Raw genomic sequence first — 71425 nt, 5'->3', positions numbered from 1 at the left:
GAGGACAACCACCCTGCACAACAGTCGAAAGGAGTTCGACACTAGCTGGTGGAGGGAGACTCGGAAGTACTTACATACGGAAGAAAAGAAAGGATGGATGAGAAACCGTAGACCGACGGTAAAATGGTCCTGATAGAAGGTGATACAGCCGGGAGGCGAAGAATTCGGCCGATCGGAAGGGGAAGGAAGGATAACTTCAAATTCGGGAGGAAACTCGAATGCGACCATCAAACTTTCAGCATCGCTGGTGTCGAACTGGGACTCGTTAGAAGTATACCAAGGTCCCGGGATGCCGACGGGAGGTTACTGTTGTACCTCGTGGTTGTTTTGATGTGATCAACCAAGTTAGTTAGGTTTTGTTTATTTTTTATCCCTGTGTCTAAGTGTGCAGGAGCTTAGGAGCGCAGGAAGTCGAGCGGAAGATGGAGCTAGCGAGAAGGACGACACGGAAAGGGAGCCGACGGGCTCGGTGCGTCCGAAGGGCGAGAGAGCTGCGGAAGAGTACACCGGTGGGTGAGAAGAACATACGCGACGTTCGAGGGACGTAAAGCCGTGACTGAAGATTGCTCGAGGAGAAGGCTGGGAATTGGGTTCGAGTGAGTCCTATTATGGTTGGCCGGAATCACCCAAACGAACGGAGAATCGGAAGCCAAAGAAGTAAAAAAGAGAAGCTGGAAACACTTATATACCTGCCAGCTTTGAGGCACCTTAAGCAGGATTGGAGGTGCCTCAACCTTGAAGGCGCCTTAAGTAGGATTGGAGGTGCCTTCATGGTTGTTTGAGGCGCCTCAGCCCGGGTCAAAATGACTGTTTACATTCGGATAGAGTTCTTTCCGATAAAACTGGTTGGAGGCGCATTGGACCTCTCTGGAGGCGCCTTCGACCCTCGAGATAGACTTTCCAAGAGCTATATAAAGGCCCCTGGAGCTAGGAATTATTCATAAAATCAACTCTGTAACAACTTCCTAGCAATTTTTGTGCTCTCTTATTGTGTAAAAGGCTTCTCCGCCCTCAGAGAAGGAGACTTTTCTAGTGCCCTTTCCCACCGCCTTGGATTAATAACCTCCTGGGTCGTAACCAAGTTAATTTCTAGTCTCCCTTTTATTTCTTGTTATTTCTTTTATTATTGTTGCTATCTTTTTGAGTTGAAAAATCGAGAAGGGTATACTTTTATTTTACAGGCAATTCACCCCCCTCTTGTCGGTCTCGCTGCACCAACAAGTGGTATCAGAGCCCGACCGCCTCAGAAGGACTAACCGCTAACTGAAGCACAAAGATCAAGACGATGGTCGTAGCGAACATTCATCCCCCGAAGTTCGACGGAGACTTCGCTACGTGGAAACACAAAATGGAGGTATTTTTTAAGACCGAATTCGATATTCTTTTAATAATGAAATATGGATATACAACGCCAAAAGACAAAGAAGAATGCAACTGGATGAAGAAGGACCAGGCCGATTTCGTGGCCAACGGAAAGGAGGAATTTCACTTGCTCAGTGTTCTGCCGCCCCAGGAGGTAAGTCGGATCAGAAGCTACAACTCTGCCAAAGGCCTCTGGGATAAATTCCTGGAGCTCCACGAAGGCACCTTAGAAGCAAAGCTAGCGAGGCGTGACATCCTCCGGATTCAGCTGACGAATCTCCGGATGAACACCGGCGAGAAGGTGGCGCAACTCCAAGCGAGAATCAAGGAGCTGATAACGCAACTGACAAATCTCGGCGAATCGGTAGCAAACCGAGATTCCATCCGGTATGCACTCAACGTCTTCCCAAGGACTCCAGAGTGGGCTTCCTTAGTAGATACTTACTACATCTCTAAGGACTTTGAGGTAAGTAGTTTAGAAAGTTTATTTTCTACCTTCGAACTTCACGAGTCTCGACTTGTAGAGCCTCAACAAGTAGAAAAGTCGAACCTCAACATTGCCCTACAAGTCGAAAAGGACGATCCCGACTCCGAAACGTCAATCGACAAAATTGAAGCGGCGCTACTGGTAAATGTTTCAATAAATTTCTTAAAACTAATAAATTTCGATCACAGTCGAGAAAGCATCAACGCAATAGAAGAACGGTCCGGTGCTACAATTGCAACGAAGAAGGGCATATCAAGGATGACTTCCCAAAAACAAAGCAAAAGAGAAAAGACAAGGTAAAATACAAGTCAAATTCCTCCAAGCACAAAATCCTGAAGGCCACGTGGGACGATTCAACGTCCTCCGAATATGAAGTCGAAGCCTTCTTGGGACTAGCGTTAATGGCGAACCACCAGCTAGAAGAAGAGTCAAGTTCAGAAATGAGCATAGATGAAGGGAGAGAAACATCAGAAGAGGAAAGCTATGATGAAGGGGGAGCATCACAAAGTAAGGTAAGTAAGGTACGTGCTCTAAACCCTAAACAGTCGTTTCAATTTATTAAAGCTCTTTCTAAAGACTTAGCTGAATCAGAAAAAGAAATTGCTAATTTAAATAAAATGTTAGTTAATATGAAATCTGAAAATGATGAATTGAAACTTCAAATTGAAAAGTTAAAATCTGATGCATGTTTAAAAACTAATGTCTTTCAAAAATAAGAAATTAAGGTTTATGGAAAATTAAATTGGTATATAAGAAAATATCAAGGTTAACTTAGAAGAATACCTAAAGGCTATATACCTTCTAAGTTTTTAACTAACCTTGTAGCAAGGAATCTATACTGGGTTCCAAAATCTTTACTGGATTAAAATCTTTTTAAGTTAAGTCTTTAAGAAGAAAATTAAACATTAAAAACTTCTTTATGAGGCTTTGACTAAGGAAGTGGTTGTTGGCTTGTTGCTCCAATAACCAAGAAGGCCTAGTGCCTCACGACCTGGAAGCCTAAACATTGAAAATAAAATGTTTAGTTAACTTTATGATAAAAATATTAAAATTAAAAATAGATAATACTTTGAAAAGTTTTTAAACATTTTTTTTGAAAATTCTTCAAAAATATTGTTTTTAGATAAATGTTTCTTAGAAAAATGTTTAAAAACATTTTTGTTAACTTAAAAAAAAAATTGTTTTAACTTAGATATTTTTTTAGATACTTTGTTCCCCACTCTTTTTGCTGTGATCAAAGGAGGAGATACTTAAGTACAAATTTAAGTTTAGGGGGAGTTAGGAAAATTATAAGTCTTTTTTAACTTATGTTGGAAATTCAATTATTGCAATCTTTGTACTTAAAATGTAAGTTTAGTAATTTACTTAAAATTACTATTTGTTTGTTTTTTCCCTAACTTGAACTTGGATTGATGCATATCAAAAAGGAGGAGATTATTGTACCCCGTGGTTGTTTTGATATGATCAACCAAGTTAGTTAGGTCCTGTTTATTTTTGATCCTTATGTCTAAGTGTGCAGGAGCTTAGGAGCACAGGAAGTCGAGCGGAAGACGTAGCTAGCGAGAAGGATGACACGGGAAGGGAGTCGACCGACTCGGTGCGTCCGAAGGACGAGAGAGCTGCGGAAGAGTACACCGGTGGGCGAGAAGAATGTGACCGACGTTCGAGGGACGTAAAGCTGGGACGGAAGACTGCTCGAGGAGAAGGCCGGGAATTGGGTTCGGGTGAGCCCTATTATGGTTGGCCGGAATCACCCAAATGAACGGAGAATCGGAAGCCAAAGAAGTAAAAAGAGAAGTTGGAAACACTTATATACCTTCCAGCTTTGAGGCGCCTCAAGCAGGATTGGAGGCGCCTCAACCTTAAAGGCGCCTGAAGCAGGATTGGAGGCGCCTCAAACTTGGAGGCGCCTTCATGGTTGTTTGAGGCGCCTCAGCCCGGGTCAAAATGACCGTTTACATTCGGATAGAGTTCTATCCAATCAAACTGGTTGGAGGCGCCTTGGACCTCTCTGGAGGCGCCTTCGACCCTCGAGATAGACTTTCCAGGAGCTATATAAAGACCCCTGGAGATAGGAATTATTCATAAAATCAACTCTGTAACAACTTCCTAGCAACTTTTGTGCTCTCGTATTGTGTAAAAGGCTTCTCCGCCTTTAGAGAAGGAGACTTTTCTAGTGCGCTTTCCCACCGACTTGGATTAATAACCCCCTGGGTTGTAACCAAGTTAATTTCTAGTCTCCCTTTTATTTATTGTTATTTCTTTTATTATTGTTGCTATCTTTTTGAGTTGAAAACCCGAGGAATGTATACTTTTATTTTGCAAGCAATTCACCCCCCTCTTGCCGGCCCCGCTACACCAACAATTACAATGAACTTACCATTGCAAAACAAGAAAACAAAGGAGAATGGAGTGGCGGAAGGGTCGCCGGAACACTAAGATGATGAAAAACTCAAGAACGGGAGAGAACAGACGCTGGAGAGCGAAAAAACTTGGAGGTTAGTACGATAGAGAGTAAGCTTACGAGCAAAAGGTCGACGGAGAAGGGTTGCTGAGAGGAAGTCGCCGGAGAAGAAGAAGGGTGTCGTCGGAGCACAAAGAGGCTAGCGTCGAGGAGCACGAAGATGAAGTGCGCGATTGCGGTGACACGCACGGGCTTATAAGCCTCAGGTTCGGCCGACCGGAGCCGTCCGATCTAGGTCGCAGAAACCCAGGCAAAGATCAGACCGTTCAATTCAAACCGCCAAGCGTCACATCAATACCCTGTCATGTCAGGCGTGCAAAGGTAGCAGCGGTGACACGTGGTGCATCACCACGGGTCGACAATTAATGAAGGTGTGAGAGCATGCTCAGCCTTAATGAGCAGAGATTTGCACAATTTCCAAGAAATCTGGGTGACGTTAGCCTGGCTCGCGCTCGCCCGAGACAACCCAAGGAGAATTTTTTACAAGTGAAAACCTTTATCGTGCCGATCGAATGCGAGGAGCTTACCTACAGCCGAACGACAAACTTCAACAGGCCGACCGACAAGGTGAAGTCGCCTTTGGAACAGAAACCACACAGTGTTGAGGGCCGATCGGGAGGAAATTTGCTCAGACAATTATCTAGTCAATCGGACTTACAACCTCTTTCGACTAGACTTGAGGGGGAGACTTGTGATGCGATGATGATGAAAGGCTCTACCCTGCTGCCACGGTGGAGGTCAAAGGAGGTCAAAGTCAAGGCAGTCAACACGTATAGGGCATCGACCGGTCGGGCGAAGCATGCCCCGACCGGGGAGAAGGATTCGATCCACCATTGCCTTCGACACGGGGAGCATTCAAACAACCAACACTCAAGTGAGAACGATGTGCAGAAGGCGAGCCGAGCGACTGCCCCGCTCAGCCAGACAGCGAGTCCTGGCATCGACAGAGTTCAACTTCGGCCGACCGGCTACCCCGCTCGGCCTGACAGCAGACTCGACAGTGGCAGAGTGGAACTTTGTTCAAGCAAGCATGGAATATCAAGGTTCTGGCCGACCGGACAGGGCACTAGAGCGGCGAATAGATGGTCGAACGACCAACTCGCTCGGCCTGGTGGTATAGTACATTGATATCCCTCAACATCCTTTTGAGAGTTGGTGCCGCCGACATCGAGCATAGGTTGCCAGAAGATCGTACGACGGAAGCTTCCACTGTCATTTCAGAGATATGCTCGGCCCGTTAAGGTACTATATCAGGGATATTTTACTAACAAGTCTTTTTAGGGAAAGCTTTAAGAAGCGTGCTCGCCTTGGGAAGTGTACACGTACGCTATTGGATCTCTATATAAAGAGGGGTCAAAGTGTAAGGGAATAGGTTACTAAACACGCAGCGGAAAGACCTATTTCCTCCAGAAGATCCATGCGAAGGGAAACATAATCTTATACTAAGTTAGATCTAAAGACATGATAGAGTTATACCTTTGAAGCATGCTCACGATCTCCCAACAGCTCATATCATAGCACGATCAATTGTTCACGCCTCTACGATATCCACACGAACAAGACTTGCCTTCGTTTGTCTCACAAACTCAACAAGATGGAGAAGAAAAACACACAAGGTCGTGCTAGCAACCCTTGATGTGTTTCGGCCAAGAAGAGAAGGAGGAAGAAGAAGAAGCAAAGGAAACTTTTCCCCTTCTCATATAATGAAAAACCTATCAAAAATATCATTCAAAATGATATTTATATCCATCTCATGGAATACCAAGAGTTTTGACCTTTTATCTTCTAATCCAATGGCTCAAAATTAACCATTCAATCCAATGGTTCAATTTTGATCATTCAACTTCCTTAGTAAACTCAAGTTCACCCAATGAGTCTAACCCATTGATTCCCATGCAATTCGACTCAATCTAACGATTGGATCCACTTGAGTCTAACTCAACAAGCTCAATTCAGATTACATTTAATCCAATGATCCATCATATACACCTCTCTCCATATCAACTTGTTCTTTGTGTGTGACCCTGTAGGCTCTCGTAACGTTGGCAATTTATCCAAATCAACATTTGTGATACATAAACAATGAGTGACATCTAGCAAGACATCATTGCTACCCAAGTGACGAGAAAGTCGTGATCCGACCTAACCTTTCCGTGGCTATCATCATGTATGACTTGATCCCTCTATCCTTGATATCTAGATTGATCAATGAGGCATATACCGTGTCATCCTCTTGATATCTAGATTGATCAATGAGGCATATACCGTGTCATCCTCTTATCAATCTTTGTGTTTCTTGATCTCCAAGTAGACACACTCAATCAAATAAGCTCAATATCTCATATTGACTCATTTGTGCATGACCATGCTTTCTTGTGTCCTACTAATCAAGGGGCTCGCAGATATCACTTCCGTTATATGGAAGGGATAGATCCCATCTACATCACTCACATCCCTCCGCATAATTCATTGTATACTCAGTGATCGACTTTATAGTCCACTCTGTTACGGGTGACGCTTGACGATACCAAAGTATACAACTCCTTATGTAGGGAACCGTAGTGACTTCAGGTCTAAGGACTATTCATACCAATAGTCATATGAGAATGTTTATAACACTCATACGACGATCCATGAAACATTCTCATGGCGGGTCATTCAGTATATATTCTCTAATATATACCCATGTGTCAACCTGATATCTCATATCCATGACTTGTGAGATCAAGTCATCCGTTGACCTACATGCTAGTCTCAATGCATTAATATTGTCCTTGTAAATTAATGCTCGACTAAGAATAGTTAAGAGTAGTGTTCTCTACAATATTTCACTATCAATTCAACAAATTGATATATTGTAGATAAGAACCTACTACCCAAGGATATTATTATATTTATTCAATCGGCACTGAACTGCAATAAATATAATAACCATAACCTTTACCTTTTTATTAATAGTGATATACGATACAAAATGAGTCCTTTACAATCATCTCATAATTGGTACTAGAGCTAATACTAACACAAAGCATCGGCGGAGGTACGCAATACACACGATATTCACTGTTTGTGCTATAGTTCTTGTTGATCCGCTTCATTCCTTATCGCCAGTGACTGACTTGAGCGTCGGAGAGCCAACGCCGAGGACCCCTTCCCTGGCTTAGCACTGACATAGGTTGTGTTGCAAGTCCATGCGGAATCCATAGGAGGTTAGCGTGAGCACCACATCCCTAGCTTTCCGTCTCGTCGACTTTTTGACAGGATCATATACAATGCCCTCCAAAATTTTAAAATATTTCATATGCTCCACAATATCTTTCAAAATTTCCAAAGTTCTTAAATTTTTTCGACGAATCCAAGTAATGTTGCCCCAGCTCCATTTTGTATGTATTCACCCCAAGATTAGTTATCCATGGGCAGTCAATTTTGGATGCCTTGTTCTGCCTTGCGTATTTTCTCCTCCTCAACCATTAGTCATACTTTCGAATGAATCAAGAAGGGCTACTATCAACCCATCTATCAACGACAAAGAATCTCTACCGCCATCATCTATTCTAGGAACTCAATGACTATCACACTCATCACAAGAAGAGCGTGAAGTTGAACTGGAGAAAGATCATTCAAAACCAAGATTTTGGTTTCTCGATGAAGACGTGGTCTTTACAAAGTCATGGACAACTCTAAGCACTGACGCAATCATTGGTAGTGACCAGAAGGATAAAACTTTTTGAAAATATATGGCTAATTACTACAACAAGCTTCAGCCCATTGGAACTATGACAAGAAGCTATCAACGACCAAAATCATATTACTATAGAAAACTAAGTAGGATCGGAAGCTACGACTCCGCCAAAGACCTCTAGGAAAAATTCCTAGAGCTCCACAAAGGCACCTCAGAAGCGAAATTAGCAAGGTGCGACATCCTCCGAACTCAGCCGACAAATCTCCAGATGAACAATGTCAAAAAGGTGGTGCAACTCCAAGCGAGAATTAAGGAGCTGATAACTCAACTGACCAATCTCGGAGAATCGGTAATGAACTAAGATTCTATCCGGTATGCACTCAACACCTTCCCAAGAACTCCAGAGTGGCGTCCTTAGTAGATGCTTACTACATCTCTAAGGACTTTGAGGTAAGTACGGTAGAAACATTGTTTTCTACTTTCGAACTTCACGAGTCTCGAATTGCAGAACCTAAAGAGAAGTCAAATCACAATGGCGCCCTACAAGCCAAGATGGACGATCCCGACTCTGAAGTATCGATAGATGAAAATGAAGTGACGCTATTGGTAAGGAAATTAAATAAGTTTTTTAAAACCAATAAATCTAGATCGCAGTCGAGAAAGCATCAACGCAACAGAAGGACAGTCCGATGCTACAAATGCAATGAGGAAGGGCACATCAAGGATGACTGCCCAAAGTTGAAGAAAAAGGACAAGGAGAAGTCCTAAAGACCGACGACCACTAAACATAAGAGTCTGAAGGCTACATGGGATGAATCATCATCCTCTGAATCTGAAGTCGAAGTCTTCTCGGGATTAGCACTGATGGCCAACCATCAAGTAGAAGAAGATGAGACCAACTCAGAAATGAGCATAGATGAAGGGAGATGATCATCAGAAGAAGAAAGTTGCAATGAAGGGGGAGCATCAGAAATAGACGTAAGTTAGGTACGTGCGCTAACCCTTAAACAATCTTTTCGCTTTATCAAAGTACTTACTAAAGACTTACTCAAATTAGAAAAAGAAATTGCTAATTTAAAAATATTGTTAGATAATATGAACTCAGAAAATAAAAAATTAAAAATTGAAATTGAAAAATAGTTATGCATGCTTAAATAAATTTCAAAAATCAAAAGTTAGAATTTATGGTAAATTAAATTGGTATATCAAACATCACCAAGGTCAACTTAGAAAAATACCTAAAGGACATATACCCTCTAAGTTTTTAACTAACCTAGTAGGAAGGAACCTCTATTGGATTCCAAAATCATATCTACAGTAAAACTTATGTTAATCAAGGCTTTCAGAAGAAATTAAATATTAAAATTCCTTAAAAGGTATTGTCTAGAAGTGTTGATGATCCAATAACTAAGAAGGCCTAGTGCCTCACCACAGCCTAAAAGTCGATTATCGAATTAAATATTTAATTGACAATCTGATAAAGCATAAAATATCGGTTAATGCTTTTAAAATTCTTGTCAATTATTTGAATTGTTTTAAACTTAAAAATAGTGATAGATCCTATTTTTTTGATGTGATCAAAGGGGGAGAGTTAGTAGTACAAGTTCAGGGGGAGTTAATTTTTTTTTAAGTTATTTTTTTGTTATTTTTTTTCTGAATTTTGATAGATAAATTCATCCTATACTTAGTATTGCAATTTATTTTTAATTGCAAACTTTATGCTTGAAATGTTAGTTTTGTAATTTCTTTAAATTACTTATTTGGTTTACCCTAACTTGAACTTGGGTTGATGCACATCAAAAAGGGGGAGACTGTTGAACCCCGTGGTTGTTTTTGTAGGACCGTTGGGCCGGCTAGAAGGGGGGGGGGGTTGAATAGCCCTGAAAAAATCAAAACGCAAACACCCTTCTCGAACTCTTAAACTAACACTTGCATAAAATAAGAGAAATAACTAAAAGCAGAAGAGTAAAAGGCACATCGAGATTTACTTGGTTACAACCGGGAAGGTTGTTAATCCAAGAAAGCGTAGCACTAGTATCTCCTTCAGGCGGAGAAGCCTTTTACAGCAATGAAGCGCACAACAGAAGCTTAAAACAGAAAAGCGTACAAGTGTAGAAAGAATGCTTGAGTTCTCAGTTAATTAAAAGCTTCTGGACCAAGGCTATATTTATAGCCTTGGTCGGGGCGCCTGGAAGGGTTCCGGGCGCCCTGGGGGGGATAAATTTTATCCACCAACGGTTGGATCGAGTCAAAACTTGATCCTGTTGAAAAGTCGATTCCGGGCGCCCCGGTCGGTTCCGGGCGCCTGGAATGGTTCCGGGCGCCCGGAGCCCTAAGGTCAACATAAGTTGACTTTTCGACTCCGGTTCAACTCGTCTCAGTTCGGCTCGTCTTGGTCCGGGTCTATTCGCTCCGGCTCCGCTAGCTTGGGTGATCTCGGCCTTCCGAAATAGGGCTCACCCGAACCCATCTTCCGGTCTTCTCGAGCGTGCTTCCCTCCGGCTTCTCGTCCCTCGGAATTGCCGCGTGTTCCTTCTCGTCCACCAGGGTACTCATCCGCAGACTTCGTCCCTCGGTCGCACCTCGTGCCGACCTTCGCGCTAGCTGCGTCTCTTGCTCCCCGAGCAATCTTCCGCTCCGGCTTTCGTACCTCGGAACCACCGCGCGCACTTCCTTCTCGTCCGCCGGTGTACTCTTCCGCAGCACCTCGTCCCTCGGACGCACAGCGTGCCGTCCTTCTCGCTAGCTGCGTCTTCCGCTCGAGTACCTGTGCTCCTAAGCTCCTGCACACTTAGACACAAGGTTAGAAACAACGCAGGACCTAACTCAACTTGTTGATCACACCAAAACAACCTTGGGGTTCCAACAATCTCCCCCTTTTTGGTGTGATCAACCCAAGTTAAGATAGGGTAAAATAGACTTTAAATAAAATTAAGTAACTTAACTTAAGTTGCAATTTAAGTACAAAAAGATAGAAAAAAATTAAATCTATCTACCTCCCCCTAGACTTATACTTTCCCTTCTCCCCCTTTGATCACAAAAAATGGGGTTCCAAGAAAAACAATCTAAGGATTAAATTTTTGCAAGAATTATTTTGAAAAATATTTCTAACTTAAAAAAATTTCTAAGTTTCTGACTTAGGAAAAAAAATTTCTAAGTAATTTGAGCATAAATTTATAATTTCAGAAAATCTTTTAACTTAAGAAGGAATGATTTTTGAGAATTTTTAAGCACATTTTTTTTAAAAAACAAATGACTAAGTCAAAAAAAATTCTAAGTAAATTTCTAAATTGAAATAAAATGTTTTGTATAACCCTTTTTAAAGCACTGATTAATTCTTGTATTAATGCTTTATTAGTAAGTTAATTTCAATATTTTGGCTTCCAGGTCGTGGCGAGGCACTAGGCCTTCTTGGTTATTGGAGCAACAACCACTTCCTTGACAAAACCTCATAAAGAAATTCTTTGTTTAATTTTCTCACTGAAAAGCGCTAATTTTAATTATAAAATTTAGATTAAGCAAGATTTAGGAACCCAATAAAGGTTCCAGCCTACTGGATTAATTAAAAATTTCTTAGGGACATATTTTCTAGAGATATTCTTAATTTGTCCCGGGTGATATCTATAATACCAATTTAAATTTTTTATTTTTCTAGAATTAGATGAACAAGCATAATTTTTTAAATTATCTACTTGAATTTTCAAATCATTATTTTCAAGTTTCAATTTTTCATTTTCCAAATTTGATTTATCTAATTCTTCTAGAGGGCAGGATTTAGCTAAAATTATTTTTAAATTTTTTATTTCTCTTTCTAATTTACAGCAGTCTTTAGTTAATAACTTAACAAATTTATAAAGTTTATCCGGAGGAAGAGAACGTACCTGACTTACCTTGTCGAGTTCGTTGTCCGTATCTCCCCCTGAATTGCTGTTTTCTTCTGACGAAGCTCCCCCTTCATCGATGCTCTCGATGCTCATTTCGGAAGAGGTCGACTCGCAGTCTTCGTCTTGATGACTTTCCATTAGAGCAAGTCCGGAGAATGCCTCAACTTCCGACTCCCACGACGTATCGTCCCACGTCGCCTTTAGGGCTTTTCGCTTCTGGATAGGCTTCTTACCCTTCTCCTTGTCTTTGTTCTTCAGCTTGGGGCAGTTGTCCTTGACGTGCCCTTCTTCGTCGCAGTGGTAGCAGCGGATCGTTCTTCTCTTCTTTCCCTGCGGATGGTTAGTAGATCTGGATTTACAAAGTTTCTTGAATCTTCTTACCATCATTACCATTTCCTCGTCGTCGAGAGAGGATTCAGATTCTGGTTCGTCTCTCGAGGCTTTGAGGGCGACGTTGTTTTTAGGCTCCTTCATTCCTGCACATCTTGACTCATGCACTTCAAATGTTGAAAAGAATTCTTCTAATGAAGTCTTTTCTAAATCTTTAGAAATGTAAAATGCATCTACTAGTGATGCCCATTTTGAATTTCTAGGGAAGGAATTTAAAGCGTACCTGAGCGAATCTCGGTTACTTACCTCTTCTCCGAGATTCGTGAGTCCGGTGATGATTTCTTTTATTCTGGAGTGTAGATGTACGACTGTCTCATCTTCCCCAAGTCGCAGGCTGGTGAGCTGATTGCGAAGCAGATCTCATCTAGCGAGCTTGTCTTCGGACGTACCTTCATGCAGCTCGAGGAACTTCTCCCAAAGTTCATTTGCGGAGTTATATTTACCGATCCTGTTGACTTCTTGAGGCGGAAGGACACTTAGCAGATGGTACTCTGCTTTGTCGTTCGCCACGAAGTCGGCCTGCTCCTTTTTTGTCCATTTATCTATTTCCTTGTTCTCTGGAGCTTCAAAGCCAAATTTCATTGTTAAAAATAATTCAATATCTGTAGTAAGAAATACCTGTATCAGTTTTTTCCAGGTAGCGAAGTCCCCTTCATATTTCGGCGGGTGGATGCTTGGTCCGGCCATCGCGTTGCTTCGTTCGACGGTTAGTCCTCCTGAAGCGTCTCGGCTCTAATACCACTTGTAGGACCGTTGGGCCGGCTAGAAGGGGGGGGGTTGAATAGCCCTGAAAAAATCAAAACGCAAACACCCTTCTCGAACTCTTAAACTAACACTTGCATAAAATAAGAGAAATAACTAAAAGCAGAAGAGTAAAAGGCACACCGAGATTTACTTGGTTACAACCGGGAAGGTTGTTAATCCAAGAAAGCGTAGCACTAGTATCTCCTTCAGGCGGAGAAGCCTTTTACAGCAATGAAGCGCACAACAGAAGCTTAAAACAGAAAAGCGTACAAGTGTAGAAAGAATGCTTGAGTTCTCAGTTAATTAAAAGCTTCTGGACCAAGGCTATATTTATAGCCTTGGTCGGGGCGCCTGGAAGGGTTCCGGGCGCCCTGGGGGGGATAAATTTTATCCCCCAACGGTCGGATCGAGTCAAAACTCGATCCTGTTGAAAAGTCGATTCCGGGCGCCCGGAGCCCTAAGGTCAACATAAGTTGACTTTTCGACTCCGGTTCAACTCGTCTCAGTTCGGCTCGTCTTGGTCCGGGTCTGTTCGCTCCGGCTCCGCTAGCTTGGGTGATCTCGGCCTTCCGGAATAGGGCTCACCCGAACCCATCTTCCGGTCTTCTCGAGCGTGCTTCCCTCCGGCTTCTCGTCCCTCGGAATTGCCGCGTGTTCCTTCTCGTCCACCAGGGTACTCATCCGCAGACTTCGTCCCTCGGTCACACCCCGTGCCGACTCGCTAGTTGCGTCTCTTGCTCCCGAGCAATCTTCCGCTCCGCGCACTTCCTTCTCGTCCGCCGGTGTACTCTTCCGCAGCACCTCATCCCTCGGACGCACAGCGTGCCGTCCTTCTCGCTAGCTGCGTCTTCCGCTCGAGTACCTGTGCTCCTAAGCTCCTGCACACTTAGACACAAGGTTAGAAACAACGCAGGACCTAACTCAACTTGTTGATCACACCAAAACAACCTTGGGGTTCCAACAGTTTTGATGTGATCAACTAAGTTAGGTTAGGCCCTGTATTGTTTTAATTCCTGTGTCTATGTGTGCAGGAACTTAGGAGCGCAGGAAGTCGAGCGGAAGACGTAGCTAGCGAGAAGGATGGCACGGGAAGGGAGCCGATGGACTCGATGCGTCCGAAGGATGAAAGAGCTGCGGAAGAGTACTCGATTGGACAAGAAGAACGTGCACGATGTTTAAGGAATGAGAAGCCAAGACGGAAGCTTGCTCGAGGAGAAGGTCAGAAATTTGGTTTCGGTGAACCCTATTTCGGTTGGCTGAAATCACCCAAATGATCGGAGCTTCGGAAGAAAAAGAAAAAGAGAAGCTAGAAGCTATTTATACCATGCAGGTTGAAGGCGCCCTCAACAGCATTGAGGGTGCCCTCAACATTGAAGGCGCCCTCAAAGCCATTGAAGGCGCCTTCGACCTAGTCTACTTGACCATTTCAACTTTGGATAAAGTTTTATCCAATGCCTTGGCTGGAGACGCTCTCAACCCCTTTGGAGGCGCCCTCAAGGCTCGAGATAGAGTTTCTAGGAGTTATATATATAAAGGCCCCTGGACCTAGGAATTATTCAATCAACTCTGTAATCAATTCCTAGCAACTTGTAAGCTTTCTTAGTGTGTAAAAAGACTTCTTCGCCTATAGTGAAGGAGATTCGTAGTGCGTTTTTTCAACTGTCTTGGATTAACAACCATTTAGGTTGTAATCAAGTAAAACCCTGAGTCTTCTCTTCTCTGCTTTACTTTTATTTCTGTTTTATTTTATTATTGTTGCTATTCTTGAGTTGAAAGAACGAGGAGGATTTTATTTTATTTGCAGACAATTCACCCTTCCCCTCTTGCCGGTCCCGCTGCACCAACAAGAGTTTGGAGCACCTCATATGTCCGCTTGACATCCTTTCTCACAACCTCTTGTCATTTCTTAAATATTTTTCTCTTGGGATCCTGGGGCATGAAACCTCTTGATGAAAGTAGCCCATTCGGAATAGATTCCATCAGTCAAATAGTATCCTTTTGTATATTGTGTATTGTTAACCGTAAAATTAATCTCGGGTGCATTTTCTTATAAGACGTTGTTAAATAAAGATGATTCGTTAATCACACTGATATCATTACATGACTCTGCAATCCCAGAAAAGGCGTGTGATAAGCATAATTGTTGGGACGTCATGATCTCCCTAAGTAAACTGGTCTTTCCAAGCGACATGATAATTTTTCCATTGTCAATGCATACAATTAAGACTACTTAACATGCCAAGAAAGTCGTGTCTCTTCTCATGCATTTCAAGCAAGTGTTAGATATCAGCAATATTAGGTATTTTTAAATATTGGGCCCCAAACACTTTAATTATACATCGACAGGAGTTGAATAAGCATTAGATGATAGTGTTTCAGCAATTTGTAGGTACTCATCATAATGATTAGCAGAGACTCCATACATCAATTGATGAATATCCGCTGTGCATTTATGAAACAACGACAAATCTTTTTTTTCCGTCGCATCGACCTTCCATTGAAAATATTCTGAATTATTTTTCAATGTATCGACTATATAAAGGAATAACCCTCCTTGCATTCAAAATCGACGTCAGAATATGTCATCAGGATATACTAGCTCATTAGAGAAGTAATTATTGAAAAGATGAGCATATCCGACTTCATAATTCTGATTCAAATATCTTCTCCTCCATGTTCCGTTGGAAGAATTTTGAGCTCTTTGACATATCGTTTGTCGCACTCATATAGTCGGAGTATTCTTTGTTCATCAATATCTTCCGCATCTTCCGTTAATTCATTTCTTCAAAATTCATGGAGCATAATCGATCTAGATTTTCATCCATTTGGAATAAATAAAAATATTTTAGTGGTCGAAAGGAGTAGAGTTGAGAAAATGATAAAAAATTGAAATATTGAAAATACATTTATAGAGAGTTTTTTAAATAAAAAAAAAAATTAACAGTTGAACACCAACTAAAATTTAGCCGTGAACAACTACTAAATTTTAATATCCAATAACATTTTTTTAAATATTTATTCATTTTTATTTTTGTAAAAAATTAAAAAACAGAATCATTTAAAAAAAATTGAAGGAGCTCCCTCCCATACTCCCTCAATGTTGCCATGTCCATGATAAGACTCGGAGCTTCCATTATAGATGTCCTAAGGAGACAACTTGAATTCTTGTTCATTAGCAATGCTATTTCTGTAAAAGGTGAAATCTATTATCCTGACAACCTTCTACAACTATCCCACAGACCCACACTATTAAGAAAGAGTAAATAAGAAATCAAAGTTAGCTATTATATGAACATAGTTCAATGATCATAGCGCAGCTGGTACACATATATATTTAAAATTTCATTGTCTTGAATTATGCTCTCTCATCTAAAAATTCACTGTGTATCATAATTTATCGGTATTCTTAGTAAGTAGATTATTTGAGATGGGTGATATTTCTCATTCACTAAATCAAATCATCTTTGTTCTTGATAAACTTACCAATCGAATTAAACCATCTTTTTTCTTGATAAATTTACCAATCAACAAGTTTTTCATAGAAATCATTATTATTTATTATTAGGGCATTCATAATGGGATGTTAAATGGATATTATAATGACTATTTAATACCCTCTCTATTATGAGTGAGTATTATAATGTTCACTCATAAAGAAGAGAGAGAGGGATGCTCATCCCTCTCTCATTTTTTTTAAAAATTGTTTTTCTTTTTTTTAAATTGTAATAATTTGATTTTAAAAATATTTTTTAAAAGTAAAATTATTATTAAAATAATAATAATAATTTAAATATTTAAAAATATATTTATTTAATATGATATAATTTTAAGGTTATTGAGTGGATGTGAGATCTATAAATAATAATTTAATGAATGTTAATGTTAAAATAAATATGAATGGAAAAGATATGTTATGATAATGAGTATATTATAATAAAATTATGTTTTTTTTTTTTAAAATAAGGGATAGTGTTTTAATGAGAATGAGTTGCGGAGGCTTTTAATGAATAACTTAAAACATGCAGGCTTCGCCGAGAAGCTTACCCCATGAGCCTAACCGATGTCGTTTACCTGAGTTCTCTGGCATTTCAAAAGTTTGTGGGGCTCACACTGACTGTTGGTGAAATGCCAGGTAAAAAATGGGTGTATGTCGAACAGAACCGTCTATTTCACATTTCTAGATGGTCTTTTATCCATTTCCTTTTACGTGACCGAGCAGCCACGCAGTCCCGAAATGATGTCTGCCGTCCCGATGTAAACATCTGCGCCGTCCCCGCGTGGAAAAAACAAGGCGAGGAAAGAAAGCTTAGGACGGAAGGGTTAGGATTTGGTGCGGCTATGAAGTCACCATCCACAGAATCGAAGAGTTGTTGTTCTTATGGCTGGAATCGCTGTTCTTTTTTGGTAGCTTTGCTTTGATCGTGATCCGGAGGGACTCGGCGTGGCAGAAGGCGGCGCAGTAAATCCCATAAATAAAGCAAAAAGGAAAACGAGAGGGGTGATAGATATCAAATCGAGGCATGGAATCCGCTGCCCAACGCCGGCTGCGGGCCATCTCCGGCCATCTCCTCGCCTCTGGCGATCGGGATAGGAGTTCTAACCTTAGCACCAACGCAACCGTCGGCGAGTTTGCGCTTGGTACATGTTCTTCTCCATTCTCTTGGTTCTAGATCGAGTTCTATTTCGTAGTTTTTTTTCCCGTTTCTTCTCCCGCTTCTTCTTTAATTTAAAACCGGTGACATGCTCATTCCCTGCATCGGCAATATGATTATTGTAAAAGGATTCTTTCTTGACGACTAAAGTGGCTAGAAAGTAATTCCTGATTCGTCCAACTACCATGGAAAAGCTAATGGAAAAGAGGAGGATAAAGCGAGTTTCCGATGGTCAATTTTTATTCTTATTCCGTACCGCGTGTTTAAAAATTACACTCGTGATCCGTATTATTGCTTACTCTTGTTTCTTTCTTTTTGCTGACTTCTAATAGTTCTCTGGCTCCCGCTGGTTCTCTTGCTCATTGTTTTGATGATATATGATTTTTTTGATCTTATGATGTCAACGTTATGCAATCCTTCTTAAACCAACAAACTTCAAAAATCCTTTTTAAGTTCAAGTTGTTGATATGTGAACTGATTCTGAGGACCTCTGACCATTGCCAAATCTGACTTCGAAGTAAAGAAGTATGGTGAGGATTTTTTTTTTCCTTGTCTTGCTTGCGCTAATAGGTCAAGAGTCAATATGATGTGAGATACTATTGCTAAATCTTGTACGCATGGAGGTTGAATTTACTCTCTAGTTCTATAAAACTTCTCCTGTGGGTTGAGTTTTCAAACGGTCAGGTGGTCAATGTTTTGATGATGAATGTGCTATGATTTTGTTCTGAAGCATCTGAGATTACCTCACATGCATACTTGGCTTTGTTTAGTAGTTCTAACTGGTCTACCTATTAAGTTTGTGTTATTAAATGGTACAGGACCAAGCAGGAGCCATCCAATTTGTCTGTGGCATCTGTTGTTGGGCGTTGAGTAGTTATCCTCCTATTTCATGAACCTTCACTCTAAATCATGATGTTTTTTTGTTTTCGGTAAAATGCTTAGTTTAGTAGTCCATTTAATGTTACTTCGTGGCATCTTTTCACTGATATGCCAAATGCTTGTTCATCTACTACTTGTGATGCTTATTGTTTCATCCAAGTGTTTTTCCAGAATTCTAGTATCCTGATACAAGTTTTCACTGATTACTTGCCCATTTTTGGGGATCAAATGTGCAACTTTTTCTCTTAAAAAGATTATTTCGTCACCATCTCTAAGGTCATTTACATATGCAATTATTTATTTTTTTGGAACAAAAATTGGTTGATGCTACTTTAAGTCATGACAGTAACAATATTTGTCATTCAGTTTATTTGAAGTTTCAGCTTGAAAGGACTTATAAAGTTACTCAAAATTTCTCTGGCTGTTCCTTTTCACTTGCTTTTAGGTGGTAGTTCTTACCTTTTGCTTACATGGATGCCTGAGATTGTTAAGTTTACAAGCCCCTTTCTCTTCTTTGCACTTGCTAGGACAGAGCAGTCTTATTTATTTATAATTTTCTCTTCCACTCAACTAATTCTTAGATTTTTATGACAGCTTACAGTTCATGTGATAAATATTGAGTATTTCCTTTAGAATTATAACACATTCATAAATTACTATCAAGTATAAACGAATTTTCAATTTCTTCTGTTCACTTTGAAGGAAGAACAGAGGATGAATATATTTAATTTTGTACAATTCCTTCATTTTATTTCAATATGAATTTCGTGAAAATAAAGGAAAGGAAATTTGAATATCTAGTAAACACAAAAATATGCCTGACATCATTTTCTTCCTGTTAATTTAATCCAAGTAAACAAAAATACAAGATGAACATAAGTGAGTGGATGGATTCATTTCTTTTCTTTCCCTCACTTAAATCTCTCACCATCTCTTGTATTTCTTCTCTTCTCCTCTAAGTAAACACAACATTAGTCAGCTATGTTTATAATTAATGATAGTTCTGTTTTATTGCTGCTGTAAATTAGATTTTCTTATTTCATGTATTTTGGTTGTGCAGCACAGGGTTACAGTGTTGTTCTTCCTGAGAAATTGCAAACTGGGAAATGGAATGTTTACAGGTAGACTTTATACCAGGGTTGCACATCTACCTATGGTTTACCTAACAATTATTTTAACTTGGCAGATCTGCAAGATCACCACTGAAGCTAGTCTCTAGTTTTCCAGAGCATCCGGATATTGCAACACTGCATGATAATTTTGAGTCAGTATATATTTTGTTCAATCCACGCCTCCGAGTAAACGTAGCCTTAATTTCTATTTTGTTCTATTAATCTCTTCTCCAAGCTCATGAAATCAGTAGTTTTATTTATTATCACACACCATAAAATAATTATAAAGAGTGTTTTTGCTATTAGTTTTATGACATATGAACACTAAATTCATGTTAAACTGTCATCTTCTATATACAATACCTTTTACAATGTTTTTTCTGAGAAATATCACTTATTCAAATATGATTACTGTCACACTTAATGGTGCTTTGCTTAAATGACTATTAGACATGCTGTAGAGACCTTCCGAAATTACAAGTATTTGGGGACAAGGATTGATATGGATGGAACAGTTGGGGAGTAAGGCACTTCTAGTTTTTGTCTTTTGAGATGCCTATCATGTTATTTTATTCTACTTTTATTTATGGTGTTAGTGCTCTATTTTTTTGAAGATACAAGTGGATGACCTATGGAGAAATTGGTTCATCTCGGACAGCAGTAGGATCTGGCCTCATTTATCATGGAATACCTAAGGTAAGCAATAATCAATCAGATATATTATTTTTGTTGATTATGACGAAAAGATGAGTGAATAAAAGTTCTTGCAAGATGAGAAGGATAAGAAGACATGTTTGAATATACCATTAGGAAAGAGTAACTGCTACAGAGGTTCCTTTTTTTATAAGTGGCTTGAAAATTTTCAATCTAGTGGACTTCTGTGTAGTGGGGAGTCGTAAGTTGAAGCCCATCAGTTTCTAAGTAGGAGTGGGCATAAAAACCAATATATCCAATCCAACCGAAACTTGAAAACTAATTCAAAAATATCAGATTTTTTGGGGGGTTGTTTATTCAATATTTTTGTATTTAGGGTTGGGATTGGTTTTTTGGTTCTTTATATAAATCCCTCCAAAAATTTGGCCCTTACCATATTATACAAGGTATTTAATATATATCTGATTAATTAAATTATTTCTTATTTAGTTAATTAATAGTTATATATATTCTATATGTTTTATGTTATCAAATATTAATTGTATATTCAATATTTAAAAACCTAGTTAATTTTGGGGAGCTGTATAACTGTGATTTGCACTGAGTTTCTGATTTGTTCCACGATTTCCTGTACTCACTAGATTGATCAATTTGTCTTCGTCATTTGCTCCTGTCTTAGTCGTATGTCCTCACCTTGAGTCTTTTTTCCTATGTTAGCAACTCAATTCCCCTTACAATATCTCTTCTGCCTTTCTACCTTCCATGTACCCAGGACATAGCTGAGATGGTAACCATGGGGTAGACTTGCCACATTGAGCAAGGGTCAAATCCCAGCAAAAGCCATGGATATACCCTCCCTCATGGGGACCATTCTCCTGATTTACCTCTACGGTCGCCGACCTTTTACTTCATGAGATCATGGTTGTTCACTAGAAGAATTAGGATCTATTGTAAATAGCTTAAAATGCTCATTTGTCATTGTTGACATTTTTATTTAGCTACTTGAAATCCGTCATATTTAGTGAGAAGAATTATGAACAATTTCATTCTGTTCATAGCAGTATCTTGCAACTGAAACACGACAACTATTGTATGCCATTTTCAATCCACATTTCATAGTTTTAGTTTAATTCTTGTATATTGATTTTGCGAATTGCAGGACTTGCATTTAATTCAATAACTGTTGTGAATTATAGCTTTCTTATATACATTTTTATAACTCTATTGTTAGAAAAACCTTATATGTTGCTTCTGTCAATTTGCACAAAACTAGTCTAAAACACCACAAATTCCTAGAAGCTCTATGATTCCTGAAAACCCCAAATCTCTGCAACCTAAACCCAACCTTCCCAAGTTTTTTTTTCCAGTTATGTGTCCGGAAATAACCTGGAGAGGGTAGGGTCTTTTATTTATTTATTTTTATAAAACCAACTCGACTCAATTGGTGCTTACCCTTTGCTAAGTCTATTCACTTCATGCATCTTACCTGAATTTTATTGGTGCTGTGGGTTTGATGAACCATTAAGTAGTTAGATCTGATTGATCTTTCTTCATCTTGTCTTTAACAAGAAATCATTCTAACATGCTTTATGGACAGGGTGCATGCATAGGACTCTATTTTATAAACAGACCAGAGTGGATCATTTTTGACCATGCCTGCTCAGCATACTCTTATATATCTGTGCCTCTTTATGATACACTGGGTATGTTTTTTTCTCACTTGTCTTTGTGTTTTTTGCCCTATTCGTTTGGTTGGTAATCAGTACAGGCATTGGCATGCCTGCAGGACCTGATGCTGTGCAGTATATAGTTAATCATGCATCAGTCGAGGCCATTATTTGTGTACCCCAAACACTGAGCAATGTGAGTTGGGTGATCCCATTCTTTCTCTTTGGTGTTTGATTTTTTAGTTAAGGCGTGATAAACCAAAAATCCAGATGCATTTATTTTCTGTTCTCCTCGTGCCAAATTTCCTAGGGTCCCTTCACACCTTGGATTTTTTAAAGTTGGAAAACCCAATATTTATCTCTTTTTTTCTTGGATAATTTACTCTTCTGTAAATTTGTCCCAAATCCTTGCTATGCAGATTTCCTCCTAATTATATTTATTCTTGAATAAACTTTAAGTTGTTTTAAACTGAAGGCTAACCTTTACTACTGTCTCTGATTTTAAATCTTTATTGAGCACAATGTTGATTTCTTATTTGAAAGTTGAAACTTATATTTTTGTTTGCAGCTACTTAGCTTCTTATCTCAGATGCCATCTCTTCGTTTGATAGTGGTAAGGTTACTGAAAGCTAATTCTTTATTCTGATCAGGAATAATTATCTCCAGTTTTTTCCTTAATTTTGATTTCTTTCATAGGTTGTTGGTGGAATAGATGAGAAGATGCCCTTGATTTCTTCAGCGATTTCAGTGAAGATTATTACTTATTCAAAATTGCTTAGTGAAGTAAGTTGCTTTTACCTTATGTCTTAAACTTTCTCAAGAGCCAAGATTATGCAGCAAATAGAATTAAAGAACTAATGTAGACCTATATCTTATTATATTATACTTTAAAAACAGTTAACAAGGCATCATGATTAAGACTTTAGAAACACTTAACAAGGCTTGGTTTTAATACATTGGAATGATTTATATCAATGGAATTTCTGTTGGGTTGTGGACTTAATTGAATGTTTTTGTTTTGTTGTTTGACAGAGTTACCTCTTCTGCATAGAAATTGTGCTATTTGAGTCTTATTTTGATCAACTGAATGTCAGATATTCCTTTTAATCTTTTATTTATTGAATGATACTTAAACCTATGTGTCACAGTGCAAATTCCAAAATGCAGTAGTAGGTCCATCAAGTCAAGGTATTAACCAGAACTACATCATTTTCAGTCCACCACACAATTTGACCAAAGACTTGAAATCCATCTTTACATTCTGAGAGGCATTTGGTCTGCTGATTATTTTTAGGAACATGCTTGAAGTCAATTCTTTTGGTAGGATACATGAGGCAAAATGGAAAATGAACAATATAGGAACTAAAAAATGGATCCTTGGTCTACAATTTTAGCCTAACTTTGAATTTTTTTTTCTCCACCATCACTGCAATTATTATTTGGTGTTCTTGTATCAATCTTCCATTTTTTTTTTCTAGCTAATTACAGGAAATTGAAATCCCTGACCCATTTCTTATTTTTAATCAAAATCATTGTCTTGCTCCAACATAAATTCCTGCTAACTACATGTATCTTTAAGTGCGATCTTCTATTCATATCCTCAATTAATTCTGGATTGTTAATTAGGGGCAAAGTAATATTCAGAGACATTGCCCACCAAAGCCTGAAGATGTTGCAACTATCTGCTATACCAGTGGTACAACTGGGACACCTAAGGTACTCTAAAAGTTTCAGTTTGGTACAAAATGCTGTATGGATCTTCATTTAGAAGATAATATCTTCTCATATTTGTTATTTGACTAATAATGGATGATTGATGTACAATAGGGAGTTGTACTTACTCATGGAAACTTGATTTCAAATGTTGCTGGATCTAGCTTGACTACTGAGTTCTATCCTTCAGATGTGTTAGTGATTCTTATCTGCACTTTACTGGTTCTTGTTCTTCTATCAGGTTGATCAAGGCGTTTCTAAAATATTTATTCGTTTTCTCTTGCAGGTACATATCATATCTGCCTTTGGCTCATATCTATGAGCGTGTTAACCAGATTTTGTTGGCATATTATGGAGTTGCAATTGGTTTCTATCAGGGGGTCTGAATTTCAATTCTGCTATGACTTTTATTTGTTAAGCAAAAAAATTCTAGAACTTATAGTTGTATAAAATAACACAGAAATAGCTAGAACTTCTGAATTAGTTTAATTTTTGTATGAAAGATTGAGAGTAGTGCCAGACTTATTTTCAATAAAAGTCCTTTTATGGTTTGGCCAGGACTTACAACATTGCTAGTTTTTTGTAACTTATAGAGACTAACATTATGAAAACTTTTGACATGTTTGGTGGTTCTAAGCTGCATAGTTTGTTTGTTATAGTTGGTTGAGTAACTTGAATTCCCATGTTCCTGTTTCAAGTACTTTAGATCATGTTAGATGCACAGAAATGTAATGATCAAACTGGTTGATATTTGTCTTTCAGTAATGAAACTGTACACAGACCGCTCAGAGTTAGATTGTGTGGTCCAAATGGAGTGTAACGTTTTAGTTGCAATGCTTTATTTTTATTCAGTTTAATAGTGAGAGAAAGAAGTAATGTAGCTGTGTTAGCACTGCCCACCTATATATTCACTTAAATAAAAAATATCAGTTCCCGTCCAACTGATTTTCTTCTTACTATATAGTTCTTTCATTGTTGGGAAGTACCACTACCATTTCAATTGCTGCCATTCGCAAGATTAAAATCCTTGAATGTTCAAAGTTCCATTTCTTTGATAATAGCTGCCAAGTTGTATCTAATTATCTTTTCTAGATTCTTTATAAGGGTTACTCAATTTCCAGGATAATTTGAAGCTAATGGAGGATATGACAGCTCTTAGGCCTACCATATTTGCTAGTGTCCCTCGATTATACAACAGAATCTATGATAGGTAACTTGGTGTTGTCTATTTTTTTCCACCAAATAATAGATATGTAGCCTTTGGTATAATTTTATATATGAATTAATGTGTCATTTGCCATTGACTGATATGTAACTCATTTCATTTTAGTGTGATGAATCTGGTGAAGACATCTGGTGGCCTGCGAGAGAGGTTATTTAATGCTGCCTACAATGCCAAGATGCAAGCAATAACAAATGGTAAGAGGCTAAGAGCTGAACTTATCTAAAAAAAGAAAGAAACATCTATAATTTAAAAACATCACGTCTATGCGTGATGTCATTTGGCCCTGTATCAATTTAATGGACGTTCACTGCTGTGATATGCGTGCGACCTATCTTAACCAAACTACACATTTTTGAACTAATCACTGATGGACAACTATTTTCTCGAAATCTGATTATATTGCTCTTCAAAACTTACATGAACTTTATAAATATCTAAAGGTTCTATTGATAATGAATGTGTATCAAAAGCAAATTATGAGAAGGATTCATCGTTGAGATCCTTGTAGTCAATAAAAGTTATCTATTATCTTTTCAGGAAAGAACCCATCACCAATTTGGGATCGATTAGTATTTAACAAAATCAGAGAAAAGCTTGGAGGCCGTGTCCGATTCATGTCTTCAGGTGCCTCTCCATTGTCAGCAGATGTTATGGATTTTCTACGAGTGTAAGGAAAATTCCTGAATACTGAAGTACATCTGCTTTTACTGTTGTGATTTGCTCATTGAGTTGCTGCTAATCTACCTCTCAGGTGCTTTGGTGGTCTGGTTGTTGAAGGCTATGGGATGACAGAGTCATCTTGTATCATTAGTGTAATGGATGCGGGTGACAATTTAACTGGTCATGTTGGTTCTCCACACCCTGCTTGTGGTGAGTTTGAATATTACAAATCTAAAAGTGATCTGAAATTTTCTTTTTTCACATGTGCAGATATTATACATGTTTTTTTTTTCCTGTATGGACACTATAGCGGGCTTTAGTTGAGTTACTAATAGATACATTGCTGTTGTTGTTATCCTCCATAGTAAATATAATTATATGATTTTCCTTTTTTTCTTGCTCACTTTTTCTTTCCACTCTATAATCTAAGAGCACTTGCATAAACTTAAAGAACTAAATGGTGGTGTTAGTCTTTGACCATTAGATAAACCTTTAACACAAACAATGCATCTAATATTCTACTAACTAGTTCCCATGAAGTTTACTTTTGCATATTTGATGCTTAGAAAAAAGATTGGCATCTCAAACCTCTCACTAATATCTATGTACTTGTATTGTTGCGTCTAAATCACCATCGATGTCAATTCTAAGATTCCCTTTCCCCTCCCCCCTCTCTCTTCTTTTTGTGTATAAACTAGTTGCAACTTTTGTTGATTAGAGTTGGTCTATAGCAAGTCTTGAAATATTGTTGCATGCTAGAGTTTTGTTGTTCTTTTGGATGGTATGGTTTCGGAACCAAGCTATGTTGGCACACTTGATTTCAAGCTCAGCTGTAATGAGTTTAATCTTTAACAAGTTTCTCACCTAATGACTTACATTTCTAAAGTTAAATTGATTGCTGTGTAGTGGATATGAACATTGATTCTTGTAGCATCCAACTCAGCTTAATCCTATGATTTTACATAATTCGTATTAAGTAATGCATAAACATATCTCAGTTGTCGTTGTTGTTTGTTCTTGTCCATAAATATCTCAGTCCTTTCTATATATCGGTTGTCGTTGTTGTTTGATAAACATATCTGTGTCCTTGCTAATGCATGTAGTCAGTTTTTCCTTTTTTGGCTACTTTTGCTCTACTTATGTGAAATATTTGCTATATATACATGCCATTAGAGAGATTATCTCTCTTGGATTAATGAATCTGCTGTTTGATTTTCACATTATTTGAACTGAACTTGAATTTGAACACTTACCAATAATTTTTTCACTACTTTTTAAAATTTATTATTATTTACCAGTTTTGAGTGACATTTGAATGCACAATGATGATTAAGAAGAAATCAAATGCAATGTAAAAAAGAGAAGGGTAAAGAATGATGAAATTAAACAATTGTTAAGATTACAGCAAGGCATTTATGTATATAAATTTAGTCAAGCATCATTCATCTAAGTTTAATTCAAACTAATGGCATTTATGATAGGTTTGTAGACTAAAAAGACATATATGGACTATCAAATGGTGAAAATAAACTATTTCGTAGTTTTGAAAGGTGATATGTATTTGCAGCAAAATATACATATGTGTGTTCTTCTTCGTTTGCAAGGATTTTATTTATGGAAGAAAGAGAGAATTCTAACATTGATTATCCACTCATTGTTTCTTGTCATATCCCAAGATACTCTTGTTTGATTTCTTTTTATTTTTGTTACATATTATGTGAGACAGTATTCCCTGGCATCGATATGAATGTTGGGGTTCCATTGTTTATCATCCTTAACTCCCTTACTATTTATGGACAATATTTGATTTCATAACAATGGATATGTTCTGATAGAGATCAAGCTTGAAGATGTTCCTGAAATGAATTACACATCTGACGACCGACCATATCCCCGTGGAGAAATTTGTGTGAGAGGTCCACTCGTGTTTCAAGGTTATTACAAGGATGAAGTGCAGACGTAATTGAAATAACTATTATGTTTTCTTACAATTCTATTTGACTATCTTAGATTTCTGAAATCTCACTTAATTTGACAGCAAGGAGGTAATCGATGAGGATGGCTGGCTCCACACAGGAGACATAGGATTGTGGTTACCCGGAGGACGTTTAAAGATCATTGACAGGTAAATCTATTTCCTGTTTCCACACAGCAATTATAACCCCAAGTTATTCTTCCTTATCTTGTTTCTAAAAATATATAATTTTGTTTTTTTGTCTTCCAACCATTGTGTCACCCACGAGGGAACTGAAATACAGGTGCATTATCAATATAAAGATTCACCAAGGGAAGAGTAGCTGAGTTTTTTGTTTTTTCTTATTATAAATAGCAAGAATCATAAAGTCCAATTGTTTGCGGTATGATGTTAGCAATAAATATAATACTATTGCTGAATCTGAGGATATTTTAGGGTAGATCCATGTGTTAGCGCACTTTCAATCCCCTTGTGGACGTGCAATTTATATTATGTCTAAGAGTTCTAACTTCTTATCAATGGTTTGCAATTTTTTTCTCTTTGTAGTCAACTTTCATCTTTAGAATTACATCTTTTGTTGCATTTATGAGAAACATTACAGGAAAAAGAACATTTTTAAGTTGGCGCAAGGTGAGTACATTGCCCCAGAAAAGATAGAGAATGTATATGCCAAATGCAAGTTTGTTTCTCAAAGCTTTGTCTATGGTAAGTTCACCAACTATCCTAAGATGACTTTGAACATATGATTTATGCTTTAGCAATGCAAACCTTAACTGATGCCAGGTGATAGCTTCAACTCCCATCTAGTTGCGATTGTTTCAGTTGATCAAGATGTATTAATAGCTTGGGCTGCATCTGAAGGAATAAAGGTTGGTTTGCATTCAAATTCCATTTATAATGAAACCTATTTCTGCTTAACTCTAATCCACACATGCATAAGATTCTGTTTTCTGTTCCCATTGCACTCGACCAGAACCTGGGGACTATATTTTTAACTTCTGGCTCTCATATTGTTCATCGTGCCTGTTTCCTTAGGAGGAAACGTGGCGGAGAAAAGAAATAGGGAGATGAAAATTTCCTCTTTAGAAGAGGGAGGAAAAAATAGCCAATTTTTCTCATATACTTCAAGCATAAAAAGTAGGTGGAAAATAAGAGGAATGAATCGATTCAGGCGAGTGTCTTAATTGCCATCGTTTATGATTACTCAATTTCAAATGGGCACTGAGGCTAAATAAAGTCAAATTCCACTAACTCCTAAGTAGGTAAGAACAAGGGTATCATTGCCATTTTAAAAGGCCTCACCCTTCGTATACAGGCTCACCAAAGATGATAGCATCGGGAGTGCAAGTTCCCTTAAAGAGGCTAAAACACAGTGGCAACTGGTAACTGCCAATTTATATGAAATTTAATTTAGTTGATCCTTGGACCTTGGTGGATTATGTGCTAGTCCGACAATCATTGTTGAATATTCAAACCATGAGATTAACATCCCATCCTATGAAATTCAAGTTTATTTGCATTTATATATGTTTTGTGAGATCCGGATTCAACTGGACTGTCATTCTGAGTTCTTTGTCTCATTGTTGAACACCTTGTACGAGATAGACCCTGTGCGTGAAAGGTGTTTTCTACTGAATTTTTCTCTAGCTTGCCTTACGGGAAGGTTGCACAGCATATTATCTTTAACTGGTTTTTCCAACATTAGGAATTCCTGACTATTTGTTTTACTTTTAAAATTTTCAGTATGAAGATTTAGCCCAGCTTTGCAGCGACCCACGGACAAGGGCCGCAGTCCTTGCTGATATGGATGATGTTGGAAAGCAGGCTCAGGTTATTCTTCGCCTTGCCTGACCAAATCTTACATCTTAGATTCAAATTCTCATAATCCTTAATTTCTATGCTTTCCAGCTGAGGGGTTTTGAATTTGTCAAAGCAGTCACTTTAGTCGTGGAACCTTTTTCTTTAGAAAATGATCTACTTACCCCAACATTCAAGGCAAGCGTTATAACCTTGTTTCTCCCTTTTAGGTTGTATGAAATATGTTCCTTATATTTAGTTCATCTTACCAGATAAAGAGACCTCAAGCGAAGGCTTATTTTGCCAAGGCGATAGCAGATATGTATGCTGAGTTAGTGTCACATCAGAAACCAATATAAAGTGCATCAAAATTACACCATTTATTTGGAAGCTGAAACACTTTAACATCTCTTACAAAACAAGGTTTATCCTGCTTAAAAACACACGCATGATTGAATAAGTTGCAGCGCAATGCTATATTGGTGGCTACAGATTTCAAGTGGACTCTGGATAGGAAATTGCATTATTTTGTCCAATCCATCTCAAGTGAAACTTTATAAGGCGGCGAGAGATATTGGGATGTTATTTTTTCACTACAAATAATCCAGAAGCTTTGTATCTTGAGTTATATTTCTTAATGATCATTGTTATTTGTTCATTTATGTGTCTACCGGTGTCTTTTCCTCTACAAATTTTCCATATGATAAATCCAATTGGCTAACCCATGAAATCATGCATCATGCATGATCCTATTCGAAATCAGCTAAAATAGTGAGTTGGGATGTACTTCTATTGTTGTTTAAAATCCATGAAAATAGTCGAGTTGGGATGTGGTTTTATTGTTGTTCGAAATCCGTGAAAATAGTGAGTTGGGATGTGGTTCTATTGTTGGGAGTGTTAGTGCTAAGCTAGGGAAGGGGTCTTCGGTCTTGACTTTCCGATACTCAAGTTAGTGCTCGGTCTTGGAGAAGAAAATAGTGTAAATGGTATGTGCAAATAAAAAGTATCGCATACCTTTGTCTGTAGATAGAGATCCCTTTTATAATGTCATTGTTGTATTATGCACACATTTTAAAGCATTAACACGTTTCCCAAAGCTTTCTTCAGAAAGAACATGTCATAAAGTGCTCCTGATATCTTTCCTCAAATGAGCTTGCAAATCGCTGTGAATTAACAGGCTGTAAGCTTCTAAAGGATGATTTGTCGATGGGATATTATCTGTCCTTTCAAGTATAAACTTCCAAAAGAATACGATATAATAGGAATCTAAGTTCCACTATAGGCCGACCGATGACCACTTGGTTGGTATATCGCCAACTTGGCCGTACAGAGTGTAGTTACTGACCTATTCTTCACTCAACTTTCATGTCGTCGGAGAGGCGCATTGTATCCGATCGGCCCTAAAGTCCAATCAACAAGGACGGTGGGTCGGATAACTTAGTATTTGGCTCTTAATCTCAGCTGCAAGTTGTGAGAGATGGCTATTCGAACGGTCTAGTCGGCCTTTCATGTCCGATTGACTCTGAGAGCCCACTCGGCCAACCTTGCCTGGTTCGTCGTTCGCAGTCTTGCAGTCCGTCCGACCCTGCGACTTTAATCGTTTGACTTGGACCTCCACGTCAACCGATCATATCCTTACTCTTTTGACCCGCTTCTAGATGAGTCTATCTTTATCACCGTATCACAAGTCTTCCTCTTAAGTCTAATTGAAGGAGGTTACGAGTCCAACTGACTAGACACTTAATATTTTTTACAACCTTCCTTCCCGATCGGGCGTTTTGCTATCTAAGACGCCGCTCAGCTTGAGCGATTACTGCCATTACATATCCTAAGGAAACTTACTTCTTCCCAGTCGAGAGACTCCGAGGTTGACGCCACTCAGCTCAGCGACACTTAGCTGTTTGTTATCTCTTTTCTGATCGTTTTCTCGAGTGGTCTCCTATACTCTAGTGACTTTTAATTACTGCTAGCGTCATCTTGATTTCTTAGAAATCACTCAAATCCTTTACCATTAATGCAAAGCATGCCGAGTATGCTTTTTCATCATGCACATCCTAATCATTTTCATTCCTCATTAATGCCATATGTGATTGAATGCCACATGTTACACTTTCATGCCGCCAAATGTCTGATATGATAGGCGACTGTTAGGATTCAATGCGACAGCTGCCCTTTTGAGTTGGGATGGCCCAGATCAAGTCTCGTTTTTCTAAACCCTTGATCGGACAATTTTGAATAATCAACGGCGAGATTTTTAAACCCTCCTCTCTCATCGGCACAACATCGCTTTCATCTTTGACTTTGTCTTCGTCCTCGTCTACTGCTTTGCTCTTTGCTTTTTGTCGCTGGTGGTTCTCGTCCAGTAAGTTCCTTCTCTTTTCACTTTCGATCTTCATCTTGCTCCCTATGGCATGTTTTCCTTCTTCCCCTCCGGCTGTCCTCGGATTATGGTATACCTCCACTTCGTCGGATTTTAATGGCGATGAAGTGGATCAGATGACAATGCCCTACCATATCCCTCTTGATCACAAGCTTGCCATCTCGTTTGCCTATGGTCTGGTCTGACTTTTGTCAAAGATCAGTTTTACCCCGACCTTCATTTTCCAATCCATCCTTTCTTCGCTGAAGTTTATAGATATTTACATATTTCGTTACAACAACTAGTGCCTAACTTTTTTAAACTACTACGCGGAATAGTAATATTGTTCCGCCTGTATAGGATTCCTCTTAATCATCATATTTTTCATTATTTTTATTACCCTAAGCAGTTCGAACCAGACATCTTCCTCTTTCAAGCCTGGGTCAACACCATCAACAAGGGCTAGAAGTCCCACTACTTTTACGTTCAACTTCCTCGCTGGGCTAGCTTCCCGATCGGCTGGCAGATGTAGCTACCTAACTCCCCTGAACTAGGAAGATATCAGTGGGAACCGACCTACCTCCAAGCCACAGCGCAGCTGGCCAGTTTGAAGTATCACATACACAAGTTGTTGTTGGAGGGTATTTTGTATATATTTGGGCTGAGTCCTATGTGCGCTCGGCTGCTCTGCACTTTTGGTGAGCTACTTTTCCTTCCCTTATTTTTGGGGATAATTGATTTTTTCTTCTTTTTTGCAGCTAAAGTGATGTTTAAGGCTTTACTCGGTGACTCCACTAAGTTTACCGATGGAGAGCTAGAAGCTCGTGGAGTTGCCGAGTTGGAGAGCAATGGGTGATTGCCGGTCGATACTTCGGAAGCACAGACAGGTGAAGGAGAATCGAGTTGAGTAGCGGGGAGTAACGCTGCTGCCAACACTAGCGAGCTACCTCCTAAGCGGCTATCCTTGGTGTTTATACCGGTGCCTTTGGAGTCAACGACTTCTGCGGAGCCATTGATTCAATGCCAATGTTGCAAGAGACTCTGAACGGAAGCTCTTGCTCGCTCAGCCACTTCAATCCCCCAAACTTCTGTCGTTGTGTCTGCACATCGACCACCTTCTAAATGGGGAGAGAGCTCCACTTCTGCCGCTCTCGAGAGAGCCACGAGTGGACCAACTCTCCCATCCTCTGACCAGACGCCTTCGCTCTTTGAGCTACCATCAGGTGCAATAGTCGTGCAACCTCTATCTTATCTGCTGCTAGCGCCGGCCGGCCTTGCGGCCCCTTTCTCCACCATTCTTTCTACTCCAACGCCAAAATCCAAGGGCAAGGCCAACTCGGAGCCAATCAACTCCAGTTTGCACAGGCATGTGACGGCCATCCTTAGATTACCAACAGACGAGTGGCGTTACCCCAATCTAGAGGAGCCACGTGTGCCTGAGCATAAGAGTAGGATTCAGGGTCCCTTGGCTCAGACCTGGGCGAAAGCCAGAGACTGGGCAACGACCATCCCTCCAGATGAGTTGGCTGATTGGTTTAGCCAAAATTCCACTGGGGTAAGTTCGTGTAGTATTTTAAAATTTATACTTTTTTCTCGGCCTTGCATAGCCTATTTCTTTGTGTACCAGTTTTAGGTGGACGACTTGGCTATCTGCCAAAGGTTGGCCCAGTTAGACCACGAGCTCAAGTACGCGCAAATAGTGAGCGGGGATGTGAGCGCTTCCCAAGTCTTGATCGAACGCTTAATTACAAAGGTGACACAACTAAAGGAAGACTTGGAGAAGCAATTTAAGCAGATCCTTGGATCCGAGCAGGCCTTGATCGTGTAGAAGGACAAAAACCTCAATTAAGCCGTTAAGCTAGAGAAGCTTAGGAAACAAGCCCATAATTTTGAGGCAAAAATCAGCTTGGCAAATGCTTGAAAGCTCAGGGCCATCAAAGACCTCGACATCAAAAGCAAGGAGGCATGGGCCCTGGCGAAGAAGTTGGAGGAGATGGAGGTGACTCTGGCCACAGATCAAGTTGGTCGCACTGCAGAGTAGGCGAGCCATGAACTCCAATGCGGCGATCATAAAAGAATAATTGATGAGAAGGACGCCGAGCTGCAAGCACTAAAGGCCAAACTTGCTAAATTTAAGGAGGAGTCTGGTCGGCTGGAAGCCCACAGAGTGGAGTATCTCTGCTGCAAGGATTTCAATAAGCTATTTACTGATCGGACCATCAAGCTGTTTGGCTATAACATTGATGGGACTATCAAGTAGCTAAAGGAGGGAGACTATCTCTCCATTGAGGTTCCTCCAACCTTTATAAAAAGGCAAAAGATCTTGGAGGTGCTCCCTGATGATGTGATTGCAGACCTGGTGTAGTTTTCTATTAAGTTTATTGATAGTTTCTTGTAGCAACCAAGTAACTTTGTAAAACTCTTCTTTGATTCAATGCATGCATGTTCAACGTCTTAAAGTTATTGTTTTGTGGATGCACTAATTTATAGCTTACTTCTTTTCGTCTCGGAGGCTTAGCTTTCCCGATCTACTCAAGCACTACTATAAGAACTTCTACCGTAGTGGTTTCCTATGTCCCAAGGAGGGTTTCCATACTTAACGGCAAGAGCAAGTCTTGTAGCTTAGCTGCTCGGCTTGAATCTTTAAAATTTGGTTGGGAACAAGCCCTTTCACAAGACGGTTGATCGACTTGCTTGAGCGCAAGAGCTAAACTCGCTTATAACTCGGCCAGACAGCACGAGAGTTTAGGACACTTGGTGCGAGAACTTAGCTTGCTTATAACTCGGCTGAACAGCTCGAGAGTCTGGGACACTTGGCCCAAGAGCTTTGCTCACTTATAACTCTGCTGAACGGCTCAAGAGTCTGGAACACTTGGCACGAGAGCTTTGCTTGCTTAAAACTTGGTCGAACGGCTTGAAAGTCTGGGATACTTGACGCAAGAGCTTAATTCACTTATAACTCGGCTGAACGGATCGAGAGTCCGGAACACTTGGCGCAAGAGCTTAGCTCACTTATAACTCAGCTGAATAACGTGAGAGTCTGGGACACTTGGCGCAAGAGCATAGCTCGCTTATAACTCGGCCGAATGACATGAGAGTCTGGGACACTTGGCGTAAGAGCTTAGCTCACTTATAATTCGGTCGAACAGCTCGATAGTCTGGAACACTTGGCTCAAGAGCTTTGCTCGGTTATAACTCGGTCGGATGACTCGAGAGTCTGGAACATATGGTGCAGAGCTTTGCTCACTTATAACTTAGCTGAACGACTTGAAAGTCTAGGCCACTTTGCGCGAGAGCTTAGCTTGTTTATAACTCGGTCGAATGACTCGAGAGTCTGGGACACTTGGCGCGAGAGCTTATCTCACTTATAACTTAGCCGAACGACATGAGAGTCTGGGACACTTAGCATATAACTCGATCGAATGCCTCAAGAGTCTGAGACACTTGGCGCGAGAGTTTTGCTCAGTTATAACTCGGTCGAACGACTCGAGAGTTTGGGACACTTGACACGTGAGCTTAGCTTGCTTATAACTCGGTTGAATGGCTCGAGAGTCTGGGATACTTGGCGCAAGAGCTTAGTTCACTTATAACTCGGTCGAACGACGTGAGAGTCTGAGACACTTGGCGTGAGAGCTTTACTCGCTTATAACTCGGTCGAATGGCTCGAGAGTCTAGGACACTTGGTAATAGAGCTTTACTCGCTTATAACTCGCCTGAATGGCTCGAGAGTCTAGGACACTTGGCACGAGAGCTTAGCTCGCTTATAACTAGGCCGAATAGCTCGAGAGTCTAGGACACTTGGCGCGAGAGCTTTGCTTGCTTATAACTCTGTCGAACGACTTGAGAGTCTGGGACACTTGGTGCAAGATCTTAGCTCACTTATAACTCAGTCGAACGGTGCAAGAATCTAGGACACTTGGCGTGAGAGCAAGCTTGCTTCTAACTCGGTCGAATGTGTGGTTGTGCTCCTCCCGATCGAGGCCCCTTTGGGGTTGATGGTTACTCGATTGTCGCCGCTCGGACGCTGATATGGGCTCGACATGCTCCTCCTTTCTTTTGGCCGCTTGGACTTCCTCCACATTTATGTATTCCGTAGACCTCCTGAGCAAATGGCCGAAGTCCTTCAGCGACTTCCGGATGAGTGACTGGAAGAACTCCCCTTCGGTGAGGCCTTGGATGAAGGTGTTCACCAATACTTCTGCGGAGATTGAGGGAATATCCATGGTCACCTGGTTGAAACGTTGGATGTAGGCCCTCAGTTCCTTCCTGGGCTCTTGATTCAAGGAGAACAAATTGACACTTGTCTTCTAATGGCGGCGACTACTGGCGAAGTGGTGTAGAATTGCCGCTCGGAAGTCCTTGAAGTTGTGGATTGATCCGTTCGACAATCTCTTGAACCAATATTGTGTTGATCCGGAGAGAGTGGTGATGAAGACCCATCACTTCACCCCATTAATGTATTGATGAAGTGTGGCCGCATTATCGAACTTGGCCAAGTGGTCGTCAGGCTCGGTAGTTCCGTTATATTTCCCGATCGCCAGCGGAGTATAGTGCCTCATCAGCGGGTCGTCCAGAATCCCCTGCATGCGAAAATTGTTGATTGATCCACTTGGGTGAATCATCTTCCCTTGGTGCCTTTCCTTTTCGTGCATCCCAAATGGGTGCGTCATCCGAGGAAGACCTTCGGTCCTTGTCCATTCGACTCCTTTCTTCTGATGGAGTCTGAAAAAACGCTTGATGAAAAGGGATCAACGCATTGGGTATCTCCCCATATATGCCGGTCGCTTCTTGTTTTGTCTCCGAACGGATACATGCTCCGCTCGATCTCCATATCCTACTTGTTGTCCCGCCGCTGATGTCGCGGGCTCATGCGCTTGGCGCTCGACCAGCGCTAGTTACTGTTACTGCTCCACTACCCTTGTTGCTCGGGCTTGTATAAGCATATCAAGCTCCTCCTTTGTCAGCGTCATCGTGGTGAGTCGTCCAACATCTTTCATTTTCTCGTTTCAGATGCAGGCTATGTTCCCACAAACGATGCCAAAATGATCCTGTCTGAAAACGAGAGGGTGGAAAGCTGGGGATGTGGCTACTACGTCGACTGGCTATAGAACGCGCTCCACTCTTCAAAACAAGTAACATCAGTGCCAATCCAGGGAAGGGGTTCCCGGCGTTGGTCCTCTGACACTCAAGTCAGTCACTGGAAACGTAGAGAAAAGCGGAGCAATAGTAACACAAGCGTAAATAGTAATAATGCATACCTCCACTGGTGATGGACCCCCTTTATATAGAGCCCTGGTAGGTGATGTGCACGTTCCTTGAGACATGAGCACGTTCTCCAATATATCCTATGAAGGGACCTGTTAGAAAAGTATCTCTGCCGCCATACCTTAACAGGGCATACATATCCCTGACAAGACAGTAGAAGTTTCCGTTGTATGATCTGCCTATCGACCATGCCTTGTGTCAGCGGCACTATCTCTCAAAAGGATATTGAGAGATACGACAATGGTCCCGCTGCTTGGCCTAGCGGGATAGCTGCTTGATAACCATGATTTTACTGCATTATTTTGATTCATTTATGCATGGTTTTGAGGTTGATTTTACAGGTTTAAATCATATTACATCATATTTTGTGCATTGTATCTATTTTGGACCTAATTACAAATTATTATATTTTTGGTGTTATTTGATGCTAATATTTGATTCTTATTTTGTAGGCATCAAAGGATCTTGGATTTGGATTTATTTGGATCGAAATTGGGCTCGAATCGGAGTTCAAACGAGAAGATCAAGCTTTGAAGCATTATGGGCCGTTTATCAAGAATAGGAGAGATCTGTACCATCCGTTGAAGATCTGTCCGATCCAACCTAATGGGGAGCAGATCTGAGCCATTGACGAAGATCCAGAAGTTTTGATCCAGATCTGAGTTCATCTAGCCATTGATCCAGCCCGAATTAATCTGGACCGTTCATTGAAGATCAGCAGATCTGGGCCATCCAGTGATGATCTGACCGATCCGACCTAAGGGAGGGTAGATCCAGACTTTAGATCAAGATCAGTACCTTCGGATCAGATTTTGGGCAAGCTTTCACCGTTGATTTAGCTCCAAATTGCTCCTAGCCGTCCGTTCAAATCTGGATCAGATTTAAAACAGAAGCTACAGTTCCCTTTCTTCTTCGTCGAATCCTCCACGCACAGCAGCTTCGTCCCCGCGGCATTTCTCCGGATTCCGACCCCGATTTCTTCTCCAATCATCTTCTCAAGCTTCTACCTCGGTGATAATCTCTACGGCAGCTCATCCCGATCATCTGGAGCCTCCAGTGGGTGTTTCTTCCAGCGAATTTTGCATTTCTGTTCTTCTCTGTTCCAGCGCCGATTTGGAGGTGGTCTTCCAATCGGCGACTCCGATTCCCATCAGAGACGCTTGGAGGTGGTCCGCCGACGTTCCTGAGCTTCATCCGATGCCCATCCGCAATCCACAGTGCTCATTCCGATCCAGAGTTTCAGATTTGCAAATTTCCAGCATTTTCGGCGCTTGAGTGGGTTCCGGGATGTTCTTAGCTCGCCGGGGGTGGTCCGTCGGTGTAGTTGAGCACTCCTTGAGCTGATATGCCATTGAGATGTTCCATTGAGGTCCAAAGTTGGGTGGTCTCGACTTTGGCACTCTTGTGTGACGGCAAGAGTGTGAAACTTGTATGGATTGGCTGTGAGTTGGATCGGTTAGGGTTTATTTAGCTTTGTTACTGTTTTTTTTATAGCTTAGAACAGATTCCTTTTATGTTTGTTAAGTTCTTATCATTGCAATTTAGCATTTCTTTGTTTTGTTGAAGTTTGATTCATGTTTGGTAGTTGTAATTTCATTGATACATTTAGTTTAATTCTTGTTTAATGCTTAGTTAGTTGTTCAGTTTTAAATTAGGGTTTAAATCATGCTTTAGATAAGATTTATTTCTGTCTTGTAATTTCATATATAGTTTAAGTGTGGTGATGATTAAATTATAATGTAGGGTGACAATGCATTATGGTTTGATTGTTGGCACACAAGTAGATTTTATTTGTTTAGGTTTCACTCTTATACTTTAGATTAATTTCTTTACTGCTGTGTTTTCCTCTGTAGATTTATATTCAAAGCTTTAAAACTCCCAACTCCATTTTTATATCGAGAACCCCAAAAATAGGAATAAAAAGACAATCCTAGATTACATCATACTGTTGATTCCTCGAGAGCGATCCTGGGCTCGTTACTACAACGTTATTGCAAAATTAAGGGGTTCAGTGGAAAATACATTTGTACAATTTGATTAGCGGATGTGACAGATTCGCGCTTATCACTGCTCAGCCGGAACTCCTCCGCTCTGTTGATGGCCAGGTCTTGCTGCTTGGCCGAGCGGGGTAGCCACTCGACCGAGATTTCTTCGCTCTGTCGACCTTAGCTGCTCTTCCCTACGGTGACTGAGTGTAGTAGCGTGCCCCTCCCGTTCGGACAAGCTCTCCGATCTCCTTAGTGACCCGCTGCTCCACACTGAGCGTTTGGTTGTCTTACCGTATTATCCGAGCTAGATGGTTGGCCCGCCCGAACACTTATTAGTCGACCGGCCTTCGTAGCCTCTTGCCTATCGAACCCTGATAGCCCTGATTGATCGCTATAGCCGTCCTCCGCTCGGCCACCGTAGGCGAGCCTTTTGACATCTTGGCGTTGACCACTTTAACTTTAACTTCCACCTTAGCAATTGACCCGTATCAGGTGGACCCCCCTTTATCGCCGCATCAGATACCATAAGGGCCAAATTAAAAGAATATCATAGAGAATATATCCCTAAGATTTTTTAATTAAACCAGTTGGAAGGAATCTATTTTGAGTTCCAAAGTCATGTTTAAATTAAAATTATCATTTTGTGCATATTTTTTAAAATTTTTGAAAGTTAGACCTAAGGCTTTTAGAAAGAAAATTAAATATTTAATTTCTTTAAGAGGTTTTGTCTAGAAGTGGTTGTTGTTTCAATAACCAAGGAGACCTAGTGCATCGCCACAGCCTGAAAGATAATTACTAAAATGAATGTTTAATTGACCTACTGTTAAAGCATTTAACTATTATAAAATTATATAATACTTTCACATAATAATTTTTTTTCAAGAAATAAAATTTCATTACTTATCTGTTAAATTGGTCTCGTAATACTATTTTTTGTAAAATTTATTTTTCTGAGGAATTTTATCATCTAAGATATGGTTTATAAATTAAAAAAATCTCAATTTTCAAAACTTAAAACTTCTTGATTTTATTTCTTAGACTTTGCATAGATTACCCCATTTTAATGTGATTGAAGGGGGAGAACTAGAGATTAAGTCTATGGGAGGGTATATATTTTTTTATTTATTTTTGCACATATTTTTCTTTTATGCAAAATATATACTTGTTATTTCTATTACTATTTGTTTCTTGGTTTACCCTAACTTAACTTGGGTTGATCCACATCAAAAGGGAGGGGGGGGGGAATTGTAAGCACCTAGTAATGATTTTGATGTGATCAACCAAGTCAAGTTAAGTCCTGTAGTTATTTTGATGCCTTGTGTCTAAGTGTACAGGAAGTCAAGCGAAAAACGCAGCTAGTGAGAAGGACGGCACGGGAGAAAGCCGACGGGCTCGCGGAAGAAAGGACGAGGCGCTGCGGAAGAGTACGCTGGCGGATGAGAGGAGGTGCGTGGCGTTTCTGAGGGACGAGAAATCAGAGTGGAAGACTGCTCGAAGGTCGGAAAATGGGTTTGAGTGAGCCCTATTCCGGATGGCCTAAATCACCCAAGCAAGTGGAGCCGGTGCAGAAGATCTGGACCTAAACGGGTGGAACCTGAGCGGAAGACCCAGACTTCGGGCGCTCAGACCAAAAGTTTATTGGAACACGACGTTGCGCGTTTTGTTGTGATAGGGATAAATTTTTATCCCCTCCAGGTGCCTGAACCTTTTCAGGCGCCCCGACTAGGGCTATAAATACAACTCTGATCCCAGTAGCTTAGAACAACACTTGTAAACACTTCTCTTTTGTTCTACTACTTGTTTGTGAGTTGTCAGCATTGTAAGAGGCCTCTCCGTCTAAAGGAGACTTTGATAGTGAACTTCAACTGCCTTAGATTAGCAATCATCTGATTGTAAACTAAGTAACTTCTTTTGTGTCTCTTTTCTTTCTTTAATTAATTAGTTTCTTTTTATGCAAGTGTTAGTTTAATAAAGTTGTAAAGTTCGAGAAGAGTTTTTGTTATGTTATTTTTATACAGGGCTATTCACCCTCCTTTAGCCGGTGCCAGGGGACCTACAGACTCTGTGTTGTCCTGCAACACAAGGAACATCAGTGTTGGGCAAAAGAAGGGGTCTCCGGTATTAGCCCTCCGTTGCTCAAGTTAGTGCTTAGTCTTGGATAAGAAAATAGTGAAATATAGCAAATAATGTCTGCAAATAAAAAGCATCACATACCTCCGTATGTAAATGAAGATTTTTTTTTATAGTATCACTATTGTATTATGCACACATTTTAAAATATTAACATATTTCCTAGAACTTTTCTAAAAAAGGACACACTATGAAATACCTCTAACACCTTTTATCATATGAGCTAATGCAGGAGCGGATCTACCAAGGGGGCGACGTCGACGGTCGCCCGCCCTTGCCGGCGGAACAAAAAAAAAGAATTTGGGGCCTCTTCACAGTCGTCGGAGAAAAAAAACGAGCAGAGAACAAAGAAAATATATAAATTAGGCTTATTTTTATTTTCTTTTTTCTCTCTCCTCTTTTTTTTTTTTTTTGCTTTCCGCCACTCACGAAGAAAACTGTTGGTGCAACGGGGCCGGCAAGAGGAGAGGGATGAATTGCCTGCAAATAAAGAATACCCTCCTCAAGACTTTTCAACTCAAAAAATAATAGCAACAACAAAATAAGATAGAATAACAGAAAAGAAAGAGTGACATGAAATTTAACTTGGTTACAACCCAGGGGGTTGTTAATCCAAGGCAGCCGAACAGCTCTACTAGAATGTCTCCTTCACTGTAGGCAGAGAAGCCTTTTTACATACTAAGAATGCTCAGAAGTTGCTAGGAAGTTGTTACAGAGTTGAATACTAAGTTGATGATTAATTTCCTAACTCTATGGACCTTTATATAGCTCCTAGAAATCATATCCCGAGCCTTGAGGGCGCCTCCAACAAGGTTGAGGGCGCCTCCAGCTGAGTCAACGAATAAAACTTTATCCGAACTCAAAACGGTCAATTCTGTTGGGACCTTGACGTCCGCTAGAGGGGGGTGAATAGCGTCTCACCCAAATCGTCGCTTCCTACGCTTGTTAGTGCACAACGGAAACAAAAATACTAACAAACAAAAGGAAAGCTAACCCTAGAAAACAATAAACAAGAAGCAAATCCAATGACACGTTGTGTAATGTGGTTCGGAGATGAAGCTCCTACTCCACAGCTGTTCGTAAGATGGACGATCCCGATCCGTCGATGGATGACTCCCCGGAAAACCTCCGGCTAGCTCGTGTAGCTCCTTGTGGGTGGAGAAACCTCGCCACAACCTTGTACAAACACGCTAGATCACTTGGGTACTAGGAGACTCTAATTAAGGTTAACCACCATTAATTTCGTCAACTTTAACTAAGCTTCCAATGCTTGGTTATATAGGTCACGGGTTGGAAAACTCTGCCTACCAGTTGACTGCCAAAACATGCAGTCGACTGCCCTTCGTGGAAATTCGACCATTGCAGCCCAACGGCTCGATACCAGCCCTTTGTTCGCTCCCAGTCGACTGATGAAATCACCAGTCGACTGCTACAGTAACACTACATTACTGCTACAGTTCACCCTAATTCTATGATTTTATCCTGAGTACATTCACTCAGCACTCGTTCTCGCCCGACTAGCCTAGACCTAGCCTCCTAGCCTCCTCCATCAGCCTTGCGTCCCTCGGATGCCTCCCCATCCTTCACGTCTTGCCTTTTGGAGCTTCCATCGGCCTTGTCATTATTGTCGGGTCTTCATTTGCCAAGAGGTCGCACCTCCGAGACTTCGTCCATTGCCAAGTCACACTTGGACTTACGTTGCCAAGACTACATGCTTGGACTTATACCGCCAAGACTCATCCTTGGACTTTCCTCTTTTTCTAAGATCACACTTGGACTTTTCTTGTTGTACCTGTATCCTGCACACTCACAATGCATATCAAATACAACAATAAACCTAACTTAAACCTTTACCCAAACATCAAAACTTAGGGTACCCAGATTACTCCAATAAATTCAACCTGGTCGAAGGCGCCTTCAATGGTCTTGAAGGCGCCTTGGACAAGGTTGAGGGTGCCTTCAAGCCAATGAGGGTGCCTCCAAGTCCGCAGGCAGCGCAGGCGCCTTCAGCACTTCGTTGAAGGCACCTCCAGCTAGCTTCTCAGCTCCTTTTGACTTGTCTTCTTCTTCTGAGGCTCCGATTACTTGGGTGATTGCGGCCAACCGAAATAAGGCTCACCCGAACCCAATTTCCGACCTTCTCATTGAGCAGGCTTCCAGCCCGGCTTCTCATCCCTCGAACGTCGTGCACGTTCTTCTCGTCCACCGATGTACTCTTCCGCAGCTCTCTCGTCCTTCGGACGCACCGAGCCTGTCGGCTCCCTTCCCGTGCCGTCATTCTCGCTAGCTGCGTCTTCTACTTGACTTCCTGCGCTCCTGCACACTTAGACACAGGGATCAGATAACAAACATGACCTAACCTAACTTGGTTGATCACATCAAAACAACCACGGGGTCTAACAATCTCCCCCTTTTTGATGTGCATCAACCCAAGTTCAAGTTAGGGAAAAATAGACAAAAAAAATAGTAATTTATAGGAATTACTAAACTAGCATTTTAAGCAATAAGGTTGCAATACAAGTAATTGCAACATTAAGTAAAATTTAAAAAAAAAAAAAAACTTCCCTAAAACTTCCCCTAATCTTGTACCTATTTCTCTCCCTTTGATCAAAGCAAAAAATGGGGTCATAATTTTCAAGTAGAAATTTTCTAAGGAAAAGTACAAGTTTTAAAGGAAATCATTTTTAAAATAATTTATAAGTTAAAAACAATTTTTAAATATGATTTAAAATAAATCACTTTCAAAATAATTGCCAAAATTTTTTTAAAGATTTTGCAAACATAACTATTTTTCTAAGTATAAAAACATTTTTGAAGAATTTTAAAAAGATGTTAATTTTTTTTTAAAGCATTATTTAATTTTAATTTTAATTTTAATGCTTTACCAGAAAGTTAATTAAATATTTTATTTCAATATTTTGGCTTCCAGGTCATGGCGAGACACTAGGCCTTCTTGGTTATTGGAGCAACAACCACTTCCTTAGACAAAGTCTTATAAAGAAATTTTAACGTTTAATTTTCTCGCTGAAAGCTTTAAAAAAAAAAAATTAGTCTAGAAAAGATTTTGTAACCCAGTAAAGGTTCTTTCCTACTGGATTAATCAAGAACTTAGGGGGTACATAACTTTTGGGAACTTTCCTAAGTTGTCCCTGATATTTTTTAATGTACCGGTTTAATTTTTCATATAACTTGAGTTTTGATTTTGGAAATTTATTTAAGCATGCATAATCATTTTTCAATTTTTTAACTTCATTTTTCAATTTCTCATTCTCTAATTTTAAATTATCGTACATTTATAGTAGGCATGCTTTTGCTAAGTTTAACTTCAACTCATTATTCTCCTTTTCTAATTTAATTAAGTCTTTAGTGAGAACTTTTATGAATTAAAAAGACTGCTTGGGAGTTAGTTTACGTACCTGACTTACCTCTATTTCTAATACTCCCCCTTCATCGCAGCTTTCTTCTTCTGATGATCCTCCCCCTTCATTTATGCTCATCTCTGAGATGGTTTCTTCGAAAAGGTGGTTGGCCATCAGTGCTAATCCCGAGAATGCTTCGACTTCTGATTCCGAGGATGACGACTCATCCCATGTAGTCTTCAGACTCTTGCGCTTCAAGGACGTCGGCCTTTGAGACTTCTCCTTGTCCCTTTTCTTAAGTTTTGGGCAGTCGTCCTTGATGTGCCCTTATTCGTTGCAGTTGTAGCATCAGACCGACCTTTTGTTGCGTTGCTGTTTCCTCGACTGCGATCTAAATTTATTAGTTTTAATAAATTTATTTAACTTCCTTACCAATAACGCCACTTCAGTTTCATCGATCGACGCTTCAGAGTCGGGATCGTCCTTTTCGGCTTGTAGGGCAATATTGAGATTTGGCTTCTCTACTTGTTTAGGCTCTGCAATTCGAGATTCGTGAAGTTCAAATGTAGAAAATAAAATTTCTAAAGTACTTACCTCAAAGTCCTTAGAGATGTAGTATGCATCTACTAAGGACGCCCATTCTGGAGACCTTGGGAAGGCGTTGAGCGCGTATTGGATTGAGTCTCGGTTTGTTACCGATTCTCCGAGGTTGTTCAGTTGCGTTATCAGCTCCTTAATTCTCGCTTGAAGTTACTCTACCTTCTCGACGTTGTTCATCCAGAGATTCGTCAGCTGAGTCAGTTGGATGTCCCGCCTTGCTAACTTCGCTTCTGAAGTGCATTCGTGGAGCTCCAGGAATTTTTCCCAGAGGTCTTTGGCGGAGTTGTAGTTTCCGATCCGACTTACCTCCTGGGGCGGGAGAACGCTGAGCAGATAGAGCTCAAACTTTCTGTTGGCCATGAAATCGGCTTGCTCCTTCTTCGTCCAATTGTATTCTTCCTTGTCTTTGGAGACTGAAAAATCATATTTCATGATTAGAAGTATATCAAATTTAGTCTTAAAGAATACCTCCATTCAGCGTTTCCACGTCGCGAAATCTCCGTCGAATTTCGGGGGATGAATGTTTGTTCCAGCCATCATCCTGATCCTTGTGTTTCAGTCGGCGGTCAGTCCTTTTGAGGTGGTCTGGCTCTAATACCACTTGTTGGTGCAGCGGGGGCCGGCAAGAGGGGAGGGGTGAATTGCCTGCAAATAAAGAATACCCCCCTCAAAACTTTTCAACTCAAAAAATAATAGCAACAACAAAATAAGACAGAATAACAGAAAAGAAAGAGTGACAGGAAATTTAACTTGGTTACAACCCAGGGGGTTGTTAATCCAAGGCAGTCGAACAACTCTACTAGAATGTCTCCTTCACTGTAGGCGGGGAAGTCTTTTTACATACTAAGAATGCTAAGAAGTTGTTAGGAAGTTGTTACAGAGTTGAATACTAAGTTGATGATTAATTTCCTAGCTCCAGAGACCTTTATATAGCTCCTGGAAATCCTATCCCGAGCCTTGAGGGCGCCTCCAACGAGGTTGAGGGCGCATCCAGCCGAGTCAACGGATAAAACTTTATCCGAACTCAAAATGGTCAAGTCGACCTGATCGAAGGCGCCTTCAATGGTCTTGAAGGCGCCCTGGACAAGGTTGAGGGCGCCTTCAAGCCAATGAGGGCGCCTCTGAGTCTGCGGGCAGCGCAGGCGCCTTCAACACTTCATTGAAGGCGCCTCCAGCTAGCTTCTCATCTCCTTTTGACTTGTCTTCTTCTTCCGAGGCTCTGATTGCTTGGGTGATTGCGGCCAATAGAAATAGGGCTCACCCGAACCCAATTTCATGCCTTCTCCTCGAGTAGGCTTCCGGCACAGCTTCTCGTCTCTCGAACGTCGCGCACGTTCTTCTCATCCACCGGTGTACTCTTCCGCAGCTCTCTCGTCCTTCGGACACACCAAGCTCGTCGGCTCCCTTCCTGTGCCGTCCTTCTCGCTAGTTGCGTCTTCCGCTCGACTTCCTGCGCTCCTAAGCTCCTGCACACTTAGACACAGAGATCAGATAACAAACATGACCTAACCTAACTTGGTTGATCACATCAAAACAACTACGGGGTTTAACAGAAAACATCTTCCCCTCCCCCCTTTTTTTTTTCTTTCTGCCGACCAAAGGTGAGCCAACTTTCTGTCGCTGTGCCATCGCTTATCTGTTGACTGTCGTTGTGCCACTTCGTTTCTGCCGCCGTGGCGCCGTCCACCTCCTGCCGACCAGCGACTCTTGCTAGCCAGCAGGATCTCCGACTAAACACGGCCGCGGCGCCACCCAACACAAACCGCAAGGGAGCTTGCGGACAGAGTCACAAAAATTACTTTTTTATTTGGTTTTTAAATTGCAGGTTATCGATATTATTCTACATGATATGGATAGTCGTTTCTCTAAAACAACTATAGATTTGCTGATTTATATGTCATGCCTTGATCGTAAGAACTCATTCTCTAGATTTGATGTACAGAAGTTAGTGCATCTGACTCATTTTTATGAGGATGATTTTTCTTGGAATGAGTGTATGTTAGTTGAACAAGAGCTTGAAACATATATTGATGATGTTAGATCAGTTGAACGGTTTGAAGATATTTTAGATTTGGGAGCTCTTGCAAAGAAAATGATTGAAACAATGAAGAACCGTATGTTTTCTTTGGTTTATCGGATGATTGAGCTGACCTTACTTCTTCCGGTTGCTATTGCAATCGTTGAAAGGGTGCTTTCGGCAATAAATATTGTCAAAATAGATTTGCGAAATAGGATTGGAGATGAATCAATGAATGACAGTTTGGTAGTCTATATAGGAAAAAGATGTTTTTAATATTGTCGACAATCAGTCAATTTTATAGTGTTTTCAGAACATTGAGTCTCGAAGAATGCAATTGTCACGTATTCGTTAGTAAACTACTTTAATATTATCGTACGAGTTTTTTCATAATATTGTACCTTTTTTCCTGTATGTCAAGTTATTTAAAAATATTTTTTTAATTACATAAAATTTATTAACCGTTCAAAAAAAATTGGCCACGCTCGGATCACAATCATTCCTCCATGTTTAAATTTTTGGATCCGCCACTGAGCTCACCGATAGTTGTGAGTTGACGAGCCATCTGTATTACCGTATCAATGCATTTCCTCTAAATGTGCAGCGAGTTTCGTTGCGTTGATCCATCAACTAACAACTTCTCATATACAGCACGACACGTTCTTCCCCAATTATCAATTAACTACTCACACAACAGCTTCCTGATGCGTGAAGGTAAAGATGATGAGGCGAGACTTGAGAGGAAGGCGAAGATGAGAAATAGTCAGCTTGAAAGCAAGTCCTTCTTAAACTTAAAAACTTGTACGCAATCCATTCGGGCGTCTCAACATTGCTGCATAACAAACTGATCCCTTCTTCCTTCACCATCCATGTTGCTTGTTTAATAATGTTGAAATCGTCATTAATTTTTCAAAATATTTCAACTAGATTCCGAAATGGTCATATAGGACGTATTACGAATTTACTACTGAATAATTAATAAAGATTTTTTTTTCTCACTATAAATCTCCATCAAACTTGGATCAAGACGATAGAGGAGCTCGCCAAACTACAACACTTTTGCACCGGCAGTTCACGAGTAGTAGAGACATGGACGGCGGCAAGTCGCAGCAGCAGCAGCAGAAGAGACTGGCTGTCTTGGTGGGATGCAACTACGAGCACACCCGTTTCCAGCTCAGCGGTTGCATCAATGACGCCCGCTCCATGCGCCATCTCCTTCTCTCCCGATTCGCCTTCTCCCCAGACGACGTCCTCCTCCTCACCGACGACGCCGTCGCCGACTCCCCCCACCTCTTCCCCACCGGCGCCAACATCCGCAGCGCCCTCGCCGCCATGGTCGACCGCGCCGCCCCCGGCGACGTCCTCTTCTTTCACTACAGCGGCCACGGCACGCTCGTGGACCCCGTCTGGCCCCTGCACCACCGCGACGAGGCCATCGTCCCCTGCGATTTCAATCTCATCACCGGTGCCCCTCGTTTTGTCGTTGGATCAATCAGTTTAATCGATTGCAAGGAATAAAAAAAATAATAAAGAATTTTTAGTATGCAGATGTGGATTTCCGGGAACTGGTGAACCGCGTGCCGAGCGGCGCAACCTTCACGATCGTCTCCGACTCCTGCCACAGCGGCGGACTCATCGACCACGAGAAGGAACAAATCGGCCCCTCCTCCACCGTGGCCGCCGCAACGGCGTCTCCTCCCAGTCCCACAAGCCGAACGCTCCCACTCGAATCCGTAGTGCACCACCTCGCCGCGCTGTCAAACCTCGCCTCCCCGAACATCGCCGACCACTTGGTGGAGCTCTTCGGCAGCGAGGTGAGCGCCAAGTTCGCCTCCTCCCACGTCGCGGCGCCGCGCCGCCGCGGCGACGACGAGGGGATACTTCTCAGCGGGTGCCAGACGAACGAGACGTCAGCGGACATGGAACCGGAGGCGGACGGGGAAGCTAGCGGGGAGGCGTACGGGGCGTTCACCAGCGCGATAAGGATGGTGTTGCTACAGAGGAAGGAAGGGGAAGTGGTGAGTAATAGGGAGTTGGTGATGGGGGCGAGGAGGTTGCTGAGGACGCAGGGTTTGTCACAGCATCCGTGCCTCTACTGCAGTGACGTCAACGCCGAGAAACCCTTCTTGATGTGGCCATTGACGCCGGCGCCAGCGCCGGCGGAGGAGAAGCAGAAGCAGGGGACGCACGCGAGTTCGTAATAATTAAACGCTTCATTAATCGTTATAAAAACCGCTACATATTTATAATTTAAATTGGAACAGTAATAATATATAAATCCAAATGGGAATGTTGTTAATGCCTATTTATGAAAATTTCTTGTAACAAAAAACAGATTAATGAAAAGTAATAAATTGTTGCTTTTGTGGTTGTTTTTTTTTATTAGCACCGATATGAATAAATACTAATAAATAAATATATTTGAAAAGAGTTTTAAAATTGATCTAAAGTTTTAAATACAAAATTCCGAGGATTATTAAAGAGCCGCATAATTAATCAACGGGAAAAAACTAGAAACCGATCCGAATTTAATCGGATCGTTTTTTGCTCAAAGTTTCCCGCATTTATTACAACAACAGCAGCAAGCCACCCACCAACAACAAAAATAAATAAATAAATTTGGAATCCGACCCGTTTAGACACCAGCCGCTCCATCGATTGAGCTCGAAGACAAAGCGATCGCAGGAAACTGAGCGCAATGAGCAGTAGCGGAACAGGTTACGATCTCACGGTCACCACATTTCCCCCGACAGGAGAGTCTTTAAGACCGAGTACGTTGCCAAAGCTGTCGACAACAGTGGGTTCGGTCCACACCCTTCCTTTCCTCCTACTTTCTCTAGATTTTCACTCTAGATTTTCACTCAATCTTTTTTTAGGGTTTTGGTAGTGTCCTTTTGAGCACATCTTTTGGATCATTTTTTTATGATCTAAGAGATGTATCATTCATATTTACGATTGGATTATGATCGCAATCCGACTATAAATTATTACGATCTTTTTTTGAATTCATCGTCTCCATCATATTATAGTTTTTGTTCGGAATGGGCGGTTGGAGACCTTTAGTGATGGATAAGTGGTCAGGTTATGGGCGCCAAGTGAGGGTGTCCTCCAGGTGACCTTTGGCCGTCCACTCCGAACAAAAACTATAACCTGATGGAGACGATGAACCTAAGAAAGGATCGCAACCATTTGATCGGATCGTGACAGATCGTGATCACGATCTAGCCGCAAATACGAATAATACATCTCTCGGATCACAAAAAGTGATCCACGAGATCTTGCCTCTTCTTTTATCGTTTTCAACGTTTGTCTGTGATAAAATGGTCTTGCTTATTTCTTTGCTTGGACGTCGCAGGACTGTGATTGAGACCATATGTAAGGATGGCACCGTGATGGTATGTCTATGAGGACTCGGCGTGCCTGACGAACCCAAGAACAAAGCATTTGAGTTAGCAATGAGCTGCGTCTGTGATGAATGAAGGTTACTGTTGTTAATTTAGAAAGAAATTTAGCTTGCGCTCTTTATTCATGTTTATTCCATATCATTTTTTGTACCATGAAGTTTCTTATGCAAAAAGGCAATCAGTTTTAGTCTATTAAGTGACAATTACCTTGAATTAAAAATGAGTCTACTTAGTTTTTTTTTATGCCAATATGTCTGGATATAATTTTCATTTTTCAGCTTGTTGTCATCTATTCTGGCATATATCACACTGCATATTTGGTTGCCTAAGTCTCCCGTAGAACAACCTCTGTTCCATTGGGTGTTTCTTAACAACACTAATTCTGGATTTCTTTTTTCCTGAATGACTTGGATTTCCGTGTTTTTATTTTCTCTTCCACATCATCAAAATTCCCGGAATAATAATTGCGTGTAGCTATAAAATTGCAATTAGTTTATACTGATGGGCAAGCATAAATTATATGTTGATCTCAGCTACAGTTGCTGAATAGGATCGAGACATTATATGTTCCTTCCATGTTGTTTGGCTTGGAATAATTCTCAATTAGCCCACTTTTGAAATTTTCAAACTAAGAAAATTCAAGTTTTTTTTTTCATGTGCTTCCTATAGTGGCTCTCCACTTTAATTAAGAGATTCAGTTAAAATGGAAAAAAAAAATTATTGTATTTCGTGATGTTCGACAGTGTTGTTCTTGTTGTTAACCTAAATATTGTCTTTTCCTTCAAGTAAACAATTTCAAGAAAGCTTATGGTGTTGCGTCTTCAGAGGCATATGTTGAACTATGCTCATTTCCGGTTATTTTTAGAAACAATATGTTACAGGTTGCCAAAGCTCATTCATGTTGCACTGTCACAGGTTCCAGATGAACTCTTGGAGCAAGACAAGGAGGCTGCCAAAGCTGCATTGGATGAGATGGATTCAGATTAGGGCACATCTAACATTAGAGGATAACCTAATCATTCCAGAGGGTTCTAACAAGCGAAACCATGTTACTGGGTGACACTAGTGAAGGCATATGCTCTTTGAACAAAATAGTTTCAGTTCCCACAAGAGTCTAAACCAGTTTATAGTTTACACATGATTCAGATGTTTGGTGGTGTGAACCTAAAATTCTGTTTAAAAGTTGTTGGTATCTTAACACCAATAACTTGGTTATTATGTTCATTTATCAATAATATTACCATTTCAGACTTGAAGGTTCCTTGCCCCCCAAATTGTCCTGCCATTTGAAACAACCTTGCAAAAATCTGACAAATATAATTTCAATTCTGCAAAAAAAGACCTTTTAACAAATGGAGTCAATATTCACACATACAAAAAATAATTCCTGGCAAACAACACAACCAGAAGTTCGACAGTATACTCAAAACCACAACTTTTGATGAGCATCATAGTTGTGTGCTTCAGAACTCTTTACCATCACAACTTGTGCAGTCATCCCTACCTCTCAACTTGGAAATGCGCATTTAAACAAGTTTGGATTTAAACTGACTTTATCATCTTCTTTTGTAGATCAGTGATGAAGCTGCAGGGTAGAAACTCAAGGAGAAAGCAGAATGTTTATTTGACTCAACATTGCAATAACCTGCATAGTTAGCAACCATTTCTTTGTTAATAACTAAGCATTTGCATCATTACTCTGGTTCAAAATCAGTAAGGCATATGGATATAAGTTGTTCTTAATCCTTTTAATAATATCCAACTATCCATTAAACAGTCAGTATATTTAATGAACAAACAAATTTGAGATGTGCACAGAAAAGAGAGCTGGAAAATGAATCCTTACCTACTGTAGAGGTAATACCACAGTTGGGCATATTTGATCAATAGCTATCACATTTTCAACAGTTTGTGCAACTTGCTTAGCTACCCCTTCATTTCTACACACTTCATGCTGACCTTCATAGCCTTTTGAAACAGAATCTCTTGGCGAATAAGAATCATTCTTCTGAGAAGCAGGGAAATCATAAGGATCAAATACATGGCCGTCATGCCGAACCTTAACATCTACATTATCCTCTATGCTGCTGTAGTCAAGATTCTGTAGTATACTCGGAATGTTCAAGTTGACCTCAGTTGCAAGTTTAATGCCCATTTCTATGTCAATTTTCTCTTTTGTGCTTATTAGATTCATGCTGATGTTTGGGGTATAAGATCCAACTTCCACTGCTTCTGCATCTACCCATGATCTGAAATTATGCTCTGAAGGTGGGATCTTTGAGAAAAAAACTTCTTTGAAATTTCTCCAGAAACCCTTGTTATAGGGGTTATCTTTCTTATCATATCGGTATCTAAAGTTCTCGTATGTTGTCTGCAGTGCCATTGAATAATACTATCAATACCTTAGGAATTAGTAGAAGTATTGAAGATTGTAATGGAACTCTTACCTGATTTGTGCTCATTAGATAGCAATGGAAGATTGTAAGCCCGCCGACAAACCACACCACTATGAAGATGTACACTATTAGAATGAGCGATATGACCTCATGTTTCATGGACTTCCAAATCAAATTTGAGTGATGTTTCTTTTCTGTAATGATGTTGAGCCACGAAAAGAAGAAGATATATATGCAGAGAAATGTTGATGTCGATATGAATAAGCAGAAAAACCGATAGTTGCGCTGCAAAGAACATTTCAACTGATCAAAAGAACAATCCTTAACTTTCAGAAAAAAATCTATTCAGAGCGGAGCATATCACTGCTTAGCATTAGTTATGTGGATTTTGCAGCATTTGCTAGTGTTTCAGACTCCAAGGAGCTTACTAGTCCAATGCACTGACCAACCCAAGGGCAATGGTGATCAAACTTCTTGACACAGTTGTTGCAGACTGAGCAATGTGAGGCGCGAGGAGGCCTATACAGCATGCAGGTCTCGCAGTACTTCACCTTGACAGCGAAACCATTCACAATGACATCCTTTGTTCTTGGCAGTTTCAGGTGTGGTGTCCTTCCACTTATCCACTCCATGGATGCGGTTGGAGCATTGAATGCTTCATCCTCCTCCGGCGGCCATGTGCTTCTTTGCACGATGCCCGGATCTTTACTTGATGTCATGAACAAAAAATACAAATCCTGCATCATCGAATGTGACAAATCAAAAGTAATCCAAAGCAAAAACATATTGAATACTCTCACTTACTGAAACTGTGATCAGTAATGTCAGTATCAGAACTGGAATTCCAAGGATTGGATCATGAACATAACCTTCTGAGTTAGGCTTCTTCTCATGATTATGGATTTTTGTGATTATTTGACAGCAGAATGTAATTGCTGGAACAACAATTAAAAGTGTTGACAGAGATAATGAAGCTACATCTGGTCCAAATATCAATCTTCCACCACAGAAGAATATCTGTGTTATTTCAAATCGACGAGAAAATTGTAAGTTATATGTTTGATCTTCAACAACTTCTATATTTACATAGTACAAAAATCATATGAAAAACAATAGCAATTGAGGTAGGTCTTCTGCTCATGAGGTGATGTTAGGTTAAAGATCAAACCATTTTGCTACAACACAAAAAGTTTATTGCCATAGCTCATCATCTTCCATCCCTACAGGTGGAGAAGACAACAAGCTCTATAGATTATGGATAACAGAATGCTCGTCTCCTAGGAACATGCAAACGTTGATCTTATTTCATATCCGAAGCCTCCAAAATAGGCAAACATAAGAGAGTCATAGAGAAAAAAAAGAAGCACAATGATTAGCATGATATCAAAATAAAGAGAAGTTAAAAGTGAGGTCTTACATTGTTTCCCTTCCATGCTTGATACAATCTCAGCTTCTTAGACTCATCTTTTTGCTCTGAAATTGCCATCTATCCTTCTTACCAGAACTCTGCAAATTGTTCAGGAAATAGAGATATGATGGAGGAGGAATAACAAATCATCAAATCTTTCTCTTCTTTATGTTGAGTTGCAATGCTATGCAGCTTATGATTCACCAATTAATAATCCTTGACACTCAATGTTTCTCTTGAAAGGAAGTTTCCCAGCCCTCTGTAATATCCCTCTCCAAACCAGCAAGGAACCAGGAAATTAACGATAATAAAGATTTAATGAAGGAATAGAAGCTGTTGCTTCACGTGAGATTATTTTGACACCATCACATTTTATAAATTATCAAGTTAAAAAAATAATCGATAAAAACAAAAATAAAATCTAAAAGAAAGACCTTCAGGAACCAAACAAAGATTACATAGCTAATGACTTAGTTGACAGAGAAATAGACGACGTGCGATCCAAAAGCAGGCCGCGCAACCATCTCTTTCTTGTTGGACAAATGTTGGCATCACGTTGTATAATTTATTAAATCATTGGAAAAATAATTAATGATTTAAACATCATGTTAACTTATTTGTATGTTATTCCGGCATCATCTTGGTATATATATGCTTATGTATCAAGATTCAAGGCTGGCTTTTTTTTTTATCGTATTTTTCAGTGAGCTCATTTGTTGTATTAGTTGTTGGTGGGCTCACTCTTTGTAGTCAACAATGTTTCGTTGTTTAATAAATCCAGTTATATTTAGAGCTTTCTTACAACCTATATAGTCCTCAATTCTCGGTGCTTAACTTTACATCGTCCCAGGATATCATTTCTAACAAATTTTGTTAACGCAAGCTCGAGCACATCGAGTACACCTTATACATGTATATGTAACATTGAATCTACCATAGCCCAAGTTTGAAGATCAAAAAATTTCTACATCTACTCATAAGAAAAAGTCAAAAAACTTTAATTTTTGTTTCAAAAATCATAACCATACAAAAATTGTCCAGATAATTAAGATTGATGTGGCAAATAAGATGGATTTAGATTTGTTATGGGACATTTTGGCACATTCAGCACATGGTTAGAGATTTATTTTCAGAAGAAAAAAAAAGGAAAATGGTGATGCATATGCATAACACATGAGGCACCATATTAGTATAATCAGAACAATCATCAATGTCATTTCGTGTGATAAAAGGTTTATTGCCAGTTAATTTTACTGATGGAAGAACAACACGCCCATTTTGGTACATAAGCAGAAGCATAACCCTTGATATTTATTCACACATACATTTGATAAGCTTCAAATTGCAGATCTGAATTCAGCGGCAGCTAGTGGCAGATTGAACGAAGTAAGGGCCTGTGGAGCAATTACGACATCCATCGCGGTCCCTGCATTTGGCAATACGCTTGAAACCGGCACCACCTACAAACAGAAGACAAAGAAGGTTAACAAATAATAATAATAATAATAATAAAAGGTTCAAACATAGTGATTAATACATGAACTCATAGTATCATGGTTTTGCGATTTAAGCTTTCTTAAGATCTAAGATCCTTTTACTAGGACCTCTAGCTGATGTGAAACCGGGAGCTTCCTTCAAACAACAAAAATTACCTTGTTTGGTAATGCGAAGGAATTTTCATCCATCAAATTATCGGATGTGAGTATGGTTGTCGATCCAAATGAGTTAATGGCAGATTCTAGTCCATTAATGGAGATCTTCAAGCTCACACTATCCTTCCCAAAGTTGACGACCTGCACGGACTTTCTATTAAATTTTACCTTTTGCTTTAACATATATCAAGCATTTGTTATATGGATGACCGAGTGTAACACCAAGTAATATTCCCACCTTTATTCTCAAGTAATTCTGATTGTCTGCTGGGTCCTGCCAAGTAATAGCAGATGCAACCAACGAACTAGAGTTGGTTTGAACTTTTGAAGGGTGAAAAGTCGCACCGCTTGATTCCCTGAAAAAGTATTGCATCCAGTAGCTCGGAGTTCCATATTGCTGCCAGGAATCGAAGACAATAGCATCTGGGTTCCATCTGCAAAATGCACAGTAAGAGCCAGTAATAAGAGTTTAAGAGAGAGAACACCAGTAAGATTGGATGATTAAGTACAACCACAGAGTTGTAAGGTGACAGAAGGGAAATCTGGAAAAAAAAAGTTGAATTCTTATGTAACAGATAATTGTTCAGATTTACATCCGCCAAACTATTTCCTCAAAAAATAGACTGACTGATAATATTGATTTCGATGCAGTTCAATTTTTTTTAAAATTAATTTGGCATGGCCATTCAAGACTAGCATACACTTCAAAGGTTGGTAACTTCAGCCGTAAGTAGTTCTAGATGGATCTAGGTACTGTCTAATCTTTATACCAAAAAGCTAAATCTATGTTCCTATGGCATGGTTTTACATGACCCCAGAGTTGGGATTGGCAATGGAGGTTTCAAGCATTCAAAAAGATTATCATTCCAGAACTTAGTAATCATTATGACGGAGAAGAGAATTGGCAGTACCTGCGATCATTGGTATTGACAAACAGAGGAGCATAACTTGCCATAGATACAACGTCACTGCATTTGAAAGAAACAAAGAAATTGTGATAGTAAGAATCCATTATTCATTATTCACAATTCATGTAAAGAAGTATCTAATCTGATATCTGTATTTAATTAAGATTGAACAGGGAATAAAAATTCTAGTATATTCATCACAAATGTTGAGATAATTAGTTTTTCACTTTTACTTTTATTCAGATTGATCTATTTGCATGACTAACCACTTGATTAGCCTTTACTTAATGGAATAGCATCAAATAAGAAATCACAAGCCATAACATATTATTAAGAGTCCCCACTAGATCTATAGTTGGATAAATGGAAGGTATCCTGCTCTGAATTCTATGAAATGTTAATATGTTTGTAAAGTCAGCCATACAAGAAATAAACACATTTAAGAATTAATATACATAGATTATATATGTTTTCAGGCATTTTTTGATGCATGTCTACTTGTATTTAATGAGTGCCACGGGTTGGCTGTGCCACTCCACGGCACACGCCATGACCATGTGGCGGAGAAAACGAGGGGCACACCCCAGGGGACTTTCTCCCCTTAGGGCATATCCCGGGTTTGGGGGGACTCCGCCCCCTTCCTTTGGAAAGGGTTTTCCCCTCTAGGAGACCCTAGAGCCTCATTCTTCAAGATGTCAACGATCAATCCTCCTCCGGAGCAAGGGAATGTCTCCAAAGACGCCGACCTTCAAAGATAAACACTCTCTCCTCTCTATTTTTATATATTGAGTCGTAGTTTGCTACTTTCTTTGTCTTTTGGTTTTATTCTCTAGTAATGGAATAGATTCTTCGAATTCTAGGAGTAGGGAGCAGTTATGATATGATGTTGATGTATGAACGATGTAGTTAGTCATTTCTTTGTTCTATGATATGTTTTTAGTTTTGTTCTTATGTGTTGTGCCTTGTATGTGCTTGGCGAAATGTGTGTGAGGTCAATACATTTAGATGTAGAGCTTTGATCGCTGTATAGAGGAGGTGCTTTGGATTGTATGACCATGGACCTGTGACAAAGGGTATCCCTTACTTTCTACAGTATTTCCTTGAAACGGGAGTCAATTCTCTAAAGGGAGTATAATTAGAGTTTGTGAGTTTTCCCAAATTAATGTTAGGAAGTGACTTGCGTAATCTAGCGATTGTATGACTGGAAGCATGTGACAGAGGGTATCCCTTTAACCGGACTTTGTAGGTTACCTCTTTTACTTAATTGCATTAATCTACCGTTATGAAGTACATTAGACAACTCTAGAGATTATATGACCGGGGGGCCTCAGGTATCCCTTTAACCGGACTTTCTAGGGTTACTTCTTTACTTAATGATGTTAGAACTTGGGTAAACTCTCCCGTGTGAGCTTCGTGGGGTTGTGCCGAACTTTGGTTAGAATCTCTATAAGAGTGTAGGCATTGAGTTCAAGAGATGAACAATCCTTAGGGACATTAACTAGTATCATAGTGAAACCAAAATCCTAGAATCACCCCAAAACAACTTTATCTCCACCTCTTTGCTCGTTTGAGCTCTTTCCCTCTCTCTTCTCTCTCTTTCCCTCTCTCTTCTCAATTCCTAGTTTTCAGCGCTCGTGAACCAACTTCCGATTGTCTAGATAATTCGCTGTCCGAAGTTAATTAGTGTTTAATTAACAGTCCTGTGATTCAATATCTTTTTATTACTGACAACGTGGCAATGACTTGCGGCTTCGTAACAAGAATCAAAGCTAATCCTCAAGCCTTCACCTTTTTTTTTGTTGAGGTCACATCGGCAATGCATATCATGCACATTTTAAGACAGACACATGTCTGATTCACCAAGGGGTCAAAAACTTTAATTTCTTATATCATGCACATTTTAAGATAGACACATGTCTGATCCACCAAGGGGTCAAAAACTTTAATTTCCAAAAGATATCTGACTAGGACTGTGTAGAAAACTGACCAGAATTCAGAAGAGGAAGAGGGAGAGATAAAGAGGTTTTATTGGAGTCAGGTTCAGGCAAACCTCAAAATTTCTTTAGAGGAATTTGAGATATTGATTTTCCAATTAAAAAACCTGCAACATCTAACCTGGCCCCAGTTCTGTTTTTAATAAATAGGTAATAAACACACAACTCTAACAACAAACATCTATACTATTTGAAGAAACAATGAATACTTGACCCAACCCTGTTTTGTCCATCCCTTACCAGGCTTTGGTTGAGAAATTTAAAATTGTGCATATAAAGTCAAATAAAAGATTAAAACATTTAAAAACTGTACCAAGTTTACACAAAAATTTCCATGCAAAAAAAAAAAATCCCTGAACCAAGATCCTTAATGTTATCCCAATCTAACCATGGGTTTGTCAATAAACTTAAAATTAAACTTAAAAATTAAACTTACAAAATCAAATAGAAGTTTAAAATATTTAAAAGCCTCCCCAAGGCCACATTCAATTTTTTTTTAGGGAAATTTAAAAAGAAGAATAAAAATAGAACTGAGACAACATCCTATATCTTTCTCCAATAACTCATTTTTATGTGAAAAAATCAGTTCAGCTCCTGGCCAATGCAACATGAACAAGTGAATATCCTTTGCAGAAAATTATTATTTAGACACATAAATGAAAGAATTTAAACAAATAACCATCTTAATGACAACACTACCAATTTCTTTCTACTCCAATGTGGAATGTAGCCTAAAAAAAAAAACAATAAAATAAAAAATAAAAAAACAGAACTAAGACAAGATCCTACATTTTTTCCCCCAAATAACTCATCTTTTATGTGAGAAAATTCAGTTCATCTGGATTTGGGGCAAAATCCTGGACTTAATATCCATTGCAGAAAATTACTATTTAGAAATAAAAATGAAAGAACTTGAACAAATAAACATCTTGATGATGACATTACCTATTTCTTTCTACTCCAATGAGGAATGCAGCCTCTCCTAGTGATGCTAAAAGGCTACCCTTCCCGGCATCTGATCCAGTCACAGCATATTCGCTAACAAAAGCCTGTGATTGTTACAACAAAATAACAACGTTGCACACAATTTTTATGAGTCCAAAATTATATTACAACAGGCACACATAATTTATTAAAGTTTGAACTATCATACCTTAGGTCCAGTACGTGATGTGCGATCAAATTGATTATTTCTCTTAAACAAATTGCTAGCTGAGGTATAAACCTATGAAAGAAACGTCATGTTTTTGTCACCATCTAAAGCTTGATGATTTACATTGATTTGTTAGATCTACAAAACGAAAAATAAATGAAGATGAACACAATGTGACTTACATGGTAATCATAAAAATCAGCAGGATGATCCAGTGGACTAGATGAACCATCACAATTTGAAATAATCTTAATATCTGGGTAAACCGCTTTTATGGCATAGTAGAACTTCAAGTAATTCCCTGTCCAAGGCAAATTCAATAGTTATCATCCCAGCTTTAAGTGTTTCTTGCTTATGCTATGAATCTAAATTTTCCAAGTCATTTTAATAATTTGGTTGGTAGCTAAAATTTCAATTACGAACTATAATCAAGCAAGAAACATGATTGGGAAATTGTGCGTGCAACATATATTTAGTTATCTCCTTTTCTAAGGGAAAGGAAGGCCAAAGGCCTAATCCATCTCAATGTTTCATTCAAAACCAGTCAGTTGATGAGCAACGGAAAATGGTCCCCATTGATGGTTGGAATTTTGAAGGATGTCAAACGTGGTAAGCAAATAATCTGTTGAAAATTCATGTTATTATGCAAATCAAATGTAAAAAAAATGTAAGGGAGAAAAAAATAGCTGCTATATATAGCAAGATTTGATCCTGTTAATAAACTTTGATCCAATTGGTCCTCGTAATTGAGATGCTAAATGAGGAAGAGACTGTTTCAACTCTAAAGCTTCATAAATATGTTGACAAACATGGAACTCTCAGCTACCATATTTAGTTACTACCTTCAAGATATCAGGGGAAAAACACTGTACTACAGATTTGAATTCTAAGGCCTGTGAGAATGCAACTAACATGTGGGTATGGAATGGATTCCAAATAAATCATTGCACGGCCACAAGCTCTAGAGACACCCAAGGCACAAATAATCCCTTGTAATTATTTTGACATAAACCAACAGTTTAACCCATCTAATGGAGCCAAGTTTTGTATTAGTTGTGCCTTTGTCAACTCCTACTACCTTGACTATTGTGCCAAATGATATGAACCTAGTATTAAAACAATGCATTCAAACTGCTTTGAATGGCTCTCTTATTGCCAATCTTATCTTTTGAAAGATCAGAAATCATTGCATGCAGTTGATAGTTTAGCAAAACTACTATTTCTAAGAGACTTGCTACAAAGTTTTATCCTGATTGGAAGAGATATGTTGGCAATACATTCCCCCAGAATTGTTAGGATCAATACCAATTCACTAGAAACTAGAATGGAACACCCATTCAGTATAGATAAGACTTCATTTTAAAGCTATTTCTAATTTTGAACTTTCATTTGCTATTTTTCCTATTGATTTACTAGACCTTGGATCAATATAAGTATTCCACTGTGGTTAGCTTTTAAGCATGACTTGGCTGACATCATTGCAGAAACTTAGAGAAGCTAACTGCCTAAGAACCCAATTAAAAAATGAAAATACTTCCAAGATCATCCCTATTTAGACCCTCTTTGCGAAATGCATACTTACTAAGCAAACTGGCATGGTGGGCTACCAAAATATAAATATATAGAATGGAAAACATTCCATTTCGTTGCAAACTCACAAGGTGCTGACCTGATTATTATACTACTAGTATATTAAAGAGTTGCATAGAAATAGAGTTAGGTTAGCGGACCAATTATCCCAGTAAGGCAGTAGCACTAGCATTAACGCATTACATAACAGTCAAGTGGCATTAGATAACAGTCAAGTGGCTATCAAGTTATAGAACCTATCCATAATAATACTATAGCCTATAGGTCTCCCACTACATAAATTAATATGCATAACTATTATTTTAGTTAGAAATACATGTATACTATTAAGAGAGTTTTTAACGACGAGGACAATGCCAGAGGTCAGAAGTAGGAACAAGTTGGAGGAAAGGACTGGAGAAAATCGGTGGATCTCCTAAACTGGGATGCAATGTGGTGGAAATGTGTTCTCTTTCTTCTATGAGGAACCTTTCCATTTCTGCTGTTTAAGTCCCTATTTATAGGCCTTGGGATCCACATTCCACCGCCAGACGATGCCATCTGTCTAGATGGGTTCTATGACATTGACACGTGTTGGTGCTGATGATAGCAAAATTATTGCTTGCCCTAGTGGTGATGTTAGCCAGTTGCATCAATCAATGACATGTCATTCCAGCATGAATATGGGAGATGATTGTCGCTCTACTGAGGATGATGCTTGCCCTGTGTGCAATCCTCACCATTAGACAAGCTCACTCACAGTTTCCCAACAAAATGATATGTCATCAATTTGGACAACTAGCTGATGTCACCAACAGGGCATGTGACGGTTTTGTTGCACATGGCAACTTCACAAAGCCTGCCTGGACATGTGTTAATGTTTGGTAGTGTAACCATGGATCCCAAGGGCTACAAGGGCCTTGGGCAGCAGGAATGGAGAGGTTTCTTGTTGGTTTGATAGGGAGAGAGCTTCCACCACAGTGATTCATCCCAGTTTGGGAGGTCCACCTCGGCATTTTCTCCAGTCATTTCCTCCACCGCAGTCGTACTTTGACCTGCTCCAACATTGTCAGAAGGTCCTCATCTGTTAAAAATGTCCTTAGCATATGCCAATCTCGTTTTCAAAATATTGGTCAGCCCGTTGTGTACAAGGAATGTCAAGGACAATAGGAATAACAGAACATAGCACACCTCGATAATTTTTCTTCCAGCAGTCCTCATTTCCAACTGCAACATACTCTAACTGAAAAGGTTCTGGATGTCCCATCTCAGCACGAACAGAGCCCCACTTTGAATCAGGGCTTCCCCTAGCAAACTCAATACTATCTAAAACATCCTGAATAAAGCAAAGTTATAAGAAATTTTTAGAAGATACATTTTACAGATGATTTAAATTGTGAAGCGGAAAATCTATTCAAGGAGCTTGCATTTAGAATATAGATATTATGTGAAGTTGCGTCTGTTAAGCCAACAAATCCTTACTAGTTAGATTTAACCACAGAGTGAAAAGAAATGTGTGACATAAATTTCAATAGTGTTCAGACAATAAAGATATATGTTCAAGACATGCCTGCACAAAAGGAGAAATGCTGGTAGTATCCACTTGATCCTGATGGCTAATTCCTGAATTAATATGGCACAAATGAGAAGTGTCAAATGCTATGTATTTAAGCAATTAATCTATTATGCAGATGAAAATACCATTGTTGAATACCCATATGGGGGCTGCACCAATGTCCTCAGAAAGCTGCAACAAACCATCACGACAACAAAAACCTTTGGTGAATTACAGAATTTTGTTACCTTAATTTATAATAGAACCTCCAAGTTCCTATTTTGAATCTAAAATGTTTCCCAATTAAACCTGAAGAAACTCAAGGTATCCCAGCCCATCATCGGTCCAGTACATCCACACATCACCGAAGTGCCCAGGTCTCTCTTCCCACGGACCAATGGTTTCTCTCCACCGAAATGCATTACGTAGCCACTCACCTTCGACGAAGCAACCTCCTACAAATATGAAGATAAAATAAGTCCAACAACTAAATTAGGAAATGTAAACTATACATTTAGCCAAAATGATAAGTATAATAAAAGTTGAAAAGGAACTAATAACAAATTAACTGATGAGAAAGTACCCTTTTAATAATCTCAAATCCAAAATCTTGATTGAGACGTCATCTAATTGCTCACGAATAATAACATTTTATTTTACGTCTTCCAAACTGCAAATTATATCAACATTCTCATCTCGATTACCTAAACTTTTTTGGAGGATGTTTCATTACCTCCTAAGAATTGAACCATAAATCAGGTTAGTTGAAACAAAATCTAATATAAGTTTCTCATCATCGTAAAAGACACACAAAGATTACACAAGTAGCAGAATTCTTCTCAATGTTAAGCGCACAATCTATTCGAGGAAAGATACCTTCATTGTTTTTTTATGATTATTCTACCATCACTTGTTCCTTTCATTATTTCTAATCCTACACTTCTATATTCAATCTTAGTTCTACTCGCGGTTTAAAAAAACTATTTTGTGCTAGTCAACAAGGGCAAAACATACATTCCACCTGCCATCCATATACAATACCCAAAACCTTGCTCATGATGAACAAAGAGGAAGATGGGTTTCATGTCATTTTCCACGTCTAATAAGCACGAGGAAGAGAAGCTTCAGCAAGCACAAAAGAAGATGACCCTTCATCTTCTCGTTTGTGGGACATCAGGACAAGAACTTCATTGTCATCCTCTATTCCGTGTCAAGACATAGATCTCCAAATCTTTTTCTTCCTCTGTCAACTGAGCTAGGTCTCAAAAGGAAGCTTCTTCTTTCTCCATTCTACATCCAAGAAAGCTAGGTCTCAGTGGTTCTTTCTTCTTCATCCAAGTACCATACACTTTGCAGTTATTGTCATTATTAGGGATCATCATAGTGAAGCTTCTTCTTCTTCGTCCTCATTCTAATGTCATTGTTGTAGTTAGGGCTTGGCATGATCAAAACGGCATTAAATCTCATTCTAGTTAGGGACCAATACCCAACATGATGAAATTTTAAACCTCGGTTCTAGTCAACTTAGAATCTTAAATTTATAAAGGTCATTTCCACAATTTTGATTTAACATTCCACCATTTAATTCTACTACAAGTGGGGGGAAGATGATCCTTCAATTTCCATTGACATATCAAGCATCTTACAGTCTTTTATAATGTTTGAGCGAGCATGCCAATTTTTACACATAATCATATAAAATGAGTTTTAACAATGATGTAGCAAAGTCCAAAATCATAATGCACTATCTGTTTCCTCCCCAAATTTACATCTTCCACGTATGCTTTTATATTCTCCATGTTCTCAGCCTATATCTCCATTCAGGAATAACTAATCTAGAGCTTCCTAAAATTTCATATGATTTAATGAGTCAATAGTTTAGGTGACAAAAATTAGTAGTTATAAATAGGAAACATAAGCCGACATATAAAATTTCAATTACAATGAAATTAGTCTCGTACCTGGAAACCTAATGAATCGTGGTTTCAAATCTTCGACCATTGATATCAATTCCTTACGGAAGCCATGCCCCTGTATAATAGAAAGGTTCCAATTTTATGAAGATAGAGGATCCAAATGCGGACTTTAGTGTAAGACTACCTCCTGTTCAACTAATTTTTTAATTTATTCTTGGATGATTACTACTTGCTTAACTACTCTTTGGGTTTTGAATATTAACCAACCCATTAAGTTACAATATAAGATACTCTTTGGGTTGTTGAGTATTAACCAAGTCATTAAGTAACAACTTATGAAATTCATTTCGCTGATGGTTCCAGAGTGCTCCTTTTTGTTTTCCCCCCTCTTTATCCATATAGGTTTCTCTTGATTAAAATTTTCTTCCACTTTTAGTAAAACTGATCCCAGATTAACCAAATCATTAAGTTACAAATTATGAAACTCATTTTGCTGATGGTTCTAGAATGCCCCTTTTTGTTTATTTTCCTCTTTCCATATAAATTATTCTTGATTCAATTTTCTTTCACTTTTAGTGAAACTGATCCCAGAATATTTTATACAAAACATACCTTATAAGTGTCTAATGGAATGAGCGAAACTTGATCAAACCAAATAATTCCTTTTTTCGTAGTAGTCAATTGAAGCCTCGCAGTTCTGTCTGTTGCTATAGCTTCCAACTGTAGCTCCACCCTTGTCCAGTTTGACACATCTGAAGCATCAGCTCTGCCAAAAACAATAACAAAAGGAGATTCAACTTTAATCTAGAATATCTGAAGCTTGAAGGATTATAAGAAATGCTTAAGCCAATACAAACACTCACACAATATTTGTAGAAGCCAGTTTGAGTAGTCCATCTGAGCTTGTAAGTGAAACGGATATATCTATAGAGTCAGGTGATCTTAAATACAGTATAAGATTATATACCTTCTTTTCTTCTATATTCTGGAGAATGCCAATAAGAAAACAATGGGAAGAAATGTTAGCCACAGAAAATTTATCAGTTGCTTGGAAATTATAGTCTAGTCAAATAATTAGATGAAGGGCCTAATAAATCTGGAACAGACAAAACCTTGACTCTCTCTACCTACTGTATCAAGACTATGCATGTAGATAGCATGTATTTCGATGTATTAAGACAAAGAATGCAGATATCATGTACTTCCATGTATTAAATTGAACGAGGTCTAACTGCTACAAGAACCGTGTTAATCATATAAAATTTTAAAAATAAGCACTTCCCTAAAATAAGGCCACCATGGAATGGAGTAATGATTAAAATGTTTGAAGAAACATGAACAAAAACGGTGCAAAGAGAATTGAATGCTCTGCAAAAATAAAGAAATGTCTTATGTCTCCTACTAAACGTCTATTACAGATTTTTCTAAAATCCAGATTAGTATATTTTCTTGTTAATTCAAAAGGTAATCAACATGTTAGCAAATCCAAAATGCATACCATGCCCCAAAATCCAGGGTTATATATGCCCACACCATCAGGACAGGCAACAGATTCCCCATCGCCACAGAGTACCTCCATCTTCAGTGCAACCTCATTACGGGTGAAACAAGATGTTCGCTCAGTTGACACATAAATGGAAGATTCATTTCCAATGATGGCCCATGGATCAATGTTTGAAGGAGTGCTAGGACCACCAGCTTCAAAACCTGAGATATTTAACAAATGATTAAGGATTAAGATTCTTTAAATCAAATCATATCCCAAAAGCTATGATTGAATATTAGTTCACTCCTATCATTTTCACGGATTTAAAAAGAAAAGCATTGGGTGACACAATGTCTTAGATATTAAAGCCACACAACCTAAAATGAATATTTCCAATATGAAAATCAATCAGAACATCTTCTAAACTTGTGTTAGTTATAGATCTTCCGCGAACACATGATGAGCCTTGTACTTTTAAGAAGAGAGAATCTCTATATAGAAGAGAGCCAAAACATGGAGGGAAAATAACTACCATATTTATCCCTGATGTCAAACAATGCACATCAACTCTAGTTCAAACAGCTTGACATCATTTACATATCAAGACATAAGTCTGTGTTCTTTACCTGTTCTCGAGAAGGTAACATGTGTGCACGTGTAATTATATTGCCTGTTAGTTCCTAGTGCACAATACATCTGAATCTAATACTTACATAGACACCATATTATTTACCTTTTTTCACAAAAATTATGCCATTTGGCAACACAATTTGCACATTTGTGTAATGATCAGGATTATTGTGGTAAAAGGCCACTCCCTCTAACATTATCAAGGAGATATAGCAATCATAGTTAAAATGAACGCACTACTTTTATACCATTAAGTAGGAAGTATAGTCTATAACATTAGAAGATAGACATTTTTTACTTGATTGCAGTACATTGGTGATGTGAAGATCTTGAGAAAACATAAAAATTGAGAACCATATATTCCCTTCATCCAACCACCATGATTAAATACATAAGAAGATAGAGATCTATCCACTGCCTCTCCAAACAAGCTTCAATACAATTTGGCATTTCCTAGATCATTCAATATATCAAATTGCAAAATGATCTGATTATTCTTCTAAATGTGGAACCTCAGACCTCCTCAGTGATACTCAATTAAATCTAGATCTCAAAAATCCATAGGTCTAACTATTGCGTTCATATTCCATTGTTCCTTAACTACTTTGAAATTCATCAAACTCCCACTATAATCATCATGCTTCTCCTAAACACCAAGTAAATATCTTTCCATAAATGAGTTGTCATTTTGTGACCCAAGTAATCCTTGTTCCTATCTGACACAATAGTAAAATATACCAATTGCTAGGTCCACTAGTGTAGTTACACTGACCAAAAAAGCTGAAAACTAGATAGATAAAATCAACTTAGCACAAGTTGGCATGCTATGAGCCAATTCTTCCAACAGTCTATGATAACAAATTAAAAAACCGACAAGCTATATATACAAACTATTAACCTCTATTGCATGATCTTTTCCTTCCATTGAACTCCATGTAAGGTGAGATAATAAATGCTTCCTTCAGTCCAAGGGGAAAAATTGCAAGAGAAACTTGTAGCATCTTTTGATGTTACTGAGCATTGAGAGAGGGAAAATGCAGTGACCTCTAGGTTTGTTACATATGCATATAGAAAGTGCCTTCCCATGCACTCAGGTAACTAAATGTATCCTTCATCAAAGGTAATAGTGATCATAGTAAATTTAGTTGGCAAACCCACTAGAGCGTGATATTTTTAACAACTAAAACTTTTCTTCTGAGATTACAGGATGAGTATTTAACTTGCCTCTGTTACTCACAAGCTCAGCCCATATCCCACCAGCTCCAGCATGATTAATTTCCTGAATTCAAGTAAATTTCAATAAATACACATGTAATTTCTATAAACAATAGAATAGTCTAAATAGTGTCTCCTTAAGGGTCATAGCCTAGACACCACAGAGAAAGATTTACACCGACCATGTATGAACTTCTTTCATAGCTTAAAAAAAGGATTTACACTTAAGTAGATGCATATTGCCAAAAAAAAAAAATCTTAGACAGACATCAAGGGCGATTGAGCTTAGCAATGAAAAGCTGGAAGGAAACGAGTTTTCCTTTTTTAATTTTTTTTTGTGGTGTGTGTGTATCTTTTACACTACAAGATATGGACCTGATATAGAACCAAGAAAGGACAGGCAGTTTAAACAATTGAATTTAATTGACAAAAACAATAAAAATCATCAAATTCACCTACATCACAAAACTGAGAGTAAAACTATTTGAACTCATGTGTAGAATTAACATCATTACACATGATCTTAAAGTAACATATTCCTCTTTGTTCGTTATCTGTAACATAAATACAGCAAAGGAAAGAATAAGCATAAACAGCGGTAAAAAATCTCAAGAATTGGACATGTCCTAAGAGGCTTTTCCTAATATATTGTGTGAGCAGAGTTAAGAGTAAATTGTTTAGCCAAATGAAGTTGCTGACCTCAAAAAAAATACCAAATAGAGTCTCAGGAATCATATGATTAGATTGAGGTGAAGCATCAATAGTAAGCAGCGCAGACAGGTTGGCCTCCAGCTTTTGAGAAAGGCAATGAGGAACAACAAATAACATAAAAACAAGACATAAAGCACCCGAAGATGCCCCTTCCACACACATCATGCTTTCACAGTAACAACCCGGTGACCAAGCTAGCCTGCATTAATAAAATAGGAATGAAGAAAAGTTGAAATTACAAGCATACCGAAATTAAAGTCCTCAATGCCTATTAAAGTTCCAATGCATCGTTAAATAAAAATCAACGAAACAAATATGAAACATCCAGTAAGTTCATGCTTCAATTTAACAAGGTAAAAGGAAGTAGGAAGGATTTAGTGCAACATATGCATTTAGAAAGTGAAGTAAGATAAATTTAAAGAGCAGCAAGTTCTAAACCAAAATGCAGAAATACGGAAAACAAATCAAACATGAGCATTCGTTCGAAGCGGCAACTCAACAGGTAAAATCTACTATTTCATTTCACGAAGAAAGAAAGGTCAAAGGTCAACCAAGATTGCATTTAAAGAAGGGAAGAACAGGATTCCAGGGACGAGATAGAGCAAAATACCTTCTTTTTCTTTTGTTGTTGCAAAATAATAACATCGAAAAAGTGTCCAATGTTCCATTTCTTGGATGGCAGTTCTCCAATCAACCCTTTTTTATTCATTATTTTTTGCAATGGAAATAAAACACCTAGTAGGTCGTATTAACACACTAGCATACGAAAAAGCATCGACAACAAGGACAAGAGAGGGTTGCGCCGAACCAATCATGTAGCTGACAGAGACAAAGATAAGATCTTTTACCAGATTCCAACCGGAAGGAAGGACGAAGCGTGGAATCGGGGTGAATTGGCAACGTGGAGCACTGTCTAGTGTCTAGAGCCGCTGCAGCAGGAAGGGTTTAAGTAGGGAGGGAGGAGAGTGGCACATCTTCCTTGCAAGGCATGACTGCTGAAATCACGCCGAGGTCATCGACGGGGCGGAAGGGCGGCGATGGCAGAGCCGCGTGGCAGTGGGTGGGATCGGGGCCGTGCGGTTGGGTTTACAGTGGTTGGTATCTGGAGGCCGCACGCAAGCTTCGCACTCCATCTCCCTCCTGCCGTTTGGAAACCTCCGCGTCGGGTCCCACCACCGCCACAACTCCTGATCTGGATCGGTTTTGTTTCGCATAGCCTCCAAAATTCTATGGGAAAAAAAACAAAGACAGCTAGCTAGCCTGCTTGAGGTGGCATCCCAAAAGGATTTTTATTTATTTATTTATATTTTTTTTAAAAAAAACATTTTGTTCTTACAATTTTCGAATCCATATCATAAGTTTCATCCCTATCATAAATATGATTTTAGATTGATGAAATCAATTTTTAATTAGTTTGTCATTTCATTATGTCAAAATTGAAGTACACTTTAAGTTACAATACAAGGTGCTCAAATTACTTTTGTCCATAGACAATAATAATGTGTTAAGAAAGTTAAAAACTAGCGTTTTTTTTAATAAAAAAATGGTCAAATATCTATCGGCATGGAATTAACTTTAAAGCCAAATTAACCATCCAACTGATGTTAAGGCAAAGCAATGTCTTGAAAGAATCAGTTGTCACGGAAGCAGACGAAGTTTATTTACACGCTACTCGCTAACTACCAAATTCCAATAAAACAAGACTTTGGCGTCTAAGGTTAATATACTCCATATAACTTGCAAACACATTATCATTTTTGTCTGTGCCAATTAATGCCCAAGCAACCGTCACGGGTCAGATTCTGGCCATTTAGCAATACCCATTAGTAAGAGTAAATCTTGCTGGCCAGAATCTGGCCAGCTAAAAATCTCTATCTCCCAATTAAAATGCATGCATGGACATGCATATAATTAATGTGGCCATATGAAATTACTAAAATACTCATGCATATGCATGCATGCATGTATATATTCTAGCTGGCCAGATTCTGGTCATTTAGCAATACCCAATTAGTAATTAATTAGATTATGGAAAGTGTCATAAGTTGGGCGTCGTTTTTGTCCTTTTCATGTTCTCTTGGGCAGCCAACGTTGCTGCTTGGAGGTGGTCTTTGCGCTTCAGTTGAACTTCAATTGATGACGGTCGACGTAATGTTTGGGAAAATTTGCATGCAGTCTTCATTGATAAATAAATTTTTGCATTTAGTTTTCATCCATGAAAATCTTTATTTTCACTTCCTAGTCAAACATATTTACCTAATTGTCCATAATTTTTTTAGGTAAAAAGTCCAAAAATCAGTATAAATCATCTTAAATTCAGTATATTAAATTAAAATCTAGTATATTTTCTATCAAATTGAGTA

General features: G+C 39.2%; 4 protein-coding genes across 5 annotated transcripts; 2 read left to right on the top strand and 2 right to left on the bottom strand.

Moving 5' to 3' along the window:
* The first annotated feature begins 17315 nt into the window (after positions 1-17315).
* LOC121981445 (long chain acyl-CoA synthetase 6, peroxisomal-like) lies at positions 17316-30005 on the top strand. Its single transcript, XM_042533971.1, has 23 exons — positions 17316-17651; positions 19605-19665; positions 19731-19808; positions 20107-20178; positions 20271-20352; positions 21908-22013; positions 22097-22173; positions 22546-22590; positions 22674-22760; positions 23604-23693; positions 23805-23884; positions 23977-24070; positions 24812-24900; positions 25021-25109; positions 25453-25582; positions 25667-25785; positions 27411-27534; positions 27614-27700; positions 28152-28255; positions 28334-28419; positions 29294-29380; positions 29459-29545; positions 29620-30005. The coding sequence occupies exons 1-23, from the start codon at positions 17534-17536 to the stop codon at positions 29704-29706; spliced, it is 2079 nt and encodes a 692-aa protein (XP_042389905.1). The 5' UTR covers positions 17316-17533; the 3' UTR covers positions 29707-30005.
* Positions 30006-48014: 18009 nt separating this feature from the next.
* LOC122002371 (metacaspase-9-like) lies at positions 48015-49392 on the top strand. The gene is made up of 2 exons (XM_042557553.1): positions 48015-48530; positions 48614-49392. Exons 1-2 carry the CDS (start codon positions 48155-48157, stop codon positions 49264-49266), a joined length of 1029 nt encoding a protein of 342 aa, XP_042413487.1. The 5' UTR covers positions 48015-48154; the 3' UTR covers positions 49267-49392.
* A 2419-nt stretch (positions 49393-51811) lies between these two features.
* On the bottom strand, positions 51812-54595 carry LOC121981438 (probable protein S-acyltransferase 4). The gene is made up of 6 exons (XM_042533959.1): positions 54283-54595; positions 53670-53882; positions 53294-53602; positions 52917-53150; positions 52316-52840; positions 51812-52114 (listed from the first exon to the last, which is right to left on the bottom strand). The coding sequence occupies exons 1-5, from the start codon at positions 54349-54351 to the stop codon at positions 52316-52318; spliced, it is 1350 nt and encodes a 449-aa protein (XP_042389893.1). The 5' UTR covers positions 54352-54595; the 3' UTR covers positions 51812-52114.
* Positions 54596-55459: 864 nt separating this feature from the next.
* On the bottom strand, positions 55460-70214 carry LOC121981422 (alpha-L-arabinofuranosidase 1-like). Of its 2 annotated transcripts, none has more exons than XM_042533947.1 (18): positions 69911-70214; positions 69051-69261; positions 68361-68415; positions 66519-66727; positions 65884-66005; positions 65633-65786; positions 65066-65135; positions 63414-63559; positions 63251-63296; positions 63120-63172; positions 62741-62885; positions 60163-60281; positions 59981-60052; positions 59773-59876; positions 56837-56893; positions 56164-56359; positions 55926-56066; positions 55460-55733 (listed from the first exon to the last, which is right to left on the bottom strand). In XM_042533947.1, the coding sequence occupies exons 2-18, from the start codon at positions 69225-69227 to the stop codon at positions 55611-55613; spliced, it is 1989 nt and encodes a 662-aa protein (XP_042389881.1). In that variant the 5' UTR covers positions 69228-69261; positions 69911-70214; the 3' UTR covers positions 55460-55610. The 2 variants fall into 2 exon arrangements, with proteins under 2 accessions (XP_042389881.1, XP_042389874.1); XM_042533940.1 differs by lacking the exon at positions 69911-70214 and adding an exon at positions 69673-69790.
* Between the last annotated feature and the right edge of the window lie 1211 nt (positions 70215-71425).

This window comes from Zingiber officinale, chromosome 1B, assembly GCF_018446385.1.
Source record: "Zingiber officinale cultivar Zhangliang chromosome 1B, Zo_v1.1, whole genome shotgun sequence".
Classification (NCBI taxonomy): Eukaryota; Viridiplantae; Streptophyta; class Magnoliopsida; order Zingiberales; family Zingiberaceae; genus Zingiber; species Zingiber officinale.
The sequence above is the reverse complement of the archived record's forward strand: the minus strand, read 5'-3'. Positions and strand labels throughout refer to the sequence as shown.

Coding starts and splice junctions, on each gene's coding strand:
- LOC121981422 (XM_042533940.1), bottom strand. CDS start 69,707: ATGTTATTATTTTGCAACAACAAAAGAAAAAGAAG. Junction 69,262..69,672: donor AACAACAAAAGAAAAAGAAG/GTATTTTGCTCT, acceptor TTATTAATGCAG/GCTAGCTTGGTCACCGGGTT. Junction 65,787..65,883: donor CTGGCTTCTACAAATATTGT/GTGAGTGTTTGT, acceptor TGTTTTTGGCAG/AGCTGATGCTTCAGATGTGT.
- LOC121981445 (XM_042533971.1), top strand. CDS start 17,534: ATGGAATCCGCTGCCCAACGCCGGCTGCGGGCCATCTCCGGCCATCTC. Junction 22,761..23,603: donor ATTCAAAATTGCTTAGTGAA/GTAAGTTGCTTT, acceptor ATTGTTAATTAG/GGGCAAAGTAATATTCAGAG. Junction 25,786..27,410: donor TTCTCCACACCCTGCTTGTG/GTGAGTTTGAAT, acceptor ATGTTCTGATAG/AGATCAAGCTTGAAGATGTT.
- LOC121981438 (XM_042533959.1), bottom strand. CDS start 54,351: ATGGCAATTTCAGAGCAAAAAGATGAGTCTAAGAAGCTGAGATTGTAT. Junction 53,603..53,669: donor CATTACTGATCACAGTTTCA/GTAAGTGAGAGT, acceptor TCGATGATGCAG/GATTTGTATTTTTTGTTCAT. Junction 52,841..52,916: donor ATCTAATGAGCACAAATCAG/GTAAGAGTTCCA, acceptor ATGGCACTGCAG/ACAACATACGAGAACTTTAG.
- LOC122002371 (XM_042557553.1), top strand. CDS start 48,155: ATGGACGGCGGCAAGTCGCAGCAGCAGCAGCAGAAGAGACTGGCTGTC. Junction 48,531..48,613: donor CGATTTCAATCTCATCACCG/GTGCCCCTCGTT, acceptor TTTAGTATGCAG/ATGTGGATTTCCGGGAACTG.